General features: G+C 41.1%; 1 protein-coding gene across 3 annotated transcripts; it reads right to left on the bottom strand.

Moving 5' to 3' along the window:
* Positions 1–36,137: 36,137 nt before the first annotated feature.
* LOC147441831 (uncharacterized) lies at positions 36,138–71,659 on the bottom strand. 3 transcript variants are annotated; one of them, XM_086528228.1, is made up of 2 exons: positions 71,300–71,659; positions 36,138–36,501 (listed from the first exon to the last, which is right to left on the bottom strand). In XM_086528228.1, the coding sequence occupies exon 1, from the start codon at positions 71,584–71,586 to the stop codon at positions 71,308–71,310; it is 279 nt and encodes a 92-aa protein (XP_086384354.1). In that variant the 5' UTR covers positions 71,587–71,659; the 3' UTR covers positions 36,138–36,501; positions 71,300–71,307. The 3 variants fall into 3 exon arrangements, with proteins under 3 accessions (XP_086384354.1, XP_086384356.1, XP_086384355.1); XM_086528230.1 differs by having other exon boundaries at positions 36,138–36,225; XM_086528229.1 differs by having other exon boundaries at positions 36,138–36,491; positions 71,300–71,658.
* Between the last annotated feature and the right edge of the window lie 430 nt (positions 71,660–72,089).

The following is a 72,089-nucleotide window of genomic DNA, read 5'->3' as shown; positions in this document are numbered from 1 at the left end:
TAAGAAGGGAATTTTTCTATTTTTGCAAATATCTAACTGGAATTAAGGGATCATAACTCACCCACACATGGTTAGGTATGAAGCATGCTAAAAGCATGTGTAGGTAGGGTGGGTAGGTCAGGTACCTGGCATCAAAATGTCGGGTTAGATCCAATTTAAAGATAAACCACATTTTGTAAGTCAACCAGCACAAAAGTATGTCTTTAAGTGTGTGTCGATTTTTAGGTAGAAATAATCAAGCCATTGGGGACACGGCTAAGGTCTTAAAGAAAGCACTATCATTGAGCAAATGTACGAGATTAAAATAAACCATCATTGAGCTTATAATACTGAGTATAAGAAATGACTTGAGCCTGATTGCTCGTGTTTGTGACCTATAGCCAATGGAGGATAAAAATAAATTCTTTTTTCTAGATAAGAATGTGTGTGTGATCCCTACAGTTGGACAATGTGGCAAGGGTACGGTCTACATGGTGGGAAACCTATCCTTGTCAAAGATGCTCATAATGAAAATATAGGATAGGGATTCCGAACAAGATTATGGACTGAGACAAAAAGCTCTCATCTACTAAGGGTAAAAACTAACTATCATGTTTAAGTGTGTGTGTGAGTGTGTGTGTGTGTGGCCCACCCCCATCCTTGAGGAGATGATCCACATGGCAGGAGGTAGGGCCCACCATGTGGAACCCTACCCCCAACCAAATATGAACAATTTAACGACAAAGATATCCAAATAATCAATACGAAGTGTCCAAAGAAGCATTTATCATATGGAAAGAGGTTACCATTTTGGTAAAAGTGGTGCCATTAAGGCTAAATTATATACCCGTCACATTCCTAAATGACCATCTGACTAAGTATACTTTGTCAGTGTCAAAGAGAATCTAACAGTCTAAGGTAATAGAACTATATAGATTGTGTGTGTGTGTGTGTGTGTGTGTGTGTGTGTGTGGCCCCTCCCCATCCCTGAGGAGAGGATCCATATGGTGGGAGGTAGGGCCCAGCATGTGGAACCCTACCCCCAACAAAATAAGAACAATTTAGCGACAAAAATATCCAAATAATCAGTATAAAGTGCCCAAATAGGCATTTATCATATTGAAAAATGTTACCAATTTGGTAAAGTGGTGCCAATAGGGCTAAATTATATATACAGCACATTCCTAAAACGACTATCTGATTAAGTATACTTAATCAAGTATAGAATCAAAGAGACTCTACCAGTCTAAGGTAATCGAACTATGATATATGTGCTTGACCAGATTAGGAGCCAAGGCCCCAACTCATCCCTTTGGATTAGGTGGGTCAAGTCAAAAACATTATAGTAGGTCTAGAGACCCATTGTATGGTGCTAACTTGACCAAAGGCTAGCTAGGAACACGTGTGTGTGTGTGTGTGTGTGTGTGTGTGTGTGTGTGTGTGTGTGTGTGTGTGTGTGTGTGTGTTTGTTTAAGAAAGATTATCTAACAATAGTTTGATTTCACAAACTATTGAACTATATAATGGGACTAGAGACTAGTCAACATGTAAATAATCAACCTTTTGTATACATTAGATAACAAGTAGATAAAGTTAAAACTACAATTGACATTTAAACTTGATACTGAAATGTAGTGTACTACATCTTTTTATCAAAGAATCATATTCAAGGGTCATCTATCACTAATAAAAATAACCGAACAGTGGATGATCTATTATTATCCCAAGTAAAGAGTTTCTTACCTATCACCATCCAAGAAACACAAGCCTGTCAGAACTAGCATTACTTAGAAAGACAGGTATCAACGACTCCCTCCCCTTGTTATTGGTGTAAAAAATTACAACAAAAACTAACACCATAACATAGATCAAATATTGAGTTTAAAGAATGAGCCATTTATTTACGATAGGGTTTACATCATTTAATTCCAAAAAAATTCAGACAGCATCTACTTTGTAATTTTAATCAATTTTCAACAGTGCAGTCAAATGCCATCTCATCCAAGACCCTCACGTGAGTATTAAGGCCCTTTTTGAAGCATTGGGATGTTTTCAAGGTACAACACCCGAACCTCATAAAATCCAATTACAATAACCATAACCAGATATGAGTGTTTCCACTCCTTTTAATCTCATCTATGATCGTTATCGCATGTTTTAAGTGTTACTTTAACAAACAGAAGACATACTATATCTACAGCTTAAGTAACAAGAGATGAATTTCCACCTAAAATTCTGCAAAAATATGGCAGTAATTCGCTTGTTCAGTCTACATTTTCAAAAAAAAATCTGTTTTTATTTATATATGAAAAGCTTGCAATTCATGTGTCATATCCACCTAGAGCTGATACTCAACCTCCATGTACCAACCCTGGATAAAAAGCACCTCAATATTACAAAAGTCTATCCAAAGATCCGCGTAGGTCAATGATATCTCATCCCACAAGAATATCAGCAAATTTTAGTCCAAAACATGCAAGGGGGGTTTAGAGTATGTTAGTATATTTATCAAAACAAAAAACTACTTGTATTCACAAAATTCTCCAATAGATTTGTCAAGCCTTGTGTAACTCTAAGCCAACCTTAAGCTATCAAATATTTCAAGAGCGTGATCGTGTGTCAGATTCTCAAAACTTTGGGCAGCATCTCCTTTGCATTCCAACAATTAAGAAAAAACTTCCCATAGTTTATCATCTCTTACAACACCCCCATAGGTCCTCCTGCATAAACCGGAGTAAATAAAAATCCAAAAGAGCAGTTAATAAACCAATTTTTATTACTTTATAGCTAAGAATGCTTTACTTAGATGTCAAAGAATAAACTTAGATACCAACAAATTGCTTGTGTTTCTAATCATTTTTTTTGAGAAAAAAAACCATCATCAAATTGCATTTTAGGACCCAAAAAGTGCATCAAAAATTGCATTATAGGACCCTGAAAATGCATCAAAAAGTACAAATAAGTAAGCTTTATCATTATTATGTACCATTGACGGCTTAGAAGGAATACACATCATTATTAGGACTACGCCTCATTAGTCAAAATAAAGTTATTCAACTACTATATATCTAATGAGCCTGCAAACACTGCAAATTTGCACAGCTTCTAAGTCATGTTATTCATCTTGACTAGGTGCATGGGCACCTGCCTATTATGATGATGTCAAAATGCGGCTATTGGTTGCAGCCTCATGTTATTTTCTAGATTTACTTCCCTTGTATCATAGTGAATGTGGACTGCATGTACAAATAGGAGGGTCATCTCAGCACTCCTCCCCATGGAAGATCCTAAGTAGCTGAAGTTCCAACACCGCCCTCATGGATGTGTGTGTGTGTGTGTGTGTGTGTGTGTGTGTGTGTGTGTGTGTGTGTGTGTGTGTGTGTGTGTGTGTGTGTGTGTGTGTGTGTGTGTGTGTGTGTGTTATACATCACACATAAAGAAGCTTAGTATGTAAAAGTCCCTCCTGCAACGTTATCAATGCGTCAAAGAGGAAGGCCAGTGTGTGTCTGCATGCGCATGAGTGTGTGTGTGTGTGTGTGTGTGTGTGTAGGTCTCTGTACGAGAGAGCTAGATCTATTTGTACATGAAGTTGAAGGGAGGGAGGAGGGATGATACATACCCTGAGAAGTGTGTGTCAAGGCAAGTTCATGCTATAGTTGCAGACGACAACCACAGCAAAGTTCATACAAGCGAGAGAAAGAGAGATAAGAGAGAAAAAAACCAGTGGTGTTTTTTCTGTTGGGGGTTAAGAAGGGGATTTTTCTATTTTTGCAAATGTCTAACTGGCATTAAGGGATCATAACTCACCCACACATGGTTAGGTATGAAGTAGGCTATTGGGACATCATTTAAAGCATGTATAGGTAGGGTGGGTAAATCAGGTACCCGACATCAAAATATCTTGTTAAATCCAATTTAAAGATACACCACATTTTGTAAGTCAACCAGCTACTAGTTTGTCTTTATGTGTCTGCCGATTTTAAGGCAGAAATGATCAAGCCATTAGGGACACAGCTAAACTCTTAAAGAAAGCATTATCATTGAGCAAATGTGCGAGATTAAAAAAAACCATCATTGAGCTTATGGTACTGAGTATGAGCAAATGCTTAAGCTTCATTGCTAGTGTTTGTGACCTATAGCCAATGGAGGGTAAAAAGAAACTCTTTTTTCTAGATAAGAATGTGTGTGTGATCCCTACAATTGGACAGTGTGGCAAGGGTAGGGTCTAAATGGTGAGAAACCAATCCTTGTCAAAGATGCTCATAATGAAAATACAGGATAGGGATTCCGAACAAGAATATGGACTAAGACAAAAAGCTCTCATCTACTAAGGGTAAAAACAAACTGTCATGTTTAAATGTGTGTGTGTGTGTGTGTGTGTGTGTGTGGCCCACCCCCATCACTGAGGAGATGATCCACATGGCAGGTATTAGGGCCCACCATGTGGAACCCTACCCCCAACCATATATGAACAATTTAATGACAAAGATATCCAAATAATCAGTATGAAGTGTCCAAAGAAGCATTCATCGTATGGAAAGAGGTTACCATTTTGGTAAAAGTGGTGCCATTAAGGCTAAATTATATACGCTGATATCACATTCCTAAACAGCCATCTGACTAAGTATACTTTGTCAGAGTCAAAGAGAATCTGACAGTCTAAGGTAATAGAACTATATAGATTGTGTGTGTGTGTGTGTGTGTGTGTGTGTGTGTGTGTGTGTGTGTGTGTGCGTGTGCGTGTGGCCTTGCTTCATCCGTGAGGAGTGGATCCACATGGTGGGAGGTAGGACCCACCATGTGAAACCCTACCCCTAGCCAAATAAGAACAATTTAGTGACAAAAATATACAAATAATCAATATGAAGTGTCCAAATAGGCATTTATCATATTGAAAAAGGTTACCAATTTGGTAAGTGGTGCCAATAGGGGTAAATTATAATGCATCATGTTCCTAAAATGACCATCTAATTAAGTATACTTAGTCAAGTATAGAATCAAAGAGACTATGCCAGTCTAAGGTAATTGAACATATGTGCTTGTTCACATTATTAGGAGCCGAGGCCCCAACCTATCCCTTTAAATTAGGTGGGTCAAGTCAAAAACATTATAGCAAGTTTAGGCCCATTGTATGGTGCTAACCCTACCAAAGGCTAGCTAGAAACAAGTGTGTGTGTGTGTGTGTGTGTGTGTGTGTGTGTGTGTTAAAGAAAGATTATTCAACAATAGTTTGATTTCACAAACTATTGAACCATACAATGGGACTAGAGACCAGTCAACATGTAAATAATCAAACCTTATGTATACATTAGAACAAACAGATAAAGTTAAGACTACAATTGACATTTAAACTTGATACTAACATATAGTGTATTACATGTTTTTATCAAAGAATCATATACAAGTCATCTATCACTAATAAAAATAACCAAACAGTGGATGATCTTCTGTTACTGCTACAGCATTTGTCGTTGTAATCCCAAGGAAAGAATTTTTTACCTATCACCATCCAAGAAACACAAGCGTGTCAGAACTGGCATTACTTGAAAAGACAGGTGTCAACGACTCCCTCCCCTTGTTATTGGTGTCAAAAATTACAACAAAAACTAACACCATAACATACATCAAATATTAAGTTTAAGGAATGAGACATTTATTTACAATAATGTTTACATCGTTTAATTCCAAAAGAAATCAGACAGTATATCCTTTGTAATTTGAATCAATTTTCAAAAGTTCAGTCAAATGCCATTTCATGCAAGACCCTCACGTGAGGATTAAGGCCCTTTTTGAAGCATTGGGGTGTTTTCAAGGTACAACACTAACACTAATTTCAAAAGTTATGCTTCTATTCAACAAAAAGCATTTTATGTTTCTTTTACCACCAACAATGGTGTCATTCCCATGGAGATGCAGTTAGGAGTCATAGAAAAAAAAGGCCTAGCATTCCATCAACGAAGTACTGTCAACCACAAAAAGTATAAGTTCACACCATGCTTTTAAACCTCATTCAATAAAATGAATTTTAGAGTTTTCTTTAAGGTTTAGGGTCTCGATCCGTGTATACAAAAGTAACTTTAGGATGTTGGTCAGGTTCTTAATCAGCTTGAAGCCAGCAAGCTGAACCTCATAAAATCAAATTACAATAACCATAACTAGATATGAGTGTTTCCACTCCTTTTTATCTCATGTATGATCGTTACCGCATGTTTTAAGTGCTACTTAACAAACAGAAGACATGCTATTTCTACAGTTTAAGTAGCAAGCAATGAATTTCCATCCAAAATTCTGTAAAAAAATGGCAATAACTCGATTGTTCAGTCCACATTTATTAAAAGAAACCATTTTAATTCATATCCAAAAAGCCTGCAATTCATGTGTTATTTCAACCTAAAGCTAATACTCAACCTCCAAGTACCAACCCAAAATTGCCTCAGTATTATAAATAGTTTTTATTCATGTCCAAAAAGCCTGCAGTTCATGTGTCATATACACCTAGAGCTAATACTCAACCTCCAAGTACCAACACTGGATAAAAAGCACCTCAATATTATAAAAGTCTATCCAACGGTCATCAACAATACCCAATTGTATGATTACTCAGTACAGAGCTTGATAATACCAAGATAATTGCAGTCCCAAAACATATAAGTGAATTTTTAAAAAGTCGATCAATGTATCAAAACTAGAAATGTTCGTGTTCACCAAAATTCACTAGCCAAGCTGCCATATAAAGTGTAGCACTAAGTCATTAGAACCACCTAGGTCAATGATATCTCATCCCACAAGCAAATCAGAAAATTTTAGTCCAAAACATGCAAGGGGGTTTAGAGTATGTTAGTTATCAAAACAAAAAACTTCTTGTATTCACAAAATTCTCCAACAAATTTGGTAAGCCTTGTGTAACTCTAGGTCAACCTTAAGCAATCATATCTTTCAAGAGTGTGATTGTGTGTATGATTTTCAAAAATTTGGACACTAACTCCTTTGCATTCGAACCAATGTGAAAAAAATTCCCATAGATTATCATCTCTTACGACACCCCCATAGGTCCTCCTGTATAAACCGGAGTAAATAAAAATCCAAAAGAGAAGTTTAAAAACCAATTTTTTTTACTTTATTAGCTGAGAATGCTATACTTAGATGTCAAAGAATAAACTTAGGAACCAACAAATTGCTTGTGTTTCTGATCATTTTTTTCAAAAAAAAAAAAAAAGAACAATAAACCATCATCAAATTGCGATATAGGACCCAAAAAGTGCATCAAAAATTGCATTACAGAACCCAGAAAGTGCATCAAAAGTAAAAATAAGTAAGCTTTATCATTATCCTATACCATTGCCGGCTTAGAGGGAATATACATCAGTATTAGGACTACGCCTCATAAGTCAAAACAAAGTTATTCAACTACTATACATCTAATGAGCCTGCAAACACTGCAAATATGCACAGCTTCTAAGTCATGCTATTCATCTTGATGAGTAGGTGCACGGGCACCTACTTGTTATGATGATGTGGAAATGTGGCTATTGGTTGCAGCCTCATGTTATTTTCTAGATTTGCTTCCGTTGTAGCATAGTGAGTGTGGAATGTATGTACAAATAGGAGGGCCATCTAGGCACTCCTCCCCATGGAAGATCCTTAGTAGCCGAACTTCTAACACCATCCTCGTGGTTGTGTGTGTGTGTGTGTGTGTGTGTGTGTGTGTGTGTTTGTGTACCAGAGAGCTAGATCTATTCGTACATGAAGTCGAAGGGAGGGAGGAGGGATGATACATACCGTAAGAAGTGTGTGTCAAGGCAAGTTCATCCTATAGTTGCAGACGACAACCACAAAAAAGTTCATACAAGCGAGAGAAAGAGAGATAAGAGAGAAAAAATCAGTGGATTTTTTTATGTTGGGGGTTAAGAAGGGGATTTTTCTATTTTTGCAAATGTCTAACTGGAATTAAGGGATCATAACTCACGCACACATGGTTAGGTATGAAGCAGGATATTGGGACATCATTTAAAGCATGTGTAGGTATGGTGGGTAGTTCAGGTATGGCCGGCTTAATAAGAATACACATCAGTATTACGACTATGCCTCATCAGTCAAAACAAAGTTATTTCAACTACTATACATCTAATGAGCCTACAAACACTACAAATCTACACAGCTTCTAAGTCATGTTATTCATCCTAAGTAGGTGCACGGGCACCTGCCTGTTATGATGATGTCAAAATGTGGCTACTGGTTGCAGCCTCATGTTATTTTCTAGATGCGCTTCCATTGTAGCATAGTGAATGTGGACTGCATGTACAAATAGGAGGGTGATCTCGGCACTCCGCCCCATGGAAGATCCTCAATAGCCAAACTTCCAACATCGTCCTCATGGTTGTGTGTGTGTGTGTGTACAGTATGCATCACGCATAAAGAAGCTTAGTATGTAAAAGACCCTCCTACAGTGTTATCAATGCCTCAAAGAGGAAGGGTAGTGTGTGTCCACATTCACTATGCTTCCATTGTAGCATAGTGAATGTGGACTGCATGTACAAATAGGAGGGTGATCTCGGCACTCCGCCCCATGGAAGATCCTCAGTAGCCAAACTTCCAACATCGTCCTCGTGGTTGTGTGTGTGTGTGTGTGTGTGTGTGTACAGTATGCATCACGCATAAAGAAGCTTAGTATGTAAAAGACCCTCCTACAGTGTTATCAATGCCTCAAAGAGGAAGGGTAGTGTGTGTCCACATGAATATGTGTGTGTGTGTGTGTGTGTGTGTGTGTGTGTGTGTGTAGGTTTGTGTACGAGAGAGTTATATCTATCTGTACATGAAATCAAAAGGAGGGAGGAATGATGATATATACCCTGAGAAGTGTGTGTCGAGGCAAGTTCATGCTATCTTCAAGAATGTGTCGCAAATAGTTGCAGATGACAACCACAAAAAAGTTCATACGAGCGAGAGAAAGAGAGATAAGAGAGAGAAAAAACCAGTGGTGTTTTTTATATTGGGGGTTAATAAGGGGATTTTTCTATTTTTGCAAATGTCTAACTGGCATTAAGGGATCATAACTCACCCACACATGGTTAGGTATGAAGCAGGCTATTGGGACATCAATTTAAAGCATGTGTAGCTAGGGTGGGTAGGTCAGGTACCCAACATCAAAATATCTGGTTAGAAACATTGTGTGTGTGTGTGTGTGTGTGTGTGTGTGTGTGTTTTTAAGAAAGATTATCTAACAATAGTTTGATTTCACAAACTATTGAACCATACAATGGGACTAGAGACAAGTCAACATGTAAATAATCAAACCTTTTGTATACATTAGATAACAAGTAGATAAAGTTAAAACTACAATTGACATTTAAACTTGATACTAACATATAGTGTATTACATGTTTTTATCAAAGAATCATCTATCACTAATAAAAGTAACCGAACATTGGACGATCTTTTGTTATTGCTGTAGGTGTCGTTGTAAACCCAACAAAAGAATTTTTTACCTATCATCATCCAAGAAACACAAGCCCGTCAGAACTATCATTACTTGGAAAGACATGTGTCAACGACTCCCTCCCCTTGTTATTGGTGTCAAAAATTACAACAAAAACTAAGACCATAACATAGATCAAATAATAAGTTTAAAGAATGAGCCATTTATTTACCATAATGTTTACATCATTAAATTCCAAAAAAAATCGAAAAGCATCTCCTTTGTAATTTGAATCAATTTTCAAAAGTTCAATCAAATGACATCTCATATGAGACCCTCACATGAGGATTAAGGCCCTTTTTGAAGCATTGGGGTGTTTTCAAAGTACAACACTAACACTAATTTCAAAAGTTATGCTTCTATTCAAGAAAAAGACTTTTATGTTTCTTTTACCACCAACAATGGTGTCATTCCCATGGAGATGCAGTTAAGTCCTAGAAAAAAAAGGCCCACCATTCCATCAACTAAGTATTGTCAACCAACCACAAAAACTATAAGTTCACGCCATACTTTTAAACCTCATTCAATAAAATGAATTTTAGAGTTTTCTTTAAGGTTCAGGGTCTCGATCTGTGTATACAAAAGTAACTTGGTTCTTAGTCATCTTGAAGTCAACAAGCCAAACCTCATAAAATCCAATTACAATAATTATAACCAGATATGAGTGTTGCCGCTCCTTTTAATCTCATGTACGATTGTTACCCCATGTTTTAAGTGTTATTTAACATACAGAAGGCATAAATATCTACAACTTATGTAACAATCATTTAATTTCCACTCAAAATTCTACAAAAATATGGTAGTAATTTGCTTGTTCAGTCCACATTTTCAACAAAAAAGAAACCGTTTTTATTCATGTCCGAAAAGCCTGTAATTCATGTGTCATATCAACCTAGAGATGATACTCAACCTCCAAGTACCAACCCTGGATAAAAAGCACCTCAATATTATAAACAATTTTTATTCATGCTGGAAAATCCTGCAATTTATGTGTCATATCCACCTCGAGCTGATACTCAACCTCCAAGTATCAACCTTGGATTAAAAGCACCAAAATATTACAAAAGTCTATCCGAAGATCATTAGCAATACCCAATTGTATGATTACTCAGTACAGAGCTCGATAATACCAAGATATTTGAGCTGACACTCAACCTCCAAGTACCAACCCAGGATAAAAAGCACCAAAATATTACAAAAGTCTATCCGAAGATCATTAACAGTATCCAATTGTATGATTACTCAGTATAGAGCTTGATAATACCAAGATAATTGCAGTCCCAAAACATATAAGAGAATTCAAAAAATGTCGTTCAATGTATCAAAACATGAACTATTGGCATTCACCAAAAATCACCAACCAAGCTGCCAAATATTGTGTAGCACTAGGTCATCAGAGCTGCCTAGGTCAATGATATCTCATCCCAAAAGAAAATCAACAAGATTTAGTCCAAAACATGCAAGGGGGTTTAGAGTATGTTAGTATATTTATCTAAACAAAAAACTGCTTGTATTCACAAAATTCTCCAACAAATTGCTTGTGTTTCTAATCATTTTTAAAAAAAACAGTAAGCCATTATCAAAATGCATCATAGGACCCAAAAACTGCATCAAAAATTGCATTATTGGACCCCATAAAGTGCGTTAAAAAGTACAAATAAGTAAGCTTTATCATTATCATGTACCATTGCCAGCTTAATGGGAATACACATCAGTATTACGACTATGCCTCATTAGTCAAAACAAAGTTATTCAACTACTATACATCTAATGAGCCTGCAAACACTGCAAATCTGCACAGCTTCTAAGTCATGTTATTCATCCTAAGTAGGTGCAAGGGCACCTGCCTATCATGATGATGTCAAAATGTGGCTACTTGTTGCAGCCTCATGTTATTTTCTAGATTTGCTTCCGTTGTAGCATAGTGAATGTGGACTGCATGTACATATAGGAAGGTGATCTCGACACTCCGCCCCATGGAAGATCCTCAGTAGCCAAACTTCCAACACCGTCCTCGTGGTTGTGTGTGTGTGTGTGTACAGTATGCATCACACATAAAGAAGCTTAGTATGTAAAAGGCCCTCCCCTGCAGTGTTATCAATGCGTCCAAGAGGAAGGGCAGTGTGTGTCCACATGAATATGTGTGTGTGTGCGCGCGCGTGCGCGCGTAGGTTTGTGTACGAGAGAGCTAAATCTATCTGTACATGACATCAAAGAGAGAAAGGAGGGATGATACATACCCTGAGAAGTGTGTGTCGAGGCAAGTTCATGCTATCTTCAAGGATGTGTCGCAAATAGTTGCAGATGACAACCACAAAAAAGTTCACACGAGCAAGAGAAAGAGAGATAAGAGAGAGAAAAAACCAATGGTGTTTTTTATATTGGGGGTTAATAAGGGGATTTTTCTATTTTTGCAAATTTCTAACTGGCATTAAGGGATCATAACTCACCCACACATAGCTAGGTATGAAGCAGGCTATTAGGACATCAATTTGAATCATGTGTAGCTAGGGTCAGAAGGTCAGGTACCCGGCATCAAAATATCTGGTTAGATCCAATTTAAAGATACACCACATTTTGTAAGTCAATTAGCTACCAGTATGTCTTTATGTGTGTGTTGATTTTTACGTAGAAACGATCAAGCCATTGGGGACATAGCTAACCTCTTAAAGAAAGCATTATCATTGAGCAATTGAGCAAGATTAAAACAAACCATCATTGATCTTATGATGCTAAGTATGAGCAAATGCTTGAGCCCGATTGCCAGTGTTGGTGACCTATAGCCAATGGAGGGTAAAAATAAACCCTTTTTTCTAAATAATTATGTGTGTGTGATCCCTACAGTCGGACAGTGTGACAAGGGTAGGGTCTACATGGTTGAGAAACCAATCCTTGTTGAGAAAGATCATAATGAAAATACAGGATAGGGATTTTGAACAAGAATATGGATTGAAATAGAAACCTCTTATCTACTAAGGGTAAAAACAAACTATCATGTTTAAATGTGTGTGTGTGTGTGTGTGTGTGTGTGTGTGTGTGTGTGTGTGTGTGTGTGTAGACGTCTGTCTGTGTGGCCCTCCCCCATCCGTGAGGAGATGATCCACATGGCAAGAGGTAGGGCCCACCATGTGGAACCCTACCCCCAACCAAATATGAACAATTTAACGACAAAGATATCCAAATAATAGTATGAAGTGTCCAAAGAAGCATTTATCATATGGAAAGAGATTACCATTTGGTAAAAGTGGTGCCATTAAGGCTAAATTATATACGCATCACATTCCTAAAACACCCAGTTGACTAAGTATACTTTGTCAAAGTCAAAGAGAATCTGCTAGTCTAAGGTAATAGAACTATATAGATTGGGTGTGTGTGTGTGTGTGTATGGGGTCCTTCCCGATCCCTGAAGAGTGGATCCACATGGTGGGAGGTAGGGCCCACCATGTGGAACCTTACCCCCAACCAAATAAGAACAATTTAGCTACAAAAATATCCAAATAATCAGTATGAAGTTTCCAAATAGGCATTTATCATATGGAAAAAGGTTACCAATTTGGTAAAGTGGTGTCAATAGGGCTACATTATATACGCATCACATTCCTAAAACGGCCATCTCATTAAGAATACATAGTCAAGTATAGAATCAAAGACACTCAGCCAGTCTAAGGTAATTGAACTATGATATATATGCTTGACCATATTAGGAGCCAAGGCCCCAACCCATCCCTTTGGATTTGGTGGGTCAAGTCAAAAACATTATCACAGGTCTAGACCCATTGTATGGTGCTAACCCGACCAAAGGCTAGCTAGAAACAAGTGTGTGTGTGTGTGTGTGTGTGTGTGTGTGTGTGTGTGTGTGTGTGTTTTTAAAGAAAGATTATCTAACAATAGTTTGATTTCACAAACTATTGAACCATACAATGGGACTAGAGACCATTCAACATGTAAATAATCAAACCTTATGTATAAATTAGATATCAAGTAGATAAAGTTAAGACTACACTTGATATTTAAACTAGATACTGAAGTATAGTGTATTACATGATTTTATCAAAGAATCATATACAAAGGTCATCTATCACTAATAAAAATAGTCGAACAGTGGACGATCTTTTGTTATTGCTGCAGTTGTCATTGTAATCCCAAGGAAAGAATCTCTTACCTGTCACCATCCAAGAAACACAAGCGTATCAGAAGTGGCATTACTTGGAAAGACAGGTGTCAGCGACTCCCTTCTCTTGCTATTGGTATGAAAAATTACAACAAAAACTAACACCATAACATAGATCAAATATTAAGTTTAAAGAATGAACCATTTATTTATGATAATGTTTACATCATTTAATTCCAAAAAAATCAGACAGCATCTCCTTTGTAATTTGAATCAATTCAAAAGCTCAGTCAAATGACATCTCATCCAAGACCCTCACGTGAGGATTAAGGCCCTTTTTGAAGCATTGGAGTGTTTTCAAGGTACAACACCAACACTCATTTCAAATGTTATGCTTCTATTCAACAGAAGGAATTTTGTGTTTCTTTTACCACCAACAATGGTGTCATTCCCATAGAGATACAGTTAAGAGTCATAGAAAAAAAAGGCCCAGCGTTCCATCAACTAAGTGCTGTCAACCGCAAAAATTATAATTTCACGCCATGCTTCTAAAACTTATTCAGTATATTGAATTTTATAGTTTTCTTTAAGGTTCAGGGTCATGATCCGTGTATACAAAAGTAACTTTATGATGTTGATCAGGTCTTAGTCAGCTTGAAGTTCAGCAAGCCGAACCTCTTAAAATCCAATTACAATAACCATAAATAGATATGAGTGTTGCCATTCCTTTAATCTCATGTGTGATTGTTATCGCATGTTTTATGTGTTATAGAAGGCATACTATATCTACAGCTTAAGTAACAAGCGATGAATTTCCACCCAAAATTCTGCAAAAATATGACAGTAATTCGCTTGTTCAATCCACATATTCAAAACAAAAACCGTTTTATTCATGTCCGAAAAGCCTGCAATTCATGTGTAATATCAACCTAGAGCTGATACTCAACCTCCAAGGCCAACTTTGGATAGAAAGCACCTCAGTATTATAAATAATTTTTATTCATGTCCAAAAAGCCTACAATTCATGTGTCATATCCACCTAGAGTTGATACTCAACCTTCAAGTACCAACCTTGGATAAAAAGCACCTCAATATTATAAAAGTCTATCCAAAGATCATTAACAATACCCAATTGTATGATTACTCGATACACAGCTTTATAATACCAAGATAATTGTAGTCCCAAAACATGTAAGGGAATTTAAAAAATGTCGGTTAATGTATCAAAACTAGAAGTGTTGGTGTTCACCAAAAATCACCAACCAACCTGCCAAATATTGTGTAACGCTAGGTCATTAGAACCACCTAGGTCAATGATATCTCATCCCAAAAGCAAATTAGCAAATTTTAGTCCAAAACATGCAATGGGGTTTAAAGTATGTTAGTATATTTCTTAAAACAAAAAACTTCTTGTATTCACAAAATTCTCCAATAGATTTGTCAAGCCTTGTGTAACTCTAGGCCAACCTTAAGCTATCAAATCTTTCAAGAGTGTGATTGTGTGTCAGATTTTCAAAAATTTGGACAGCATCTCCTTTGCATTCCAACAATTATAAAAAGAGATTCCCATAGATTATCATCTCTTACGACACACCCTTAGGTCCTGTTGTATAAATCGGAGTAAATAAAGATCCAAAAGAGCAATTAAAAAATCAGTTTTTATTACTTTATAGCTAAGAATGCTTTACTTAGATGTCAAAGAACAAACTTAGGTGCTAGCAAATTGCTTGTGTTTCTGATCATTTTTCTTTAAAAAAAACAGTAAACCATTATCAAATTGTATTATAGAACCCAAAAATTGCATTATATGACCCAAAAAGTGCATCAAAAAGTACAAATAAGTAAACTTTATCATGATCCTATACCATTTTTGGCTTAGAGGGAATACACATCTGTATTAGGACTATGCCTCATCAGTTAAAACAAAGTTATTCAACTACTATACATCTAATGAGCCTGCAAACAATGCAAATGTGCACAACTTCTAATTCATGTTATTCATCATGAGTAGGTACACAGGCACATACCTGTTATGATGATGTCAAAATGTGGCTATTGGTTGTAGCCTCATGTTATTTTCTAGATTTGCTTCCTTTGTAGCATAGTGAATGTGGACTGCATGTACAAATAGGAGGGTCATCTCGACACTCCTCCCCAATGAAGGTCCTCAGTAGTAAAACTTCCAACACCATCCTCGTGGTTGTGTGTGTGTGTGTGTGTGTGTGTGTGTGTGTGTGTGTGTGTGTGTAGTATGCATCAGACATAAACAAGCTTTGTATGTAAAAGACCCTCCTGCAGTGTTATCAATGCGTCAAAGAGGAAGGGCAGTGTGTGTCCACATGCGCATGAGTATGTGAGTGTGTGTCTGTGTATGTTTGTGTACGAGAGAGCTAGATCTATATGTACATGAAGTCAAAAGGAGGGAGGAGGGACAATAAATACCCTAAGAAGTGTGTGTCGAGGCAAGTTCATGCTATCTTCAAGGATGTGTCGCAAAGAGTTGCAAATGACAACCACAAAAAAGTTCATACAAGCGAGAGAAAGAGAGATAAGAGAGAGAAAAAACCACTGGTGTTTTTTATGTTGGGGGTTAAGAAGGGGATTTCTCTATTTTTGCAAATGTGTAACTGGCATTAAGGGATCATAACTCACCCATACATGGTTAAGTATGAAGCAGGCTATTGGGACACCATTTAAATCATGTGTAGGTACGGTGGGTAGGTCAGGTACTCGGCATCAAAATATCTGGTTAGATCAAATTTAAAGATACACCACATTTTGTAAGTCAACCAGCTACCAGTATGTCTTTATGTGTGTATCAATTTTTAGGTAGCAATGATCAAGCCATTGGGGACACAGCTAAACTCTTAAAGAAAGCATTATCATTGAGCAATTGTGCGAGATTAAAACAAACCATCATTGAGCTTATGATACTGAGTATGAGCAGATGCTTGAGCCTGATTGTTAGCGTTTGTAACCTATAGCCAATGCAAGGTAAAAATAAACTCTTTTTTTAAGATAAAAATGTGTGTGTGATCCCTACACTCGGACAGTGTGGCAAGGGTTGTGTCTACATGGTGGGAAACCAATCCTTATCAAGGACGCTCATAATGAAAATACAGGATAGGGATTTCGAACAAGAATATGGACTGAGACAAAAAGCTCTCATCTACTAAGGATAAAATCCAACTGTCATGTTTAAATGTGTTTGTGTGTGTCTGTGTGTGTGTGTGTGTGTGTGTGTGTGTACCACCCCCATCCTTGAGGAGTTGATCCTCATGGCAGGAGGTAGGTCCCACCATGTGGAACCTTACCCCAAACCAAATATGAACACTTTAGCAACAAATCAGTATAAAGTGTCCAAAGAATCATTTATCATATGGAAAGAGGTTACCATTTTGGTAAAAGTGGTGCCATTAAAGCTAAATTATATACGCATCACATTCCTAAAACAACCATCTGACTAAGTATACTTTGTCAGAGTCAAAGAGAATCTGCCAGTCTTAGGTAATAGAACAATATAGATTGTGTGTGTGTGTGTGTGTGTGTGTGTGTGTGTGTGTGTGTGTGTGTGTGTGTGTGGCCCTTCCCCATCCCTGAGGAGCGGATCCCCATGGTGGGAGGTATGGCCCACCATGTGCAACCCTACCCCCAACCAAACAAGAACAATTTAGCGATAATAATATCCAAATAATCAGTATGAAGTGTCCAAATAGGCATTTATCATATTGAAAAAGGTTACCAATTTGGTAAAGTGGTGCCAATAGGGTTGCAGTTGTCATTGTAATCCAAGAAACACAAGCCTGTCAGAATTGGCATTACTTGGGAAGACAAGTGTCAACGACTCCCTTCCCTTGTTATTGGTGTCAAAAATTACAACAAAAACTAACACCACCATAACATAGATCAAATATGAAGTTTAAAGAATGAGCCATTTATTTACGATAATGTTTACGTCATTTAATTCCAAAAAAATTTGGACAGCATCTCCTTTGTAATTTGAATCAATTTTCAAAAGTTCAGTCAAATGCCATCTCATCCAAGACCCTCACATTAGAATTGAGGCCCTTTTTGAAGCATTGGGGCGTTTTCAAGGTTGGTACAACAATAACACTAATTTCAAAAGTTATGCTTCTATTCAATAAAGAATTTTATGTTTCTTTTACCACCGACAATGGTGTCATTCCCATGGAGATGCAGTTAAGAGTCATAGAAAAAAAAGGCCCAGCATTCCATCAACTAAGTACTATCAACCACAAAAAGCATAACTTCACGGCATGCTTTTAAACTGCATTCGATAAAATGAATTTTAGAGTTTTCTTTAAGGTTCAGGGTCTCAATCCGTGTATACAAAAGGTTCTTAGTCAGCTTGAAGTCAGCAAGCCAAACCTCATAATATCCAATTACAATAACCATAACCAGATATGAGTGTTGCCACTCCTTTTATCTCATAAGCAATGAATTTCCACCCAGAATTCTACAAAAATATGGCAGTAATTCGCTTGTTCGGTCCACATTTTTTTTTACAAAACCGTTTTTATTCATATCCGAAAAGCTTGCAATTCATGTGTCATATCAACCTAGAGCTAATACTCAACCTTCAAGTACCAACCTTGGATAAAAATCACCTCACTATTATAAATAGTTTTTATTCATGTTTGAAAAGCCTGCAATTCATGTGTCATATCCACCTAGAGCTGATACTCAACCTCAAAGTACCAACCCTGGATAAAAAGCACCTCAATATTACAAAAGTATATCCAAATATCATTAACAATATCAAATTGTATGATTACTCAGTACATAGCTCAATAATACCAAGATAATTGCAGTCCCAAAACATGTAAGGGAATGTAAAAGAAATTTGTCAATGTATCAAAATTAGAACTGTTCGTGTTCACCGAAAATCACCAGCTAAGCTGCCAAATATTGTGTAGCACTAGGTCATCACAGCCGCCTAGGTCAATGATATCTCATGCCACAAGAAAATCAGCATATTTTAGTCCAAAACATGCAATAGGGTTTAGAGTATGTTAGTATATTTATCAAAAGAGAAAACTGCTTGTATTCACAAAATTCTCCAGCAGATTTTTCAAGACTTGTGTAACTCTAGGCCAACCTTAAGCTATCAAATCTTTTAAGAGTGCGATTGTGTGTTAGATTTTCAAAAATTTGGATAGCATCTCCTTCGCATTCCGACAATTATGAAAAAATTCCCATAGATTATCATCTCTTTACAACATCGCCATAGGTCCTCCTCTATAAACCGGAGTATATAAAGATCCAAAAGAGCAGTTAAAAAACCAGTTTTTATTACTTTATAGCTGAGAATGCTTTACTTAGATGTCAAATAGTAAACTTAGGTGTGCTAGCAAATTTCTTGTGTTTCTCATTTTTTTTCAAAAGAAACAGTAAACCATCCATTATACAACCAAAAAAGTGCATCAAAATTTGCATTATAGGACCCAAAAAGTGGATCAAAAAGTACAAATAAGTAAGCTTTATCATTATCCTAAACCATTTTCGGCTTAGAGGGAATACACATAAGTATTAGGACTATGTCTCATCATTCAAAACAAAGTTATTCAAGTGCTATACATCTAATGAGCCTTCAAACATTGCAACTCTGCACATCCTTTAAGTCATGTTATTCATCCTAAGTAGGTGCATGAGCACCTACCTGCGATGATGATGTCGAAATGTGTCTATTGGTTGCAACCCCCAGTTATTTTCCAGATTTGCTTCCATTGCAGCATAGTGAATGTGAACTGTATGTACAAATAGGAGGGTCATCTCGGCACTCCTCCCTGTGGAAGATCCTCAGTAAGCCGAACTTCCAACACCACCCTCGTGTGTGTGTGTGTGTGTGTGTGTGTGTGTGTGTGTGTGTGTGTGTGTGTGTGTGTGTGTGTGTGTGTGTGTGTGTGTGTGTGTGTGTGTGTGTGTGTGTGTGTGTGTGTGTGTGTGTGAGAGAGAGAGAGAGAGAGAGAGAGAGAGAGCTAGATCTATTTGTACATGAAGTCAAAGGAAGGGAGGAGGGATGATACATACCCTGAGAAGTGTGTGTCGAGGCAAGTTCATGCTATCTTCAAGGATGTGTCGCAAATAGTTGTAGATGACAACCACTAAGAAGTTCATACAAGCAAGAGAAAGAGAGATAAAAGAGAAAAAAAACCAGTGGTGTTTTTTATGTTGGGGGTTAAGAAGGGAATTTTTCTATTTTTGCAAATGTCTAACTGGCATTAAAGGATCATAACTCACCCACACATGGTTAAGTATGAAGCAGGCTATTGGGGCATCATTTAAAGCATGTTTAGGTACGGTGGGTCGGTCAGGTACCCGGGATCAAAATATCTTGTTAGATCAAATTTAAAGATACACCACATTTTGTAAGTCAGCCAGCTACCAGTATCTTTATGTGTGTGTCAATTTTTAGGTAGAAATTATCAAGCCATTGGGGACACAACTAAACTCTTAAAGAAAGCATTATCATTTAGCAAATGTCCGAGATTAAAACAAACCATCATTGAGCTTATGATACTGAGTATGAGCAGATGCTTGAGCCTGATTGTCAGTGTTTGTGACCTATAGCCAATGGAGGGTAAAAATAAACTCTTTTTTATACATAAGAATGTGTGTGTGTGTGTGTGTGTGTGTGTGTGTGTGTGTGTGTGTGTGTGTGTGTGTGTGTGTGTGTGTGTGTGTGTGTGTGTGTGTGTGTGTGTGTGTGTGTGTGTGTGTGTGTGATCCCTACAGTCAGACAGTATGGCAAGGGTAGGGTCTACATGGTGGGAAACCATTCCTTGTCAAGAATGTTCATAATGAAAATACAAGATAGGGATTCCGAACAAGAATATGGCATGAGACAGAAATCTCTCATCTACTAAGGGTTAAAAAAAAAATTCATGTTTAAATGTGTGTGTGTGTGTGTGTGTGTGTGTGTGTGTGTGTGTGTGTGTGTGTGTGTGTGTGTGTGTGTGTGTGTGTGTGTGTGTGTGTGTGGGTGGGTGTGTGTGTGGGTGTGCGCATGTGTGTGTGCGTGTGTGTGTGTGTGTGTAGCTGTTTTATCATAATCAAAAGACAATTGGCTCTAGAATAAAGGAAATGATAAGTACAAAAACAACTCAGTCTTAGAATTATGTTTGTACAATGTTTGTAAGAATGAAGCCTCATTCCAATAAGTAGGTCAAAAACCCCTTTATATTCACTTAGCCAACCCAAACGGTGGGCCTTACCAGGCTATATGTGATAGTGATCAATATACCATGCTCAAGCAAAAGAACCAAGTCAATCCCAAAGCTTTAAAAAAGCAAGAAACTACACCCGCCCATGTGTGCAAATAATGTATTTCATTTTCTCATCCAAACAACCAAGTACAGCATCGGTATGCAACCGAGGAAAACTCCCCTACAAACCCTAGCAAAAAACACCCAACATTAGTGCGCAATAGGTCAAAACCCCTTTATATTCACTTAGCCAACCCAAACGGTGGGCCTTACCAGGCTTTATGTGAAAGTGATCAATATACCATGCTTAAGCAATAGTACCAAGTCAATCCCAAAGATTTTTTATGAACAATAAGCACCATCAGTTTGTCATGTCATTATCAACAGAGTACTACCTTGCCAAGCCAAGCGGTAGCAACCCCAATTTTTTCCAAAATACCAGTGAACATTTAACGTAAAGCTACCAAGAATCAAAGTTTTACTGAGTTGAAGTGACAACAACTAATATGTCTTACCTCAAATTCTAAAGATCACCTATAATTAAAACCACAGAATTGTATTACGCAAAGCTTACTGCAAACTGAAACCCATTAGTGGGATCAAAGCTTTGCCAAAAAAAACCATCAACCATATGCCATGTACTTACCAGCCAACCAATTTTAAACAAGTTCTACTACGCTGAGTCAAAACCACACAATGTGCCATACCATCAAACTGATAGAGCAGCACCATAACAGTTATATTGCCCTAAAAAATAGGTTTGCAGCGAAACTCATGATAACAAGCAAATTAGCCAATCTGTGTTGTTTGTGTTGCAAGCTCCATATTTCGGCGCAGTAGAGAAAATATACATAGTCCTTTACAATTTATACAAGCAAAAAACTTATACAAAGCTAAGTGAGGGGCAAAGTTGCGTCCTCACTCCTTAAATAGAAGAAGGAGGAAGGCCGCCATCACTGTGTAGCATGCAGAGAGTAATGAGTGGAGTGATCCCCTCATGGGGATACAAGACTGCAAGGCCGCCTGTGATGCAGTATGCCAAAGCGAAAAACCACCATAGTACCTTCACGGTCAGGTTTACAAAAGGCGGTATATTGCTTTTTAGGTTTTTAGTATCACTTACGATATATAAGGGCCATATCCCATGGTGGATACCCTATATAGTGAAACTAGGAAGCGTTAGTAGAATCCAGGTTGTCAATTATGCTAGAGAATCTTATAGGCAAGTAATACAGTGTGTGTGTGTGTGTGTGTGTGTGTGTGTGTGTGTGTGTGTGTAGATGTTCTAACATAGATAATAAGACATAATTGAACTTTTTACATTCAAAAGACAGCTTGGCTTTAGAACAAAGGAAATGATAAGTACAAAACAATTTAGTCTTAGAATTAATTTTGTCCAATGATTGTAGGAATGAAGCACCATTCCAATATACAATTTAACAAAAGAACTTCCCAAGCAGTAGGTACATGTGCAATCCAGTGTTGGACAGCTTGCTAGCCAAAAAAAAACTTTCCAAGATAAGATAGAGTCCTTACCTGCATCCATCCAAACTAAACAACAAATATGTTAGCCTTGGATGTGTTTTACAGGTATCAATGGACTATACCAGTTGTTATCCATGTCCACCTTAGAAACTTTTTTCTAACTTACGAGCTTAGTCCATAGTATTCTTGTCATTAGTGTTTTTCTACCTCTTTTTTTTTTAACCCAAAGTTTTTAGTAAAATAATATCATTTTGATTAGTAGGCCATCACCCCTTCTAATCCAAGTGTCAGTTTTTGTCAGTTTTATGAAAGCTCCACAAAATGAAATTTTATAAAAAGTTCCATTTTCAGTTCCTATAAAGTAACACGCTAGTTTTTGTTTGTTTTTTTTAAGTTACATATCATCATGGTAGATGTACTCCAAATCATCCTAGATTTTTCCAATCTCTTACCATAAACTTCTCTTCAAGCATTTCAAGTGACAAAGATCCCTGACCGAACCGTGAATTTTTTCTAAAAAAGATATAACATGCTTTAAAGCGCTAGTACAACAGCAATATTCAAAGCTATAACGAGGAGCAACAACCGCCCAATAAGCATGCGAAGCTGTAGTGTGTAACCTATCTTAATTAAGAAAAGACCAAGTATTGCAACAGCGTGCAATTGGGCATAACATCCCTAAGAACCAGTGCGCAGTAGGAAAGGAAACCATCACTACCCATGTAAATACCTATAGCCAATCAAATTCAGTGCACAGTGCATTACAAAACCAGTGCGCAGTAGGAAAGGAAACCATCACTACCCATGTAAATACCTATACCCAACCAAATTCAGTGCACAGTAGGGTCAAAAAAACCCACCCATGTAAGTACCAATGGTCGTCCAATGTACAAGGCCCATCAAGGTTTCTTATTGATATTGCTACAAACCTTATGACAAAATGACAGTATCAAGCAAATCCCGAGGAGTTATGCTGCTCAGTAAGCCATCCAAGTATGATGGGTTATTGTCGACTAAGCATTGTAATGCTAAGTAAAAGGCAGCAACCAAATCCCTTAAAGGATCTAATGTTTCCTGTAGAGCAACCACCCCCAAGAAAATAGTTTATACAAAGATTATATACCGCAACAGTTGGTACCATGTGTCCAAACCAACTTAGAACAGTAATCTTGCAGTATAACACCAACCCGAAACACCCAATAGAAGGGTAAACAAGTCATGGCAAAAATATCAACATCATATACCCTCATCGATCAAGCAGGACCATAACCAGGATTCATTTATGCAAAGCAAAAAATTACATCAAGCATCACCATATCAAAAACAAGCTACAGCGTTATTTGCACAAAGAAATAACACCCTTCTTTTAATACAAAAATCTGTGTGCAAACAATATGCAAGGACGGAGAAGCCAACCCAACCTGAGAGACCTGCATTGCAAGCTCCATATTTCTAAGTAACACAGCTACTCAAGTTGTACTTAATGTAATCAGAACAACAACCAAAGCTAAGTGAGGGGCAGGGATGCGCCCTCACCTCTTTAAATAGAGGAAGGACGACGGCAGTCGGGTCAGTGTGATGAGCAGAGCGCCATGAATGGAGAGACCCCCCACAGCTAGTGTGAGGCCGCATAAAGGCAGACTGAGAGAGCTATACAAGTAATATTAGAGGCAGTAAACCGCCCTGTTTTGTTAAAAACCACCTTGTCCCCTAGAAGGGTTAATACCCATTGTAGACTCCTAGTGTGATGAAGCTAAAAGGTGTCCAATTAAGCTAATGATCCTAAGGTAATACAATGTGTGTGTGTGTGTGTGTGTGTGTGTGTGTGTGTGTGTGTGTGTGTGTGTGTGTGTGTGTGTGTGTGTGTGTGTGTGAGAGAGAGAGAGAGAGAGAGAGAGAGAGAGACCATCGCATTGTCTATATGTGTGTGCATACATGTACAAGTGTGTATGAGATAGAGCAAGAAATATATATTTTTTATTATCGAGCTCATTGGGACTCTGTCTCACCAAGGACACCCTGTCCTTCAAATTTCCAAATTATTGTGATTTTCATGGCATTGTACTATATCTTTTAAAGGATACGTAATGTTTTTACCCTTAGAAAAGTAGAGAAAAATGTTTATGTTTATATTTGTATTTATCTCATCGATTATTTATGTTTATATTTATATTCATTTTTTAAATGTATATATATGTCTAGAGAGAGAGAGAGAGAGAGTTTGACATCATAAGAACAACCATAACTACTCTCAAATATCTATCCATAGAGTCTTGGAACTCGAGCGCACTTTGTCTGTGTGTGCATGCGTGCGCGTGCGTGTGTGTGTGCGTGTGTGTGTGTGTGTGTGTGTGTGTGTGTGTGTGTGTGTGTGAGAGAGAGAGAGAGAGAGAGAGAGAGAGAGAGAGAGAGAGAGAGAGGTCTCAACTTATGCATGTCATCTCTGTATCATTCCAATTTTATTAGATGTTTCAAACCTTTAAAATAATTTGGGTCCACACATATCCCTGTATTTCTACCCTTGCATAGTTCCAACAAAAGAGGATGCTTGCAAACCAACGTATCAACAAAGAGCGGCAGTATTGTGTGTGTCTCCCTCTTCTCTCTCTCTCTCTCTCTCTCTCTCAAAGCCCTAGAGACCCTTCTTGCACCCGCTCTTTGTAGCCAAAATGGCCTTCACTTTGTTTATGTATCTACAATGCACATTTTCTTCCCATTAGGATGCATACCAAAAGTACTATTAGAATTACAATTTTAGAGCATTTTTTGACTATGTCACCCACTTTACTTCGTAATCACCCAGTTTGCCAGATAATCTAAACTCCCAAATGTTAAGCTTAGAAAAACCTTCTTTGATCAACAATGTTGGTAAGGAGTCATCCTATTGTATAGCTTAAGTAAAGCACGCACACGGACCCCCCCCCCCCTCCCCCCCCAACACACACGCACGCACACACACACAACATTTAATGTCCCCAAAATAAATAATTGAGTGACAAGTACTATCTAATGAGTTTTGAGAGAGTCCCACTTACCCTAATATAATTAACAAAATCAACCATTTATAGGCTACTTAAGGACCTCTCTTCTTAAGCAAGAAAACAGAACCAAATGATCTGATACCAATGTAATGGAAATGGCCTATTAACTTTGAGAGTAGAAAGGTAGCATGCTTGAAGACTGTGGATATAATTGTGGCAATTGACAAATAAATCTATGAAGTTTTTGACAGAGAAAGAAATGTAGGCCATGGTCTAGGCTAAAATGTAAGAAAAGCAAGTTTTTTATGTGATCAAAAGTTGAGCACTCAAGTAGGCTATGATGCTCATACTCTCAAATTTTCAAGGGCTAAACAAAATGGCTAGTATGGTATAGATTGTGCGAAAGGAAACGGGTTCAAGCCTGTAAATGGTTGAATACAATCTTCTCTCTCAAAGAGAAAGCATGCTTTTGTAATCTGGGGAGAGAGAGAGAGAGAGAGAGAGAGAGAGAGAGAGAGAGATCAATGACGTGCATAATTTCAAGTCAGAGTCTCAATTTCATATCACATCCTTCAATTTAGCATAATGGCCAAAAATCTTGCGTAGATAAACAATAGGCTATCTGGTTTTTCTTTAATTTCCATCACATTTTAAGGTGCAAATGGTGTGAAAGTGTAAATGAACAAATAGTGTGCACCTTATTGTACTAAGCTGCTTATGCATTGTTGTGATTAGGTGATGTTATAAACTATCACCATGCTTCTGCACAAAACATAGATAGAGATGCAAGCAAGTTAGGCATCTAGAGATCAGTATAGATGGAAGGGTCAATCAAATTCTTAATATCAAAAGAAAGCCAATTTATCTCTTTGAAGCTTGAAGCTCTCCTGGTACATTGGAAACTATGATGCTATAAACTATCACCATGCTTGTGCACAAAACATAGATAGAGATGCAAGCAAGTTAGGCATCTAGAGATCAGTATAGATGGAAGGGTCAATCAAATTCTTAATATCAAAAAAAAGCCAATTTATCTCTTTGAAACTTGAAGCTCTCCTGGTACATTGGAAACTATGAGCCCTGATCTTTTTGCGACTCCACTCTTAGACATGAAAAGTTTTATGATTACGTAGTATAGCAATTAAGGGTCTTCATCTTTCAAAACTTGCTAACTTAGCCAGATTTTGCCCCGGTAGCACTTTTGCCAATCCTAAGTAGACCAAGGAAAAGACATCCTTTCTACTATATAGGAGGTTATAATGTGCACTACTATATTACCATGTCTTTCTCACAAAAAAGACGCAATGGTAGAAGCAAGTAAGAGGGGAGTAAGAGGGTGAAGCAGAGACATTGAATCTAATTGTGCTCCCATTGTTGAAACCAATTCTAGAACCCACTCCATTTTCAAACAAACTTTTATGATTACATTGATTTCTCTTAGCTTTCGTCTCTTTACACCATGTTAGCTTATCTAATCAATATAATCAAGCTTGGTAGCATTGCTAGACGAAAATAGACCAAAAGGAGGACTCTCTCTCTCTCTCTCTCTCTCTCTCTCTCAATAGAAGTAGAGCGTTCCTAATTTTGTTGAACAAGGGCTAGCACCTTATGAAAATTTTGTTTATAAGAAGCTTCCAATATTGGTATCAAAGAATGCTTTGGTGCATCTTACATATATTCATGTTTGCTAGAATTTTTCAAGAGGTTGTTTCATGCATCACTTTTAGAAATCAATAGACTATACATGTAGAAAGAGTATTTGATATTGTTCCACGTAGAAGAGAAGATAGCACTATGAGAATAGAGGTGAAGTTTCTTTGGCTACAGCGACACGCAGGTCACATACTAGTATATGTTAATTATCTTTAAATTTGTTAAGTGTTTGTAGAAACAAATCCTCTTAATCAAAAATCTTAGGAGGAAAAAAACATAGGTTGATTTGACCTTTAAAAATCCCATGTTGCAAAAAGTTAGGTCTTTTTAAGTTTTTAATTGCACCCAATCTTTTATGGGTTCGAGTCTCCACCAAGTATGCAAAGTGTTAATATGTATGACCGTTAGGTCTTTTTAAGTTTTTGATTTCACTCAATATTTTGTGGGTTCGAGTCACCACCAAGTATGCAAAGTGTTAATAGGTGTATGACCGTTAGCCGGCAATTGCAGTCGACCGTGTCAATATTGTCATGCCATTTCAAATCATTGTGCCATTCAACTATTGCAACTACATTACTCCATGGAATTCTTTATAAGATACAAAGTTCTATCAAGTTCTTATGTGCCACTCATGTCTATTTTATTCATTCCATTGCAATCATGAGAGAGGTCCACCACACTCACTCACACAGAGCTTCATGGGAAATGCACCATTGCATTGTATTGTCCCAAGTTACTATAAATCTTTCAAAACATTTACTACTTCCCTTTACCACGTTATGTAGAGAGAGAGTCCAAAATAGGGTGGCCAAAGAGGAGAGAGAGGGTGGGAAGGAATTTTTTTGCAAATTAAATATTACTACATGTATTCTAGTGCTTTGTATCGTTTGTTATTATCGTGTGTATTATCAATAGAATTATCACTAATATTATTGCTCCCTAGTTGTTGCTAAAATATTCAAATTTGGGAATTTCTTTCTATTTTACTTTTAAAAAAAATTAAAGAACATGATATTTTTCATAAAAATGGACAAAAGAAATGGTATTGAGGCATCAATAAATGGTTTTTTGGATAGATTAGCTTACGCAAGGCATCTTCCACTCTGTCACAAATGATGGCCCGCAAGTAGGACACATATTGTGGTCCGATGTGGGAAATCCTGCACGAAAAAGAAGAGGCTCGTACTCTTCTCCCAAAGACGACATGCATTTCACCTGAGTGATTGCATCATTACATTCATTGCATGTTCTAAAAGGCTGGCTTTACACACTAGTGGCAGCAAGCTTTCTTGCTGTGAAGAGATGTTGAGCAAGGAGCACAATAAAGGAACTCTTCTTTAAAGCAGTCTTCAGTATAGCGGGAGCACTCTTGCATTGCCCACAATACAAAACACTAGCTCCACTTGCAGCCATAACTCTTCAAAACAACAACAAAAGGGAATGTGTGAAGGTGGATATGTGTACATGTATTAGAGAGAGAAAGGGAGAGAGATTATAACCATCGTTATTACCTCTAGCATTATCGCGCAATGCTTTGGAGCTAAGATATTCAAATTTGAGTACTTCTTTCTATTTTCTAGAAAATAATATGAAGCAATTGATATTCTTTTTTATAAAAATTATACTTGATCAAATGAATGAGAGAGAGAGAGAGAGAGAGAGAGAGAGAGAGAGAGAGAGAGATGAATAAGCAAATGGCAAAACTTTTCATAGGATAAAATATACAAAAGGTTTATGAGTCATCTTCAAAAAGATCTCTACAAGTAGCATCATCTATATCTAAACCCATGGCTCCTAAATCAACAAAGAGAGAAAGTGAATCATCATTTAAAGATGTGTTGGCTTCATCATCTTTGAATTTTTCATCTTCCATCTCATCATCATCATCATCATACAATTATCCTCCTCGCTAAATTGGCAACCGTGCACTTGATTCATCGATCTCTCTATCCTCGGTCTCCTCCTCATCCAAAGTAGTAGGTGTGAGAGGATCAAAGATGGTCTCTACTTTGTTAGTGGCAAAAATTGTTCTTCCTCGAGGAATTACTAGAGCTATAAATTAAAGTTTTGGTTGGTGGATTGATGGGATATAGATGAACTGTAGAACAGAAGTTCAAAGTCAGTGACATTGGTATTATGGTAGGTACAAATAAAGGTAAAGAAGGTAATCACTCACATGCTCACAATTGCATTGAAAAAGTAAGCTGTCTTACCTCCTTGTGTGATGTCCACCATGTAGATTCCATTCTCATCCATCTAGACACATTCACAAACCACTTGCACTCAAAGATGAAGGTATGAAAGGTTCTAAAATTCACCTTTAAGATTCTTTCAATAGTCCCACAATACCTCACCTCGTCACTATCTGTGTCAAAGTTGCCCATGATGCGACAATCCATGGTGGTTTGATCAAGCATAGAGTTAAAGAAAAAACACTATAAAATAGAAAAATTATACAATCAATTACAAAGTAAAATTAAGAAAAAACTATACAATACGGTTTAGGCATATGAGTACTCTATTTTTGGCATACAACCTCGTGCATACTCCCATTCTTTATTGGTGATGTCCTCTCGGCATGCCTTTGCTTCAATTATTCTCTCATGGATCCACTTGGGGCTAATGAGATATGGAAACCATGCAAGGTGTAGAGGAACCGGGGGTGCCCTCCTACCTCCATGAACATGCTTTTAAGATTCCCTCTCTTGCAAACGCAGTGCCTTTGCCATTTTCCACAAGCCCACCCACTTGGTCATAACCATTGCATTGAGGATACAAAAGTTATTGACCACTCAGCGTAGCTCCATATCCATGTTAATTAATTTTTACTTTCCACTTGGCAAGTGTGAGGTAATCCTTGCATCCTCCTCATCTGACCACATGGAAGGCATAGAGGGATCAATAGAAGCAAGATAACAAGAAATATATACAAATGCCTCTTGAACGATCCATCCTTCAACCATGCATGTCTTTGGTTGATCCCGTAGTTGCATAAAATCTTTAAGAGTGTTTAAAAGCCTCTCTAAAAAGAGCATCTATCATGCATGCACTACTCCACATATAGCAATCTCCTCAACCACGTAAACCAAGAGGTGGATCAAGGAAATGCATCTTCAATGGAACACATTGTTTCCACAAAAAGTGTTTGAGCAACAGGGTTGGCATCTATTTAAATTTATTTGGAGCTCATGTATTCCGTTGGTATGCAAATAGAGGCAATGGAACACTTCACTCGATCAAGCTCATCTTTGGTTAGAATCCATGGGGCTTTAGGAAGCACAATCTTCCCATTGGGGCCTCGATGTGGAGTGGCGGATGTGGGGAGATAATTCAAGACCCGTCCTTTTGCCCGTAATGTGGTCCCGGGAATAAGGTGTAAATAACATTCTTGAATATGTGCATGGGATCCAAGAGGTGTTGTATACTTAAGTTCTTCTAATATGGCAGCCTTAAAAATATGGAGTACCTTGACATACCTTTTGGTGGAGTAGACAGGGGTGAATCACTACAGTATTGCTCTTCTTAAATGCTTTCCCAATTTGCCGTTGTGTGCTTTAGAGGTTTCTTTCCATTTGTTGGACCCTTGTATTTGCTATGACTTTGGGATAGGAAATGATGGTTGTTTGGATAGATTACCTTGTGCAAGGCATCTAGCTACTCTGTTTACCAGTTGATGGTCCGCAAGTGTGGACATGCAATGTGGTCCGATGTGGACAATCCTACGCTCATATCATTAGAGTAAAGCTTGAAACTTCAAATGCTGAAGAGCGAGAAGAATGAACACAACATACCAAAAATCTCTCCAAGGCCAGGATAGTGGTGCATAGTCCATATAAGGATATCCTTCACAATGGCTTCTCTCCTTTCCTTTGGAAGTAAGCATTGACAATGGAGATGCCCTTCCATAACTCCTTTATCACTATTTGTCACTTTGTACTTCCCTGACACAAGCAAAGAAAGAAGTATATCGCCCTTCTTGGTTGTCTCCTATGGTGGAATATTGTAGTTGATGATCACTACTGGCAAAGAGCTCCATGATGTAGACTTGGTGCCAAAGGGATTGATACCATTACTTTCCAACCCAAGCCTCAAGTATCAAATCTCTAGCCAAACTCTGGCTACTGAGTCTCAATGTGTCTCCATGCAAGTGAATCGGTAGGGGCACACATCACTCAGATATTTGAACGATGATTCGCATGTCATGTGAGGAAATCCACCATAGACCTCCTTTTAACATGTGTTGAATCGAAGGATAAGTGAAAAATGTCTTAGTACCTTATGGGGTAAGTAAACCCTAGTCATGCCATCTTGTAGCATGCTTGAGGCACACGGGATAGGAGGTGGCATGTTCATGTTGGTTGTGGTAAAGTATGCAATCGTTGATGTATGCATGCAATCGTTGATGTATGCATGGATGTATTCATACTCCATGCCCAGTGTAGTGACATACAATCTCGCCCATTGACAATCCGAAGGCATGTGGTGATCTCTAGGAAGCATTTTGTCCATCAATCTACAACCAAACAAATAATTAATAAAAATTCAAGGAGAGACCAAGAAGACATTGAGTAAAAATAGAACTTACTTGAGGAGTGCATCTACACTGGCATTGCTCCAAACAAATGTTGCAAGTTGAGGACTTGCAATGATGCTCGGAGCACCGAATACTGTGCACCATCGTAAAGAGGTGTAGACGCACTCGATAGCGACCGTCCTACATTGCTTGTGCCCATTTAGTGCATGATCTACAATCCTCTGCACACATGTTGGCTTCATGTGCCAACAACTCATCAACCATGTCAAACATGTGCTCATCCTTGAACTCAAAGTGCCTGAGAGGCGTGTGGAGGAGTTGCCGCCATGCCTTCACTCATCCACACTTGCCATTGTTTTTTATTCTTGAGTGCCCTCCCACCACCACCGATAACAAACCAATGGGGAGCATCCTCAAGCAAGGGGGGAATGGTGCTCCCATCTACTCGAGTGCTTTCTTGAGGGATCCAAAGCCTCTCGTTCTCCACATGCTCCAAGGCAATGCGCCACAAGCAAGTGATTGCAATTGTGCACTTAGTGCAAGGGCAACGGAGTTTTTCCTTGAGCCATCGCTCGCACTTGGGGCTATTTGAAGGGTCACAATCATCCCAATCGCCTTGCACGCGCATGAAACAGAGTTAGATCAGTTCAAGAATCTTGCAAAAATTGCATGTGCACTAAAAAATGAATAGTTAGTAGATTAAGAGTGAGATAAATTTTGAATAGTGAGAGAAAAAAAAAAGACTAAAGACATAATAAAAATGCAATAAGTAGGAAAAGAAAGAAAAGCTTTTCAATGCTTATTAGAGAGGGGGTTGTAAAATCCATAGCCCTACAACATCGAATACTTTGTTGAACAAGCGACAATAAACACGGTAAAGTACACGATAGCATACGTGATAATATCAAAAAACATAGGTATGCCACGTTTTTGGCATACCTTGCTCTCTTCATCTCCCCGCCATTGTACCAAATAGCCAAAAACAGTCCCATCTCTCCCTCTCAAGGCTCCTCTCTCTCTCTCTCTCTCTCTCTCTCTCTCTCTCTCTCTCTCTTCACACACACACACACACACAAGCTCTATTTGGAAGAGAACTCTCTATTGGCGTTCGTTGGAGCTCAACCGCAACGAAAGAAAGAGGCTCTACCATTGGGAAAGCTCGACCGCAAGGAACTCCACGAGAGAGGAAGCAAAGAGGTAAGCCCCCCCCCCCCCCCCAAAAAAAAAAAAATTAAAAGAGAGAAGAAGAAAAAAACATGTGTGATTATTTTGATTAGAGAGAGAGAGAGAGAGAGAGAGAGAGAGAGAGAGAAGAAGAAGAAGAAGAAACAATTTTTTTATTAATGTATGCTAATGTTTAATGATGAGAGAGAGAGAGAGAGAGAGAGAGAGAGAGAGAGAGAAATAGAGGGAGAAAAAGATTAATTGATTAATGCAAATCAATATTTAATTTAGTGAAAATTTGCTAAGTTTGAAAATAATTAAATGAGTAGAAAAATTAACTAAGTGGGTTTAAAGAAAAAATCAAACATTAAAAAGAAAAAAGAGAGGTTAAAGGAAAAAAAAGTTAAAATGAAATTTTTGAGTAGATTATAGGGAGAAAAGTGTAGAAATAGTAGAAAAGGGTAATGTAAGGAGATAGAGAGATTATTGGAGGCAAGAGAGAGAGAGAGAGAGAGAGAGAGAGAGAGAGAGAGAGAGGTGTAGAAAGAGAAGTGGATAGATAGATAAAAATATATCTACCTCTCTACACCTATTCCACCTCTTTCTACATTCTCTCAATCTACTTTAATTAGGTACAAAAGTAGAGATGTATAGATTAGGTATAGTTAAGATATAGATAGGGACGTGTAGATTAGATAAAGATTAGGTGTAGAGAGAGAGAAAGAGAGAGAGTGTGTGTGTATAGAGATATAGATATCACATACATATATATACATATGTATATGTACATATATCTATATATGTGTATATATCTATGTATACATTTATCTATCTATGTTGTGTGTGTGTGTGTGTGCGCGCTGATGTATTAAACTTAATACATATACACAAAAGGAAATAACGTTCAAATGACAACTGGGCAAAGATTTCTACAAAAACGATTCAATCTAACATTCATTTTTGTACAACATAATAAGAACGAGCTATTATTCCAATGATCCTATACAAAAATATATATATAGAGATGTGGAGGTCATCCAAGTTAAATCGACAGGGATCTTAAAAGCCGGACAACAGCTAACCCAAAATACTTTTAAGTAAAGATAGCACTCTCACATGCATCCTTGTAAACAAGACAGCACATTTGTTAGCTTTGAATACATATTAAAGGTGTCGACTAACCTCTCAATTGTTATCATTATCCTACTAAAAAATATTTTAATTTAAACTACTATCTGAAAGATATTTTTTTTTAACTGTATGCGGATCAGAAGGCCATCACCCCCTTCTAATTCAAGTGGCATAACCAAAGTTATCAATAGTTTTTCTTCAAATTTAATCAAGTTGGGTTTACCTATTAATTATTTTTTTTAACAAACTTTCATAATGATCTTGGAATATCCATATAAGCTATGCACTTGTCTTAGAGCATGACAAATATTTTTTTAATTGTTATTTGGATCAGAAGGCCATCACCCCCTTCTAGTTAAAGTAGCATAACCAAAGTTATCAAAAGTTTTTCTTTCAAATTTATTCAAGTTAGGTTACCTATTGAAGTTTTTATTGAACAATCTTTATGGTCTTAGAAGTTATTTACAGCATCCTCTTAAAGCAATATGTTACTTTGTCATGAGAAAAAACCATGCTCCCAAAGTCAATGTATAAGTCATTCACATTTCAATTTTTTCAAGGCAAAGCATCGACAACAGTTTACAATATGTTTGTCAATGGCTCAAACATGTATTTTTAAGCCTTGAAGGAATATCATCAATGCCAAATCATTTATCATGTCAAACCATTTATCAACGAGAGCATGCTCATTTGCCATAAAGTCCACAAATATATAGGTTTACAAATTCCATCTAGAACTACCGACATAGAGCAAAAAGTTAGCTTACTATATGTCTTATAATTCAAAGCTAAGCATCATCATAAGAGTTACAAAATCTTATCACAACAATAAACTAGCAATTAAGTGTCATATATAAGATTCAAGACTCAGCAACTAACTATCGTGTGTTTTCAAAAAAAACTAGATAAACAATATTACGTTCCTAAATCAACTAATTTAGACAACTTTCCTGTTCAAAAACCGGACATGTGATCTTATGTTGTTATCATATGATGAGAAAGATTTTTGGAAATGCATCGAGGCATAAAGTTCATATCCGCTTTTGATTAGTCAACTTAAGCCAGCCAAACAGTATTACCCAAGGAGTTTGGTAAGCAACAATCATTCCCCAAAAGAAGTTGGTTTACATTCCTAATCATGCCATTATCACAATAAGCCAACAAATAAAGGCTTTTATTAATTTCAAAAGGCTAGTAGAATCTCCATAATATGCCAATTTTGTTGAATGCAAAAGGCACTAGTAATTATCCAAGGTTTTAGTCGTTTTAGCAAGGTAAACCGCAAAATAGCAACAACATAATGCAGATTAAACCTCCACAAACTTATGGTGCATTAAATAGGATCAATCCCAGGTATACATTCTATTTCAACAGGTATAATTTATGTCAACTAAACATGCAACTAAGAAAACCCATTTAGAGCAGCATACATGTACATACATACATACATATATATATATATATATATATATATATATATATATATATATATATATATATATATATATATATATATATATAGCTGTGTGTGCGCGCACGCACGCGTGCGTGCGTGTGCGCTCATTCTGTAAGAGCCAAGGAGGCAAAATAATTTAGTACGGGCTGACAATGATGGTAGAAAACTACAATGTTGGCAAAAAGCTGCTCCGCACTTTGCAGACCTTGGTGCTTAAGGATAAAGCTATACTCGCAAGAAATAATAAGAGGTGATGAGGCTATTTTTAAAATACAATGTCAACTATGGCTTACACATAGCTGATGCTTCAATTGTTTATCATGGTCTCTCTCTCTCTCTCTCTCTCTCTCTCTCTCTCTCTCTCTCTCTCTCTCTCTCTAACCAAAAAAAGGGACAAAAAAAGATGCTAAGCACAAAACTCCTGAATTTAAGCCCTAATAACAAAATCATCATAATTTTTGCAATTCTAAAATAGTCTCACTCTTTGATAAGACAAAAATTCACCAAAAACCGACGGACTACTTGAGTTCTGGTGCGTTTTTGCAAAAATTTTCATGCAAGTTCCATTGCTTACAGTGGTAGCAGCTTCAGAAATTTCTGAGCTTAATCAGTCATCAAACAATCATGCAGCGTTTTGAAGCATCCAGCCATATTTCTTATGCTCTTTTCTCTCATTAGACACTACCAAGAATTTCAACACAGTACTTACAATCATCACCTCGGATAGCTTGTATATTTAATCACTATATGTTAAGAAACAGGGCACTCAACGAAGTGCCTTCCTGCTAGCCAGTTAGTATGCATTCTCATGTCGGAGCACTCATCCTGGATACACAATAACTAGCCAGTTTGTTGCAGAATCTTTTATATACATAAACATCAGTTTCTCAAATTGACACAAGCAAGAAGACATGACCAGCTGTTATTGATAGATTCAGGACAAGCAGGAAGACACGTTGCCTTTGTTATTGATAGATTCAGGACAAAGTGTTCATGAACCACCATAAGCTGTCAAAAACATACCACCATTCTGAAATGCAACAAAACAATGAATGATGTAAGTCATCAAAAATAGTCAGAATCGTGGTATGTTCGCTCTTGAGACTACTTCAAGGAGTAAAGTATTAATTTGCAAATGTTGCCTGCATTTCAATTTTGATCAGTCTCTTGTAAAACAATCCGAGAAAATCTATTTTATTTCTTGAGCCTGAAAGTTCACTCTTCATCCATGTTCCAACACACTAGATCAAACTCTTGTAGCCCAGCTTCGTCATGATTGATCCTTCATAAGATACCCTACAATCACCTTTAAAAACAGAGTCAGTAATGATTCCATCACATTCAGCACATGTAAGGTTTCACCTACCTTCCTACCCAAGGTTCAAGTATGTGTTTCTTTCTAGATCTTTTACCAAATTCCTTTACAGTAGATGCAGCATTTATTTCACTCTATTGCAACAAAAGTTCTGGCTTGGATGAGATAGACTAGATGTGTGGTCTTGGCACATCAAGGCATCTGTGATAGATCGGTGAGATCTGGATGTGATGATTGAGAAAGATCACGAACATTCTATTGGCACCCACTACCATTTACTGGAAGCTACATTTGAAGGGCATGAATCTAGTCCTTGATGTAAAACTCTAGGGAGAGTCAATCCCTTTTGTATCGGCCTTTGCCATTTCAAAATTAATGAAATCGAGTGTTTTTGCTTAGTTGATCTTTATTGAACCTTTGATTGAATCTGAGGATTCAAATCTGCAGAGTTTGAGTCAGAAAGTCTTGACTTTCTCAAGTCTCACAGAGAATGTTTCTCAGAAGGTATACCTCGCGAGTGACCTCTAGAGCAGCCACAGGATCACACCATTGACTTGATACCAAGGAGTACAGAGTGAGAAGAGCAGAGTGCAACACAAGCATCGATGCGACTTGCAATTAAAGGAAGGTGATTGCGTTCTTAAGTCTGAGAAGGCACAATTTAGAAAGGTGTAGCTTTATCCAAAGCTAAGTATGCAATACTATGGGCCCTTCCGAGTCTCAAAAAAGATCCATGAGGTATCCTTTACACTGAAGTTGCCAAATACTTATAGGATTCACAACGCATTTCATCGAGTCTTCTATGACCTTTTAGGGGTGAGGGGTTGTCACCAAGAGGTGTATTTTTCCTATTGCCTTCTTTAAATAAGTACTACATATTTTTATTTATTTTATTTTTACTTGTTTTCCCCAAAACCCTTGAAAAGGTGCAAGTGAACATTGCATGGCCAATGTGAAACAGCTGTGGCGAAACGGGTTTCTCACATCGGGAATGGTCGGTCGGTCAAGAACTGGTAGGGCCAATTAGCATTGAGTCTCTGTGCGCCAAAATGGAATTTGGGCCACTCCGCAAGTCAGAACTTTATAAGTTGGTGGGTACTAGGAGGCTGATTTTGACCTCAGCGTGCATCTACAATGTCTGTGTGAGTAGTGGGGTGCAGGTTCACAGCTTTACTGGAAAGCTTGCCTTCTCCTTTGTCTTGTGTAGCGCGATGATTTGCTCTCGTGCATCTCTCTCTCCCTTTTGCACATATGGTAATGCCCCACTAGTTGGGCTACTCAGATGATCATGTACAGTTCTGCGGATTTTATGCGCGTTTGCCAAGGCAAGAAGCCTTCTGAACAGGAACCCGATTAGCGAATAGCTAACTCCCCACAGGTACGCATAGTTCCATCACAAAAGATTGCAAATTTGGAGAGTTTTCTTGCATAAAACTCGTCAAAATCACAAGGGGACTGTCCCATTGCGTGCGGGAGCTCTTGGGACACACATAGACGTGTTCGCTCCACCCAAATCCAAAACAGAGAATTACAGCCTGCTGTGTTTTTCTGCAGGTTTAGAGTTTTCGCACCTTAACTGCAAGAAAACACCAAAGGGAGCCTCAGGAAGGCCTTGGGATGCTTAGACAGGGCTTTGAGCACCTGGCAGTGGCAAAACAGAGAATTATAGCACGCTGAAATTGAGCTGCAGCTCACGGGAAAGCTTCAAAATGCAAGGGAAAGTGTCCTAGACGTGTACTTTTGACCTACAGGGATTTTGGCGCCATTATGCTACCGAAATCAGGTTGAAAACCTGCGATTTCAGCCCTTGACAGGTTTGGACAGATCCGTGAGAGCTTGATCTAAGTGTTCGGATCGTCTATTTTCAATTGAATAAAGAAATATTGAAAGGGGCACCAGTGTTTGGGGCCTACAAGGTGTCGGTCTTCGTGTGTGCAGTGACAATCTAGTCACTGGACACATCTATGCTCTCTTTTCTTCTCAGTGCTATGTTAAAGTTAACAATTAATTGAATTAGTACCGCCCTCTACTCTATAGAGGCCAATTATATGGTTCCATAGCCAGGGTATCCACTTTTTCTTCAAAAAGCGCAACTTGGATTGTTCTGGGTGAAAGCAACACAGAGCTTGTCAATATGGCAGAGAAGAGAAACCAAGTACCTGAAGCGGGATCTTCCTCACATGGCACAGAGAAAGTTTCTTCAACTCTTCAAGAAGAAGACATGTTGTTTAGAGCTCAACTACGTAGCTGCATGGAAATGTTTCAAAAACTAGCCAACAATCCAAGGATGCAAGAGTTCTTATAGGCTCCTACACAGGAATTTCAGGCTCTGACATAGGGTTTTCAAGCTCCGACACAAGGCATGAATGAAAAGGAGATTTCCAATGCACAGACGTCTCGTGATGCTCGAGGGAAAGCCCATGTAATTGAGCAACCAGCGGTGTCCATTGATCCCAAGCAATTTGCTTTACCTAGACTAGGGAACCATTTATGAATGGTCAAGGGAGTCAACAGGCTACGTGTCAAACCCTTCTGTTATATCCTGGTTATTTTAAAGGTGGTTCAGCGTGTCAAGCTATGGCTAGACCTTCCACAGGTTATATGCCAGGGAATCTGTTTGGGACAATGCAACCGGGCCCCTATGTACGAGAACATGGGTGTCCAACCAGGTTTTCAGGGTGCCTATGGTCAATTTCGAATGCCTGGAACACAGTTTGGTATGGCTGGTTTTTCGCAGCCATATGCCCAAAATGCAGATATGACAGGTAAAACAGGTGACACGAGAGCTGGAATGGTCAATTCTAGAGCACCTTTGAGTTTGCCTAAGGATTACAAGGAAGGTGGGCAAGGAGTGGAGTTTGAAACTTTCAGGAAGAACTAAGGATCAACTTCAAGGCTTTGACCTTCATACAGCAGTTTGATGCAGCTTATGCTGGAGGAAACTTCACAGAGTCTTTGAAGATACACAAGGCTACCACTTTCTTGAAAGAGAATGCGCTTCAATGGGGGACCGCATTGTTGAATCAAGGTCAAGGCCCTACAACGTGGGTCGAGTTCAAACAGATTTTTGCACCTGCATGGCTTACAAACACTTTTGAAGTGGATGTGATGACAGAATAGCACGAGTTGAATGCTAAACAATGTGCGACTCTTGAAGAGTACAATAAACAGTTATGGGCCGTACTGTTGCCAGTAACCTCCTATAGATTTGTGCCATTGTTAGAACAGATTGAGAAGTACTGTTGCAAATTGCCCAAGAAAATCAAGGACTACTGCACAAAACTACTGCCATGAATATGGCGCAGTTGATTGAGAATGCAAGAGTGGCCAACAATCTGTCGAACGGAGATTTCAATGGATTTAATAGCAGCAAGAGAGGGTCTCATGGCAAACAGTTTCAGCCAAGGGCAATGCTGCGGCAAAGTCTTCAATGCCTCTGTTATGTCCCGCTCATAGGAGAGGGGATCTAGCCCAGACGCCGTCGGGATGGGTGTCCAATGTCCGGGCGGACGTAGTGTGAACCTGGCCAGTGTGGCTGGCCATTATTATAAAAGGGAGGCCAAGGCCTCATTTGCAGTTGTCGACCCCACTGGCAGAGAGCCAGTGGTTAGCCCGCGGGGCTAGGAGTGCGCGAGGTCACCTCGAGGAGGTGAGGCCGGGTGGTATTGGACGCTCGGTCTTTCAGGTGCACGCCTACGTCCTCGGACGCTGGCCCCAGCACGGGGGAGCTGCCAGATGGTGGCTATGGTCGGGTGTTCGTTCGAGGCATGTCTGTAGGCGGTCCGTGTAGCCGGGAGATCCACTCCCTTTGATCGTTTCATGGTATCCGAGCCGGCTTGGCTACGGAATGGACTGTGTGCACACCTACAGGCTGGTTAGAGTCAGATAATTACCATTTCATGCAATTTTTGATGAAATAACTGTTTAATTAATTATTTTCTTCTCATGAGTATGTTTACAGGTGAAAATTAATCCTCGACTGCTGATTTTTGGTAAAAACCAGCATATTTGCAGGTGGAAATGCTGAGAATTGGAGTTTTCCTATTGGTTTAGCTGGTTTTCGAAGGAAATCAGTAAATTTCTTATCAAATTTGCTGAATTTAGACTAAATTCAGCACATAGGAGTTTATGTGTAACTCTCCTCTCTTCTGTGCAAAGTAGAGAGAGAGAGAGAGAGAGAGAGAGAGAGAGAGAGAGAGAGAGAGAAGAGAGAAGCTCTCTACCTGTTTCGCTGGTGGCTTTCCTCAGCACTAGAGAGAGAGAGGGAATTTTTGTCAGCGTGGAGTTTCCCTGCAATCAGCGTGGAGTTTTTTTTCTCTGTTGGCTCCTTGCTGGCACCCCTTTCGCGTGATGGCCACGGGTATCCACATGCCTCATGCAATTTTCTCAATGTCTCCACACGTTTGCAGGTCCAGTTGCGTTGAGTTTTTTTTACTCACCTTTTATTAAGTGGTTTTAAAAGTGGCCAGGACATTTTAGTTTTTTTATTATTAAGTCTGAAACCTGCAGTGTATTAAAACTCACTTACAGAGACTTGTAAGTTTGCAGAGAATTGAGTTTTTGGGCTCTGCTGCTTCTCTCCCACTGCCTCTCTCTCCCACCTACTCGCACTCCCGCGCTCCCGCCATCACCTACTTGCCTTTGGACGCGAACCCCGACGCGTGACGCTCTTCGGAGTTCAACTTTTTGCGATCGAAAAGTGCAAAAAAGGCCCAATTTCGCGTGAAACTTCCAGTTTTTCACGCACTTTGCCATGGATTCCTCCAGCTCAGATGTGCAAAGTGACGACGCATCAGGTAATGTTCAAATTCTATTCACGCACACATGGATTACAAGTACTTTCCAGAGCTTCGACCAGCGTGTTACCGCTCTGTAAAACGCGAACATTCGCTTGGCCTCTCTCGAAGGGGTCGTGCAAGGGCTTAGTTCCCAACTTATCGCTCTGGAAAATACAGCTCACTCGACGACTACGCGAATTTCCGAGGGCGAAACCTATCTCCAACAATTGCGGACGCAGATTGCTGCTTTTGGGCGTTCACAGGGTGGTCCAATTGCCATGATTCCATACAAAACTACAGATTTCTCAAGGGAGGAGAAAGAATGTACGAAATTGGTTGTAAATAACTAGCTGCATCAGTGGAATACGTATTTTGATCTCCATGGGGAGCATGATGAATGGAGGATTCAGACGATTCCTCTCTATCTGCGCAGTAAGGCGCTTACCTGGTGGCGCGACATGGCAGAGAAGCCTACAACGTGGGCTGACTTCTGTGTGAAATTCAAGAGAGATTTCGCCAAAATGGATCCTTTGAAAGCTTACGCCAAATTGCAAAGTCTTTCGATGAAAGCTCTATCTTTTGATGAGTATACGACCGTTTTCAAAGAAGCGCTCACCTTTTGCAAGGTGGATTCTACGCACACTGTGCACATGTACCTGCTGGGTTTACATGAAGATTACCGTTGGGCCTTAATCAAGGACAAAGCCCCGACTGATGTCGAGGATGCAGTGGCAAAGGCCAAGACATTCCATTTGATAAATGGAGCGAATTATGAGAAGAAAAGAACAACAAACCATCAATCCCGTGAGGGCGCTTCGAGGAAGCGACCCCGATTCCAGCATAAGTCCAAATCACCGCCAAGATCTTCTCAGGAGAAGAAGAAAGCCAAAAATGCTTCAATTGCTGATACAGTGAAGAAGGGGGCTTGCTTCGGATGTGGCCAGACGGGTCACCAAATCAAGGACTGCCCCAAGAGGAAGAAGACACAGAAACCGCAAGGTCGTCCTTCGGTTCAAATTCACGAGATCTCAGGTAACTCTGATGTCATTCAAGTTGAAATCCATCATTTAGCGCACAGTTCATACACTAATTGTGCTTTTAGCACCAAAGTGTTTGGTAAGCACGATCTTCTCCGTTTCCCCGGGAAGATCAATGGTCACAACGTGACCGTACTCCTTGATAATGGAAGCTCACACAATTTTGTGGATGCAAAATTGGTGCAGAAACTGAACCTGCGGACGCGGGACAGTGACCATGAGTATCGCTGAAGATGGCTCGTGGCGAGGATACGGATGTATGAAATCGGATGGTTCCAGATTTGTCGCTCGAGCTGGCTAATTACAAAGAGAACCTGGATTTCCACATCATGCGCCTGGATAGAGCAGATGTTATTTTAGGAATTCCATGGTTTTATGATAAACAAGACTCATTGTATATAGACTATGTACATAACTCTCTTGTTTTTGTTAAGCAGGACATACCTCATGTATCTGTGTCGCTTTGTAATCAGAAGTCTGTAAATAATGGTTTTGCAATAACACTTGTTACTGTTGTAGAAATGTATAAAGATACAAAGTCTTCTGATGTTGACTTTTATCGATGTGTACCATCTGCTTGGTTTGATTCATTAGTGCTTGATACTTCTGTCACTGAATTTCGTAAAAATGTTTCATGTTCTTCTGTTGAACTTTGGGATTCGGACGAATCCAACCTTATCCGAGAAATCATGACTGATTTCAAGGATGTTTTTCCTGATGATCTACCTCTTGGCTTGCCGCCTTCAAGAGGAGTAGATCATGGCATTGAGTTGGTGGCTAAGTGGTAGTCAGCCCTTCTCAAAGCAACCCTATCGGTTTAGTAAAACCGAAGAGGACGAGATTCAGCGGCAGCTGAAAGATTATCTCGACAGGGGTTTTGTTCGGCCAAGTAAATCCCTGTGGGGAGGGCCAGTGTTACTTTCTCGAAAGAAGGATAACACTATGCGCTTCTGCGTGGATTACAAAGGGTTGAATAAGCTCACTATCAAGAATAAGTATCCGCTCCCACGCATGGACGATCTGATAGATCGGCTCCATGGAGCATTGTACTTTATGAAGATAGACCTGCGAGCAGGCTATCACCAGATACGGATCAAACTGGAAGATATTACTAAGACAAGTTTCTATACGCGTTATGGTCACTATGAGTTTTTGGTCTTACCTTTTGGTCTGACCAATGCTCCAGCTACGTTTCAACAAATGATGAATGATCTGCTAAGACCGTTTCTAGGCAACTTCGTTGTTGTATTTCTCGATGACATCTTGATCTACAGCTGAAGTTTGTTTGAGAACTTAGCGCATATACGCGCTGTTCTCGAAAAACTGAGAACTGAGAAGCTTTATGCTAAGGTTTCTAAGTGTGAATTCTTTAGGAAAGAGCTTCTTTACTTGGGTCACATCATTACTCGCGATGGAATTCGCGTCGACCCTGAAAAATTAGATAAAGTGCGAAACTGGCCCATTCTGAAGAATGTGTGCTAAGTAAAGTCCTCTCTTCACAACCTCTCCAAGGCTTTTCTAACAACGTTTCCATCTGCTTGGAGGAATAATTGAGATGGTTCATTATCACTATGTCAAAGAGAGACTCTCAACAGGAAATATCAGCTTGGCTTATGTGCTGACATAGGACAACCTTGCAGATCTATTCACAAAGGCATTGCCTCGCAAGAAGCTCAAAGGTTTTTGTAAAGCTTTGGGCTTGCCTCCCCTTGTGGATTGATCATGTCCTCAAGGCATGGCACTTTCCTATACATTATGTGACATCTCTTGTTCATCACATCACTCCCAAGGGGCCTTGCTACAATGTATGTGGTAGTGATGTGTGTAACCACTTAGGATTTCCAGGGCACTTCTTCCCTCACTAGGAGGTTTTCCTCCTATGCATTGTATATATGCCCATCACTCGAGGGCTAACTTAAAGGACCGTAAAAACGAGGAGCAAGTTTAACAAAAACATTAGTATCAACACTTTTGATCCTTTGTTTTCAATGCAAAGCATAACATAGTCACCTTCTTTGAATTGGTGTGCCTTGCAGTGCGTGTTAACATGCTTAGTGTAAAGTTCTTGTGAGTGTTTAATGGCAGAATGCACACTTGCATAAATATCATAAAAATTAGCAATAAAATCATCAGCGGCGGCAGGCACAATATTGGAAAGACGAGAAGCAGGAGTAGGCAGAGAATGACCATTGTGGTTGAAACAGATGCTAGTGATTATGCCATTGGTGCGGCATTATACCAGGATGGACGTCCTGTTGCGTTTGAAAGTAAGAAACTTTCTGACGTTGAGATGCGTTATCCGACGTATGAGAAGGAGCTTTACGTCGTAGTTCACGCCTTGAGGAAATTGGCGACACTACCTGTATGGCTCTACATTTGTTGCATGGACAAATCATCATTCTTTGCGCTATCTTTGTGATCAGGGTGATCTCAGAGGCCGGAAGGCTAGATGGGTTGAGCTTATGCAAGAGTTTGACTTTGAGATCCGTTATAGAAAAGGATCCAGCAATCGAGTTGCCGATGCACTCAACAGGATTCTTGAGGTTAATGCCTTGTCTATGGCTGAAATCTCGACGGATTTCTATCTCTCTCTCCGAGGGCTATGTCGTTCTGATGGCCATTTTGGTAAGATATGGAACGAGGTCGAAGCGGGGCATGACTTGCGTACACGCTTGGGTGATCCGGAGACCCAAGTGAATCGTGTTGGAGAGACGAGACAGCGACAATATTCCATTAGAGGTGGACTATTGTTAAGAATCGAAAAATCTGCGTGTCGAAAATCTATGAGGTTTGACAAAAAAATTTGTGCAAATGCCACGATGTTCCTAGAGTTGGGCACCCAGGCATTCAAAGAACTTTGGCCTTGGTCAAGCGATATTTCTATTGGCCAAGGATGCGCCCTTACATAGAGAGCTTCTCTCTCTCTCTCTCTCTCTCTCTCTCTCTCTCTCTCTCTCTCTCTCTCTCTCTCTCTCTCTCTCTCTCTCTCTCTCTCTCTCTCTCTCTCTCTCTCTCTGTGTGTGTGAAGAGATGCACTTAGTGTCAGGTCAATAAGGCAGAGCGTCTTAGGACAACTGGCCTGCTACATCCATTGGAAATCCCAGATGCCAAGTGGCAAAGTATTTCCATGGACTTCATCGTTGGTTTGCCAAATACTAGTCGGGGCAATGACGCTATTTGGGTTGTGGTCAATAGACTCACAAAAATGGCGAAGTTTATACCAACGAAGTCGACAGTAAAAAGCCATGAGTTGACAGTTTTATTTGTCGATCAGCTTTATAAGCCGTATGGTCTGCCAGAAGATATCGTCAGTGATCGAGATACTAAGTTCACTGGCCGATTTTGGCGAGATGTGTTTGCTCGTCTTCAGACGAAGCTAAGTATGTCGTCTTCTGACCATCCCGAATCCAACGGACAAACTGAGAGGATGAATCAGACGTTAGAGGACATGTTGAGAGCCTATGTCTCTCACGGGCAATCTCATTGGGAAAGGTATCTTCCACAGTTAGAGTTTGCCTATAATAGTAGCAAGCATTCTGCTACTGGATTTAGCCCGTTCATGCTGATGTATGGATTTGAGCCTAAATCCCCAATTGCTATTGGCTTAGAAAAAGTCAAGGAACGCCAAGCTCGTGACTTCTTGTATGACATGCAAGAAATGCTCAAATTGGCTAAGGATAGTATAAGAACGGCTCGAGATTGAATCACTACTTTAATCAAAGGAGGTCTCCCAGGACTCTAGAGGTGGAACAATGGGTTTATCCAAAGATTCCAAGACTATGCAAACAGGAAAGCATTATAAGCTTTTAGCTAGATATTGTGGTCCATTCTTGATCACAAAGAAAATTGGCCAAGTTGCCTATAAACTGGCTCTTCCTTCGGATGTTAGTGTACATCGAGTGTTCCATGTCAGCCGCCTTAAAGAAAAATTGGGCGAAGCCAACGTTGTTGTGCCTATCGAGGGCAAGATATGCAAACTGAGTATATTCCTCAAGAATCAGAGGCAATTTTAGATCATCGTACCCGTCAATCGTGCCAAAAGGCTTATGACGACTACTTAATTAAATGGAAGGGTCAATCTGAAAGGTTTGCTACTGGGAACCAGTTAGAGCTCTGAAAGCTCAGTACCCCCACTTCATTGATGAGGACATCAATGGTTCTTAAGGAGGGAAGTATGTTATGTCCCGCTCATAGGAGAGAAGATCTAGCCCAGACGCCGTCGGGATGGGCGTCCAACGTCCGGGCGAAGATAGTGTGAACCCGGCCAGTGTAGCCGCCCATAATTATAAAAGGGAGGCCAAGGTCTCATTTGCAGTTGCCCACTGGCAGAGAGCCAGTGGTTAGCTCGCGAGGCTAGGAGTGCGCGAGGTCACCTCGAGGAGGTGAGGCCGGGTGGTATGAGACGCTCCGTCTTACAGGTGCACGCATACATCCTCGGACGCTGGCCCCAGCACAGCTACCGGATGGTGGCTATGGTCGGGTGGTTCGTCCGACGCATGTCTGTAGGCAGTCCGTGTAGTCGGGAGATCCACTCCCTTCGATCGTTTCAGCCTCCACTGATCAAGCTGACACGTCCAAGAAGCAATCTAAACCTTCTTTTGGGCGAGGACAAGGACAGAAAGGCATTTTTCTAGCAGATCTTTTGAAGAAAGAAAGCTCTAAGAGAGGCCAAGAAATGCTTCATTTGTGAAGAGGAGGGACATTTTGCGAATGAATGTCCACAAAAGAAGTCAGAGGATAAGGATGACAAGTGTCACGTGACACATCCAACCCTATGCGTCCGTGGACAAGCTGCAGCATAACCACGGTTCAGTTAGTCAAGAATAGGAAGTGATCTGGCACTTTTGTGAGTCTGTTCGCAGACCGTGCATGACCAGTCACGTAGAGTAGATGCATTTCCTTCGGTTGTACACAGCATGACCATCAGCATTCCCATCAGAATCCATCAAGGGAATTTTCCAGTGCATTAATACCTATTTTTGACATTTTTCACTTATTTATTGAGTGACTTTTGTTGGGAACTAGGTAGAGCAATTTTGCTAAGATAATATAAAAGCAAACCAGAGTTAGCACTTTCTGGCAGAAGAGGCGGAGGGTATGTCACGTGGACATGGCAACTGCTAACCTTAGTTGTTGGTTTCTTTCCAATGATTTTTGTTTAATTTTTGAGACCCTCTTTTTGAAGTTGCAAATGGTCGGACATTGTATGGCCAATGTGAACCGTAGTTTCACCCGCAGACAGAAAGTTGGTCGGCACTGGAACTCGTAAAGTAAAAGGATGTCTAGGCTCAGTTCAAGATCATGTAGCTCCCCCCGTCGCACTTAGCAAGTTGGTGGATACTAGGAAGTGAACTCAATAAAGGCATAAAGTCAAGGTGGGATCACCAACAGAAAGTATCCAACAGTTGGGCCACATTGCACTTTGGATGCGGTCCCAATGAGGAAAGATGGTCAGATGACCAGTGGGAGCCCAACGGAAGCATCTCCTAAAAATTAGGGAACTGTTATTTTGGGTCGTGAAATGTGTTCGCGTCATTACCTTCGGTATGACCAGGGGAACATTTTATTACTCTGCTGCAAAGTCAACTGATGCACCAGTCGAGAGATTTTTAAGCGGGAAGCCCAATGCGGGAAATTGCATGTATGAGTGCCAAGTGGCACTTTTTGGTCAATTTACCAAATCTGGGAGAACAGAACTCGTAACTGACTGTTTGGAGCAGTTTTGGAGGCTGTTAACGCTGATTCTCAACCATTTCTCTCCATTTTTGAGCTTCCCATGACTTTGCCTAGGTCCAAGGAGCTCATTTTCAGCATTGGAAGGCATCAAATGCGTGTTTACAGGGCTGTTTTGCTGCGTTTTAGCGATATGCATGTCTTGGCAGCCATGGAAATCTTCCCCTTTTTGCATCTATTCGTTCGCAGATGCATTACAAGTCAAGGGCAGAAGAGGGGGCGGTCGATTTATGATGGGAGGATGCTTCATTGAGAACCTGTCAAGGTTAAGAGCTATGGAGTGCATGATTTCCTCTCTATGTAGAGTGTGGTGCTAGGAGTGATGACCTGCACACTACACACTGCTCTCTCTCCCCCCTACGTGCAGTTATGTGATGGCCCACAAGAGGGCTCTTCATTTGACTGATGTACAACTGTGTGGTTTCATGTTTTTGTGCTAAGGCAAGAGCCTCCTTGAGCAGGAACAGGGGTAGCTAACTGCTACTCCAAAGCAGGCACCGGTGAGGGTCATAACCTCACCGTACAGATGCGTTTTCACCGTACAACTGTGTGGTTTCATGCTTTTGTGCTGAGGCAAGAGCCTCCTTGAGCAGGAACAGGGGTAGCTAACTACTACTCCAAAGCAGGCACCGATGAGGGTCATAACCTCACCGTACAGGTGTGTTGTGTATGCGCGGTAAATTGACTGTTTTTCAGCCATACGCACGCCAGAACCATTGGGAATAGTGCCCCACTGGCAGAGAGAGTTCTAGCAGGGGAATTGGTTTCGCACAAGTTTTGGGGCTGTTATGCTGCCGAAATTTGGCCAAAACAAGTGATATCTAGCTCAATACAGATAAAGGATTCCCAAAACTCTTCTTTGTAATTTACCCTCCTAAAGAATAAAGAAATACCGAAAGGGGCGCCAGTCTTTGGGGCCAACAGGGTGTCGTTGTCTGCTTGGTAGCGCTATAGTTGTCAGGCCGTGGTTTGTCTTGAAGTGTTGAATTCCAGTCACAGGCTTATTCGTGAAGTTCCTTTGTGTCGTAAAGTCTAAAGTAAAGAATTTCGGGTGAAAGCCAACGCCTACCGCCCCCCCACGGGCCGGTTTCATGGTTCCATTGCCGGGATATCAATCACTTTTTCCTCAAGAAGTGAGCCTCGGTTGCTTTGGGTAAAGACACAGAGTACAGGAACTTGGAATTACACTATGGCTGACAGGATGAATGACACCAAGGAAGAGGGTTTCTCTTCACAGAACAGACAGGAAATTCCACATGTTCTCCCTGCCAAAAAGTGGTCAAATTAGGGCTAATTTTCTGCTGCGTTTTAGGGTTTGCAAGTATGAACCAAGATGAGATAGGGAGAGGTCTCACGGTGGTAGATTGGCCACTAGATCTCCTGCGGAAGTCATGTGGGTTTGCCACGTGACACGCTGCTTGCCAACTCTCTGAGGCGATTGCTTGGATTCTTTGACGCATCGGTAAATCATCTTGAAATTTGAGCTTACTTGGTCGTGGGTGGTACGTCACAGGTTGTGGAATTATGCTCGTTTAGCAACAGGTTGCAAAGAGGCTACTTGGTGAAGTTCAAGAACTATCCACCTATGGATGCAAAGTGGATGGAAGAGCATGAACTGTCAGAGTCACCAAATGTACTGCAGCTTTACCTTGAGCCCTTTGGGTTACAGCCTATGTATGCCCCAAACCAACGTATGCAAAGGAGGAGTAATGATAGAGCTAGCACATCAAATGTACTTATAGATTCAGTGCAATATCAGTGTATAGTTCGATAAAAGTATGAAGGTCTCATTAAGTCATTTATACACATGTTTTGACAGTCTTTCTTGCGGATACATGCGATGATAAAAGAGTGCTAACAATACAAGATCATCAGTGGCATGTATTTATGGTATGCAATCGAGGACGTTTGCGATTTCAAGAGGGGGGGTATGTCACGAGGACGTGGCAACTGCTAACCTTATTTGTTGGATGATTTTTGTTTAATTTGAGACCCTCTTTTTGAAGTTGCAAATGGTCGGACATTGTATGGCCAATGTGAACCGTAGTTTCACCCGCAGACGGAAAGTTGGTCGGCACTGGAACTCGTAAAGTAAAAGGATGTCTAGGCTCAGTTCAAGATCATGTAGCTCCCCCCATCGCACTTAGCAAGTTGGTGGATACTAGGAAGTGAACTCAATAAAGGCATAAAGTCAAGGTGAGATCACCAACAGAAAGTATCCGACAGTTGGGCCACATTGCACTTTTGGATGCGGTCCCAATGAGGATAGATGGTCAGATGACCAGTGGGAGCCCAACGGAAGCATCTCCTAAAAATTAGGGAATTGCTATTTTGGGCCGTGAAATGTATTCGCGTCATTACCTTCGGTATGACCAGGGGAACATTTTATTACTCTGCTGCAAAGTCAACTGATGCACCAGTTGAGAGATTTTTAAGCGGGAAGCCCAATGCGGGAAATTGCATGTATAGGTGCCAAGTGGCACTTTTTGGTCAATTTACCAAATCTGGGAGAACAGAACTCGTAACTGACTTTTTGGAGCAGTTTTGGAGGCTGTTAACGCTGATTCTCAGCCATTTCTCTCCATTTTTTAGCTTCCCATGACTTTGCCCAAGTCCAAAGAGCTCATTTTCAGCATTGGAAGGCATCATATGCGTGTTTACAGGGCTGTTTTTAGCGATACGCATGTCTTGGCAGCCATGGAAATCTTCCCCTTTTTGCATCTATTTGTTCACAGATGCATTACACGTCAAGGGCAAAAGAGGGGACGCTCGATTTATGTTGGGAGAATGCTTCATTGAGATCCTGTCTCACAGGTTAAGAGCTATGGAGTGCATGCTTTCCTCTCTATGTACAGTGTGGTGCTAGGAGTGATGACCTGCACACTACACACTGCTCTCTCTCTCCCCTACGTGCAGTTATGTGATGCCCCACAAGAGGGCTCTTCATTTGATTGATGTACAGGTGTGTGGTTTCATGCTTTTGTGTTAAGGCAAGAGCCTCCTTGAGCAGGAACAAGGGTAGCTAACTGCTACTCCAAAGCAAGCACCAGTGAGGGTCATAACCTCACCGTACAGGTGCGTTTTCAGCGTTGTATATGCGCTGTAAATTGACTGTTTTTCAGCCATACGGACACAAGAACCATTGGGAATAGTGCCTCACTAGCAGAGGACAAGTAGGGGACTGTTTGGGGCTGAAAACAGGGCAAAAACCAGTAAATACAGTGTGCTGAATTTACCGTTTTTGGGCAGGAATCAGAGGGTTTATACCAGTGGAAGAGAGTTCCAACAAGGGAATTGGTTTCGCGCAAGTTTTGGGGCTGTTATGCTGCTGAAATTTGGCCAAAACAAGTGGTATCTAGCTCGATATAGGTAAAGGATTCCATGGACTCTTCTTTGTAATTTACCCTCCTAAAGAATAAAGAAATACCGAAAGGGGCGCCAATTTTGGGGCCTACAGGTTGTCGGCGTCTGCTCGGGGCATTCTAGCTTCCGAGCCATGTGTGTATTCAACTGTTAATTCCCGTAGCACGTTCCCTTTGCAAAGTGCTCTGTGTGTGTGCCTAGAGTAAAGTAAAGAATTTCGGGTGAAAGCCAAAGCCTACCGCCCCACCACGGCCGGTTTCAGCAGGAGCATTGCTCAACAAGCCAATCCTCAAGCAAGACCAACATAAGAACCCTGGCGTTTCCAGCCCTAAAGGCCAGTGTTTTCAACACCAGAACCTGGCGTTTTCAACCCCAGCAGTCCAGCGTTTTTCAGCCTTGGAGACTTGGTGATTTCAGCCAGCAGCATAGCGTTTCCACCAGCATTTAAGGACCAGCCACGTAGCGTTTTTCAGCCTCAGCAATTCAGCGTTTTTCAGCTATGCATTGGCGTTTCTGCAGCAGTACCACAGCCAGCAAGACAGCATTTTGCAGCAGCCTTTCAGCACCATAGAGACAGCGTTTATGGACAGCCAGATCCAGCGTTAAAAGGACAGCAACCTCAGCGTTTTTAGGCAACAAATTCAGCAGATAGAAGAGCAGCAGATCCAGCAATTCCAAGCTCGAAAGACGGCGCAGTAGCAGATAGTGTCGTCATCGTCGGCACCACCGTTGGCCTCGACGTAGCCCCATTAGATTTGCATCAACATCTTGTACCAGATTGTGCAATCAATAGTAGACCACTCTCGCCATCGAGAGTGGGGCCCTTGGAGGAGGGTTTTACAACGTCTCTGGTGTCGTATTCTCTTCTCTCTCTATCTCTCACTCTCAGCACCTTCACTCACAGTGTCCATTCACTTTGTGTCCATTGCACTCTCTCATTAAAGAACGAAAGGCTCTCCCTTCCCTAAGAAAAAGGAACCTTGAGCACAGTTCGGAGCACTCATCTTGAGCAAAGTTCAACATTCACTTCCGTTGCACCTTACATTGGTATCAAAGCTTTGGCAGTGTTCTGTATCACTCAAGGAAAGAACCACAGGATTTTTTTTGCTTGTTGCGGTCGCACGTAACCCAAGTCCTCTTCGGCGTGTCGATTCCTAATCATGTTTTTTGAAGAGTGACGGGAAACCCAAGAAAAAAGGGCTTGTCCAGCCTCCCTATGTGCCTCTTGCCACTCATTGAGAGCAGACCGTGCACTTAGCAGCCGGCCAATCGACGTGAGGTGGAAAAAAAGCAACCTTGGTGTGAGCGCAAGGCCGTCAAGGGGTGCGCCTGCGGAAAAGAGTAGAACTCGGGTGAATAGAAGATCCTTCTCTAACACAGATTGGAAGCGAAAGAAGAACCTCAAGAGCCCAAGATCCCAAGATCCCAAGACCCACAAGAACCCAAGTTAAGAACCAAAGAACCAAAGATCACAGTGTATGGTCATCACCCGAAGCGGAATGGATACTTCACATGGAGGTGATGGGCATGAAAGTAGTGAAGAAGAATTTCCTCACCATGGAGGTTTTCCTCACCCTTTCCCTTCGCCATCTACGCCAGGGATTGCACCAAATCCTATGGAGACTTTGGTGAAATCGATGATGGACATGATGGCACAACAAGAAGCGACTCACATTACTTTGGAACGCGAGCGCGATACACGAAAAGAAAGAAAAGCACAAAGAAAGGAGGCAGCTAAAGAAAGACGAGCGGCCTTGGAGGCCAATCGTGAGGTTCAAAGAGACGTACGCACGCAAGAATTGGTTCGACACATTCTCGCCTCGAAGTCCGAGCTAGCCAAAGATGTTGGTAGTTCATCAAGTGGCGCAAGCCGAGATTTGGACTCCAACAACCCAATCACAGAGAAGATCCAGTTCAGTAAATATGATGGTAAGATGGATGCTACGGTTATTCATTCTTGGTTCCATCAATTTAATGCTTATTTTGCGACCACTAAGAAGACAGGAAATAGCAAAGTTTTGACGGCAGCTATGTACCTTGCCGGTGATGCCATCAATTGGTACCACGCATGGCAAGAGGCACAGTTAGCCGCGCACCTAGAGGAAGCCGATGAATTCACGCCCCTTTCCTTCAATTGGGCCGATTTCCAAGACAAGCTCAAGACGCGGTTTATGCCACCTCAGTATCTCGCACGATTGAAGGACGATTGGCGCGGTCTCAAGCAAAATGGTAAGCAAATTATGTCTTTCTCTTAGCATCAAAGACTTGCAGTATTTCTGGGAAGAAGGGTCACCTTCCGTCCAAGTGTTTCAGAAAGGACAGATGCAACATACATCAAGTATGATGTTGAGGTGCTCGATCCAATCGATCTCAACAAGGCGGTAGCGATTGCTCTCGCACAGGAGATGAAGCACAACAAGTGAAAGCCTCTCAGGCAATATGCATGATGTGATTAGTCCCTCTCTTGTTGAGAGAGCTCGCCTAGAGGTTAGTCAGAAATCTCCTCTTGAGGTCTTTGGCTTCGCTCTCGGTATGGACTCTCTCATCACGAAAGAGTGCCTTGATGTGTTGTTTATAATTCAACAAGCTACTTTCCGTAGAAAATTTTTAGCCTCTCCTCTCTCAAGATGTGATATGATTTTGGGCATTTGATGGTTTCGTGAGTATAACCCTCTCATTGATTAGGCAAAAAATATGATCACTTTCAATGTCAAAAGTGACTCTCCCATTGTCATTCATGGAGAGCGAGTTGTTCATTCTCCGTCTCTCATTTCTAATGTGCACGTGAAGATTGAAAGGATTCAGGAAAAGGAGACTCTCTCAGTCTCTTCTTTGTAGGATTTGCATGATGATAAGCATGATGATTTGAATGATAATGATGAGCATGATGAATTGAATGACATTGACAAGCATGATGATTTGCATGATCAAGATGTGAATTCTCACGAGCATGATGATTTGTATGATCAAGACGTGATTGTTCACAAGGATGATGGTTTAGTTGATGCTTTTTCTAGCGAAGCTAGCCTCGTTGCAGATTTGATCAATCACGAAGAATCGATCTTGGCTTTCAAGTCGAGGTCCACAGCACCCCCCAAGGCAGATTAGATCAAACACGAGGAACCGATCTTGGCTCTCGAGCCTAGGTCCAAAGAACCCCCACAGGAAGTACTATGAGTTCGAATGATTAGTAAGCACGCATTGTTTGAGTGTTTGTTCGTGATCGTTTCCTGTATTTTAGTCACCGTCCTTATGTGATCCCTTTTCATAGGCATGACATATTGTACGTTGAGCACGATTCACTCATGGATGAGCACGGATGTATGTGGATTTCTCATGAAAAGATGAAATGTTTGCATTCAAAGAAGTCACATTCAATGTCTCTTCCTTGGCAGACACAGTCGTAGAAAGAGCACAAGAAAGATTGCGCATCAAGCATAGGCATGTCCATTGTGATTTGCCACAGTTGATTGATTTAGATTAAAAAAACACAAGATTCGATATCATTGTTTACCTGTGTGGTGAACGGGTTGGCATTCCGTCTATTTGTTCATTTACATTGCATGCACAGTCTTTCGAGACGACCAGATTTTTTCCAGTCACTTTACATAGAATAGGTATGTTCATGTTTTTGTGTCTGAAGTGGTTTCAGGAATTTTCAGCCTCGGCGATTATTGAAGACGGTAGACGCATGACTATGGACAAAGATGAAGCATTGAAGGAACTACACATGACTTTGTGTCGCTTTCGGCGCGGCCCAAAGAAGCAAGCATTGCAGACCTTTATGAAGTTCAAGTATCGCACGACCCACACATCAGAGTGGGCCGGCAAAGAGTCCTTTCCAGGATTCCGGATGTTATTGGCGATCTCCCTCGATGCCATACAGTTCAGTACCATTACCTCACTTTGAAAAGGAGGGGATGTCACGTGACACATCCAACCCTATGTGTCCGTGGACAAGCTGCAGCATAACCAAGGTTCAGTCAATCAAGTCAGTCTAGAATAGAAAGTGATCTCGCACTTTTGTGAGTCTGTTCGCAGACCGTGCATGACCAGTCACGTAGAGTAGATGCATATCCTCTAGTTGCACACAGCATGACCATCAGCATTCCCATCAGAATCCATTAGGGGAATTTTCCAATGCATTAAAACCTATTTTCTCTATTTTTGACATTTTTCACTTATTTATCAAGTGACTTTCGTTGGAAACTAGGTAGGGCAATTTTGCTAAGATAATATAAAAGCAAACCAAAGTTAGCACTTTCTGGCAGAAGAGGCAGCAGGAGCATTGCTCAACAGGCCAATTCTCAAGCAAGACCAACATAAGAACCCTGGCCTTTCCAACCCTAAAGGCCAGCGTTTTCAACACTAGAACCTTGGGTTTTCAACCCCAGCAGTACAGTGTTTTTCAGCCTTGGAGACTTGGTGATTTCAGCCAGCAGCATAGCGTTTCCACCAACATTTAAGGACCAGCCACTTAGCGTTTTTCAGCCTCTGCAATTCAGCGTTTTTCAGCTATGCATTGGCGTTTCTGCAGCAGTACCACAGCCAGCAAGACAGCGTTTTGCAGCAGCCTTTCAGCACCATAGAGACAGTGTTTATGGACAGTCAGATCCAGCGTTAGAAGGACAGCAAGCTCAGCGTTTTTAGGCAACAAATTCAGCAGATAGAAGAGCAGCAGATCCAGCAATTCCAAGCTCGAAAGACAGCGTTTGTTGCACACCAAGTCACAGTAGCAGATAGTGTCGTCATCGTCGGCACCACCGTCGGCCTCGACATAGCCCCATTAGATTTGCATCAACATCTTGTACCAGATTGTGCAATCAATAGTAGACCACTCTCGCCATCGAGAGTGGGGCCCTTGAAGGAAGATTTTACGTCTCTGGTGTCGTATTCTCTTCTCTCTCTATCTCTCAGTCTCAGCACCTTCACTCACTGTGTCCATTCAATTTGTGTGTGTCCATTGCACTCTCTCATCAAAGAATGGAAGGCTCTCCCTTCCCTAAGAAAAAGGAACCTTGAGCACAGTTCGGAGCACTCATCTTGAGCAAAGTTCAACATTCACTTCCGCTGCACCTTACAACAAGTCGGAGCATAAAGGAAAGAAGCCAAAGCCCAATGCAGGACGAGTCCCAGATTTGGTTGGTGATGAGCAAAACATTGATGCCACGGAATTTGGGACAAAGTTAGAGACCAAGCAGTATTGGTTTTCCTTGATCAGATGCCCGTGCAAATTTCATATCACCATAATTGGCATCAAAGTTGGGCATTCGTGCAGAGGAGATGGGTATGACAAGTGAAGCAAGTTTGGCATGCCCAGGTCATTCAGAGCCTCTTACTCTCATTCTGGGAAAACTTCGTTTGCACATTCAGAGTTATGTGGATGCGGAAGAATTTCATATTATGCCACTTAAGGGCTGTGATGTGTTATCGGGTATCCCATGGTGTTACAAGTTGCATGCTATGGTGGATATTACAATGAAAAGATTACCCTTGTACATAGAGGAAAGACTCATGTCCTTGATGTAAAGCTTAAAGGTGAGCCTGTTCCAATTGTTTCTGATTCTGCTATTTCATCTGTAATAAAGAATCATCTTTCTACGTACTTGATCTTTGCAAAAGAAGTACTTGAAGCTGTATCTAATTTGTCTACCTTAGATAAAGATAGGCCAACTTTTCTGCGTGGTTTCCCTGATTGTTTTTTGGACTCTTTGCCAGGGGAGTTACCTCCTAAGAGGCCTGAGGATCATACCATAGATCTTGTGCCAGGTTCTAGTCCACCGAATATACCACCGTATAGGGTTAGTGCAGCCCAACAGAAAGAGACTATGAGTCAAGTCAACGAGCTTTTAGAGAAGGGGCTGATTCAACCCAATTCATCCCCTTTTCGTTTGCATGTACTCCTAGTGCACAAGAAGGATGGTTCATGGCACATGTGCATTGACTACCGCGCTTTGAATAAGAATACCATCAAGAAAAGGTTCCCCATACCGAGGATAGATGACATCCTTGATCGGCTTGAGGGAGTGTCATTGTTTACCAAGATAGACCTAAAGAGTGGGTACCACCAAATACGCATTAGGCCAGAATGCGTATAAGACAACATTTGGTCTCTATGAGCTCCTTGTCATGCCATTCGGTCTCACAAATGCTCCTGCCACGTTCGATAGAATTATGGATAGAATGTTTAGACCACATAGAAACTTCGTGGGTACATTCTTTGATGACGTGATTGTCTATTCAAAGTCTAGAGAGGAGCATAGGGATCACATGACTGCAGTTTTCAATGAGCTACGCAAGAACAGACTACTCATTAATGCGAAGAAGAGCGAATTGTTTTTGGTCCTTGGGCACATTGTTTCAGAGGATCGGGTACGTATGGATCCCACCAAAGTGGAAGCAATCAAGTCATGGCCAAACTTGAAGTCCGTACATGACACTCCAAGCTTTCTAGGCTTATGTTCCTATTACAGGAGATCCATTCAAAATTTTACTGAGATTGCTTCTCCACTCCATGCACTACAAGGGAAAGGAGTTACTTTCAAGTGGACAACCAAGGAAATTAGAGGGAAAATAGGTCTATGCACTGTAAAAATGCTCATGATGGGTTCTAATGGAAATCTGATGATCATGTTGTGTACAAGCAGAGGATATGCATCTAATCTAAGTGTCTGGACATGCACAGTACGAACAGACTCACAAAAGTGCCAGATCACTTCCTAAGCTAGGCTAACTGAACTGAACTCAACCCTTGTCATGAAGTAGCTTGTCCACGTACACATAGGGTTAGATGTGCACATGACATCCCCTCCTTTTCAAAGTGGGGTACTGGTACCGAACTGTATGGCATCGAGGGAGATCACCAACAACGTCTGGAATCCTCGAAAGGACTCTTCGCCGGCCACTCTGATGCATGGGTCATGCGATACTTGAACGGTTGAACCTCATAAAGCTCTACAACGCTTGCTTCTTTGGGCCGCGCCGAAAGCGACACAGTCATTTGTGGCTCCTTCAATGCTTCAACTTCGTCTATAGTCATGCGTCTACCTTCTTCAAGAATCTCGGAGGATGAAAATTCCTAAAACCACTTCCAACACAAAAACATGGACATACCCATTCCATGTAAAGTGGCTGGAAAAATTCTTGTCTTTCGAAAAGACTGTGCATGCAATGCAGATGAACAAAGTGACGGAGTGCCAAACCGTTCATCAAACACACGCAAACAATGGGGTCGAATCTTGATTTTCTGATCTAAATCAATCAACTCTGGCAAATCACAATGGAAATGCCGATGCTTGATGCTCAATCCTTCTTGTGCTCTTTCGGAAACTATGTCATGCCAAGGAAGAGACATGGAATGTGAATTCCTTGGGTGCAAACATTTCATCTTTTCATGAGAGATCCGCATACATCCGTGCTCATTCATGAGTGAATCGTGCTCATCGTACAATATGGCATGCCTGTGAAAAGGGATCACATAATGACGGTGACTAAAATACAGAAAAGCATCACGAATGAAACACTCGAACAATGCGTGCTTACTAATCATTCAAACACATAATACTTCCTATGGGGGTTCTGTGGACCTCGACTCGAGAGCCAAGATCAGTTCCTTGTGATCGATTGAATCTGCAATGAGGTTAGCTTCACTAGACAAAGTAGCAACTAAACCATCATCCTTGTGAACAATCACATCATTATCCTGCAAATCATCATGCTTGTAAATAATCACATCCTGATCATGCAAATCATCATGCTTATCCTTATCATCCAAATCATGTGTGTCACGCTTTGGAGAAGACGAGACTGAGAGAGTCTCCTTCTCCTGAATCCTTTCAATCTTCACCTACACATTAGAAATGAGAGATGAAGAATGAACTTGCTCCCCACGAATAACAATGGGAGAGTGTCACAAAGTGATGACGTGGCGGACAGCAGAAACCCTAATTTCTGCTAGAAACCCTAAAATTTCTGCAAACCCTAATTTCTGCCAGAAACCCTGATTTCCGGAAATCGCGGAAGCTATAAATAAATTAATTTAAAAAAAAAAAAAGAAAATGATGAGCGACGCGAATTTTGCTTTTTTTTATATAAAAAAGAGAAAAGACTCTCTAAGAGAGAGAGAGAACTGATGCTTTTTATTCTAAAAGCTTTTGGGGCTCTGCTTTTGGGCATCCCTTGTAATCTTTAAATTAGTGGTGAGGGCCTCACTTCTCAGAGCATCTGGACGCAGAGTCTGAGAGTGAAACCCTAACCGCTCTCTTGTACTTTGATGATTGATTAATACAAAAAGAAATACCGAAAGGGGCGCAAGTCTTTGGGGCCAATATCTCTAGGCACGGAACTCCACCGGGCCAGTGCAAATCTATTGTGATCTGTGAATTGTTTTGAAGTGGTTATTTGGTGCTGTCGCGGTTGATTCTTGACTTGGAGTATCCAAGTCTGTTACAGTGGTATCAGAGCACGGCCGATTTCTCTTCTACGGGAAATCCGATCCCCGAAATTTTATTTTTTTTCCGCGGCACCTATGGCTTCAAGCAATGATCAGTCGACTCCCTATGCATCTGGAGATGCGGGCTGGGATCACAACGAAGATTCAAACAGAGAGTATGGCCCGCCTCGGCCTACTCAGGCGGAGCAACGAGAGATGGAGCGTCGTCAATTGATTGGCGATGCAACAAAGATGATGCTCAATTTTTTCAAGGACCCGAAGATGGCAAAATATATGAACCAGACCTCTTTGGAAGAGGTACAGATGGAGTGGCAAAGAACCACAACACCACTCCCGAAACCCGCTCTCAAGAAACCTTCTGCCTCCAAGAAAATATACGGAGAAGGAGCTGGAGAACGTGGTTGATGCACGGATTGCTCAGCTTTTTGACGCGCAAAAGAAAGCCAAACAAAAAAAGCACGGCAAAAAGCAGAAGAAAAGCACTGACTTTCCAGGTTATTTGGGTCGTCAGTCGACTTTTGACAAGGCAAAGAAACAGAAGAAGTGTATTCGATTTGAAGGAGTACCCAGTTCTTCTTCTTCTTCTTCTTCTTCTGACAGTTCTTCTAGCTCTTCAGACTCGAGCCAAGAAGACAGAAAAAGCAAAAAGCAAAGCAAGAAACAAAGCTTCGGAAAGGGCAAGAAAAAGGCAAAGAAGGCTACATCTCGCCCAGAGACTGACAGTTCTACTGAGGACTCGTGTACAGAAAGCTCAGATTCCGATGACGAAAACTTTTATGCGAACAAGAAGATTTTTTTTTACAAAGCCAACCAATATGACTTTCTCGAAGATAAAAGCAAGAAAGTCCGAGAGTTTAAGGAAGGTGGCCACTCGATCAAGTTTGATACTTTTCAGGATACTCAGATGCTTCGAAGGCTTTGTCTTTTATACAGCAGTTTGACATCGCTTTCGCGGGAGGATGAGCGAGATACACGAGCTGCTTGGAACCATCTGCGGATGACCAAGAGCGATACACTGAATTCTTACTGTGAAAGATTCTGGAACTCTTTTCTACCCGCCTCTTCATTCAAGAAGATCTCGTTCAGAGAACAGATTGAGCGGTTTACCTTGGGTCTACCTACAGAGATCCGAGATCACTGCTTGGAACAGAAGTCACCTTCTATTCAGGAGTTGATGAGTCATGTGAAGTAACGCTTTGCCATTCACTCTGGCAGTCTGACCTACCCCACAGATGAGGCCATGACACAACGAGCCGAACAGACTTCTGGGAATGAAAGTAGAAAGAAAAAGAGAAACCCATAGAAAAAAGGATGCACGACCCAAGCTTACTCCTGAGGAGAGAGCTGGCTTCATCAGAGAGGGGATGTGCTTTGGATGCGGGGAACATGGACATATCTCCGCGAAGTGCCCTAAAAAGGCACAGAAAGAACAGAATGATAAAGACGACGACAGGCCTGAGAGTTCGAGAGCAGCTGAGGAACATGGCAGAAAAGGCAGATAGAAAAATAGAACCGGTCCCACATGGCGTGGAACCTACACCGAATCTAATGAATGAAAGTACAAACTTTGCCAGCTTTTGGGGCAAAGTGAAGGATCATGAAGCTCTTTTGAAGGAGCCAAGGCCAACTTCTTTTCACTTGGAATTGGCGGCTCGATTTGGAAATTACGCCCGACAGATTGACGCCACAGGCCCCACAGGCGGAGGTAGTTCGACTGGCACCCGGATGGGATGTTGCCATTACACCGAGCATTGGCAAACTTCGTTTGCAATGACAGGGGTGTTCAAGGCACGCGAGTGACGTTCTACTCAGGATCCCTTGGTACCACAAGAACTACGCCGTGGTTGACTACCGGGCCGAGAAAGCGACTTTGATAAATGAAGGGCTTAGAGATTGTACTTGATGAACTTCAGTTTCTTACTCACTCTTTTGGGAGAGAACTGAACGATGGATAAAGGTTGAATATGTTTTGACCTGATCAAAAGAACGCCAAGGTTTTTCTCCACACTCATGCCGATTGCTTTTCAGAGGGCCTGAAGATCAAACCATTGATCTGATACCTGGAAGCACGCCACCGAATCGGCCACCTTATCGTGTGAGCCGAGTACAGAATGAAAAGATTATGAACCCAGTGAAAGACCTCTTGGAAAAGGGTCTTGTCCAGCCTAGTACTTCACCCTATTGCTCTCCAATGTTGTTGGTTTTGAAGAAAGACGGATCTTGGAGAATGTGCATCGATTATAGCGCTCTCAACAAAATTACCATCAAGAACAGATTTCCGATTCCTAGGATCGATGATATACTTGACAGGTTACAGGGATCCTCGTGCTTTAGGAGGATTGACTTGAAGAGTGGACATCATCAGATCAGGATAGCGCCAGGAAATGTCTACAAGACAGCTTTTCGGACGACTTTTGGGTTATTTGAGTTTTTGGTGATGCCTTTTGGCTTAACCAATGCTCCTGCGACATTTACCCGGATGATGGACAGGATTTTTCGAGAGTACAGGCTATTTGTTGGCACTTTCTTTGAGGACATCATTGTTTCTCCAAGAATGAGGCAAAACACAGAGATCATCTGCTTCAAGTCTTTTAGGCATTACGAGATCACACGTTAGTGATTAATGCAAACCAGAGATACATTTTTTGGGACACATTGTGTCAGCAGCAGGAGTGCAAAGAGACCCGGCCAAGATAGAGACTATCCGTGATTGGCCCGATTTGAGGAATGTCCATGAAGTTAGAAGCTTCTTGGGATTGTGTTCGCACTACAGGCGGTTCATACGAAAGTTTGCAGAGGTTGCTTCCCCTTTGCATATCTTGACACAGAAAGAAAGGAGTACCTTTCTCATGGGGACCCACAGAGGTGACTGCCTTTCAGACATTGAAAGAGAAATTGACTACAGGACCAGTTTTGACTTTGCCGGACTTGCAGAAGTCATTTGAGGTATATTGTGATGCTTGTGGTCGTAGTCTGGGTGCGGTCTTAATGCAAGAAGGCCATGTCATAGCTTACGAGAGCCGTTTGTTCTCTAGGCCGGAGATGACAGTACAGATTTATAAGAAAGAGCTTTTGGCGGTTATCCATGCTCTTACTCAATGGCGGCATTACCTACTCGGAGCGGATTTTACTGTCTTTACACACCATCAGAGTTTGCGCTACTTCTTGTCACAGAAGCAGCTTTCGAAAAAGCAAATGCGGTGGGCGAACATCTTGTCACAGTCACTTCCAAATTGTCCATGTGCAGGGATAGAAGAATGTGGTGGCAGATGCTTTGTCTCGGAAGCCGTTGGTTCTGGCTATTTCCGCGATACATCATAGGAGCTTCGAGGATATGGTCGATCGGTATGCCACAGATACAGATTTTGCAGATATTTTTCACATGGATACGGGATGGGGAGACAGTAGCTCGATACTCCCTTCGGGAAAGCTACTTGATGAGAAAGACTATGTTGTGCGTTACACAGCCGTTGAGGGAAAAGGTTATAACTGAATGCCAGTGTCTACCTTTTATGGGTCACCGCGGCATTGCTACCACCATGAAGGGGGTAGAGAGATACTTCTTTTGGCTGACTCAAAAAGGATGTGGAAGAGTTGTGCGCAGTATGCCAAAAGGTCACGTTTGACAGGCATAAGGCACAGGGATTGTTACAGCCTTTACCCATACCCACCCGCCCCTGGGAAAATATTGAAATGGATTTCATTTTTGATCTCCCGAGAACACAGAATGATCACGATGATTTTCCGATTACATGGCACGTCTGAGACGATTGTCTCCGACAGAGACCCCAGATTTATGAGTTTGTTTTGGAAGGCAATTTGGGAGAACATTGGCACGCGGTTGCAGTTCTCGTCATCGTTCCACTTGCAGACTGACGGGCAATTTGAGATTGCCAATTCAGTGATTTTAGATTTATTGAAGTCTTGTATCTCGGATCAGAAGACTCAATGGGAAAAGAACTTACCTTTGGTGGAATTTGCCTACAATAACACGATACACTCTTCGACGGGGCCATGTGAGATTGTTGAAAGTGCTGTGAAGGTTCCATCCTTCCTGAGCATGAAAGATTAGATATTTGAAGCGGATGAATATTCGCGAGATTTGGATACGGCTTTTGCCAAGGTTCGCAAGACTTTGCAGAAGTCTCAAGAACGACAGAAAAAGGCAGCAGATCGCCATCGTCGCGACTTGAAACTGAAGGAGGATGATTGGGTGCTCTTACTTTTGAGAAGGCACACCTAAGAAAGAAAAAGGGAAAGGAGAGGCTTTTTCCAAAGCTTAGTATGCGATACTACGGACCTTTCCAGATCACTTACAAGATAAATGATGTCTCCTTCCGATTGAAACTGCCAAATACTTGGAGGATTCATAATGCATTGCATGTGAGTCTCTTGAACCCTGTTAAGGGTGATGCGTCTAATGCTGGAGAGCCTGATGAGCAACCCGAAGTGGAAGAAAAGGAGGAGATCCTTGTTCCTGAACAGATTTTGGCACATAACGATACGAAGAAAGGTAAAGTCCGAAGGCGGTTCTTGGTTAAGTTCAAGAACTTTCCTGCATTTGATGCGAAGTGGATGGAGGAGGAGGACCTAGCAGATACTCCTCGGATTGTGAAACTTTACCTCGATGTTTTGGTTTAGCATAGTCTACTCCAAACGGAACCCAGAATTCAGCTTGGCCGGAGATCTGGTGCAATGGGATGCACAAGAGGGGAGTCACTCCGCTCCCTTGTCAATAGATGCCTCGATTTTGATACTCAAGTCACTGATGTCTCTTTGAGCTTCAGGGATACTGAGAGCTGACAGTATTCTGCTGGGATGACTTTATGAAATGGAATTCCTGATTATGATATTGATTTGTTATTGACTTCTTGTGAGTGCAGGAACTGATAGCCGAAATGACTGCAACATTTTGGTCTGATTGATCTCGAATAGACATGGTTGCAATAGGGGTTAGACAATCGGACATCGTTGAGGTCCCGATTGGACCTAGATGTGATTGCTACCTACATTGCCGATAAATCATGGTCTAAGATCCGAATAAATGTTGAATGTCATGTGATGTCCTGTGATGTCTAGTGATGTCCTGTGATGTTGTCTGATGTGACTGTCGATTTTGTACATGTGCTAGATGTGTGTTCCTAGTACGTAGGTACTAACAGTCAATGTCTGCTAAGACAGTTTATGGCTTTTGTCGGTTTTGCAGGCGTAATCGCAGTCGATTACAATGCTTTCAAGAGGGGGGAGTGTCACAAAGTGATGACGTGGCGGACAACAAAAACCCTAAAATTTCTGCAAACCCTAATTTCTGCCAGAAACCTTGATTTCCGAAAATCGCGGAGGCTATAAAAAATAATAATAATGATGATGAGCGACGCGAATTTTACTTTTTTTTTTATAAAAAAAAGAGAAAAGACTCTCTAAGAGAGAGAGAGAGAACTGATGCTTTTTATTCTAAAAGCTTTTGGGGCTCTGCTTTTGGGCATCCCTTGTAATCTTTAAATTAGTGGTGAGGGCCTCACTTCTCAGAGCATCTGGACGCAAAGTCTGAGAGTAAAACCCTAACCGCTCTCTTGTACTTTGATGATTGATTAATACAAAAAGAAATACCGAAAGGGGCGTCAGTCTTTCGGGCCAATATCTCTAGGCACGGAACTCCGCCGGGCCAGTGCAAATCTATTGTGATCTGTGAATTGTTTTGAAGTGGTTATTTGGTGCTGTCGCGGTTGATTCTTGACTTGGAGTGTCCAAATCTGTTACAGAGAGTCACTTTTAGCATTGAAAATGAACGTATAAGCTGCCCAATCAATGAGAGAGTTATGCTCACGAAACCATCGAATGCTTAAAAGCATATCACATCCTGAGAGAGGAGAGACTACAATTTTTTTGTGGAAGGACGCTTGTTGAGCAGTGAACAAAACATCAACACACTCTTTCATGATGAGAGAGTCCATACCGGGAGCGAAGCCTGACACCTCGAAAGGAGATGTCATGCTAACCTCCAAGCGGGCCCTTTCGACAAGAGAGTCACTAATCACATCATGCATACTGCCTAGGTCAAACAATATGACAAAACGTTGACCATTCACATGACCATAACACTTAATGAGAGACTCATCAATGGGAGGATCATGAGAAACTTGAGTCACACTCGTGTTCTCATTTATTGCATTGACAGAGGAAGTGGGTTCTGTGGGTTCTTTAGATTCATTCGATTCAAGCTTAGGACATGTTCTTTTTATGTGACCCTTAATGTGACAATGATAACAACGACCTTCCTTAGAATAAATGCTTTGCTCTTCTAACGTGATGTATCCTCCTAAAATTCCTTGTTCTACCTTTTCATCTGAAGTGAGCTTAGGTTTAGCAATTGTGTTAGCTTTACCCTTAGGTTCATTTGGACCTGAGGGAAGAGTTACCCTTCTTAGCATTCTTATCGTTCTTACCGTTTTGAGGGTTCTGAGAAGTCTGAGAGGTACTTGTTGAAGTCTTGTTTTCCTTAGGCTTTCCCTTGTTGTGCTTCATCTCTTGTGCGAGAGCAATCGCTACCGCCTTGTTGAGATCGATTGGGTCGAGGACTTCGATATCAACCTGATATAGTCGTCCAATCCGAAAATAAAAGCCTCCTTGCGCTCATCATCCGATTTGCGTAATTGGGTGCCGAGCTGCAAAACACGATTAGAGAAAAACATAATTGGCATACCATTTTGCTTGAGACTGCGCCAATCGTCTTTCAACCACCGTGCTAGGTATTGTGGGGGTATAAACCGTGCCTTGAGCTTGTCTTGGAAGTCGGCCCAATTTGAAGGAAAGGGGCGTGCCTTCCTCGGCTTCCTCTAGGTGCGCGGTCAACTGTGCCTCTTGCCATGCGTGATACCAATTAATGGCATCACCGGCAAGGTACATAGCTGCCGTCAAAACCTTGCTACTTCCTGTCTTCTTAGTTGTCGCAAAATAAGCATTAAATTGATGCAACCAAGAATGAATAATCGTAGCATCCATCTTACCATCATACTTACTGAACGTAATCTTCTTTGTGACGGGGTTGTTGGAGTCCGAATCTCGGCGTGCACCACTTGATGAACCACCAACATCTTTGTCTGGCTCGGGTCTCGAGGTGAGAGCCTGTCGGACCAACTCTTGCATACATAGGTCTCTCTGCACCTCACGCTCTGCCTCCAAAGCCGCTCGTCTGTCTTCGGCCGCCAAGCGCGCTTGCTCACACTCACGCTCATGCTCAATAGCTGCCTTTCTTTCTGCTTTTCTTTCTTTTCGTTCATCGCGCTCGGGTTCCAAGGCAGCACGAGTCGCTTCTTGTTGTGCCATCATGTCCATCATCGTCTTGACCAAAGCCTCCAAAGGATTTGGTGCAAGCCATGGCGTAGATGGGGAAGGGGGAGGGTCGGAAAAACCTCCTGGTGGGAAAAATTCTTCTTCACCTTCTTCATGCTCATCACCTCCATGCGAAGTATCCATTCCGCTTCGGGTGATGACCATCCACTGAAGTCATGGGTTCTTTAGTTCACGAGGAACTTGGGTTCTTGTGGGTCTTGGGTTCTTGGGTTCTTGAGTCTTGAGGTTTTTGAGGGTCTTGAGGTTCTTCTTTCACTTGCAATCTGTGTTAGAGAAGGATCTTCTCTTTCCCGAGCTCCTCTCTTTCCCACGAGCGCACCCCTTGGCGGCATTACGCTCACACCAAGGTTGCTTTTTCCCACCTCACGTCGATTGGCCGGCCGCTAAGTGCACGGTCCGCTCTCAATGAGTGAAAAGAGAGACAAGGGGAGGCTGGACAAGCCCTTCTTTCTTGGGATTCCTCTCACTCTTCAAAAACTCAATTAGGAATTGACACGCCCAAGAGGACTTGGGTTACGTGCGACAGCAAGAAGCAAAAAATTTATGTGGTTCTTGTGGTTCTTTCCTTGCGTGATACAGAACAATGCCAAAGCTCTGATACCAATGTAAGTGCAGCGGAAGTGAAAGTAGAACTTTGCTCAAGATGAGGGCTCCGAACTGTGCTCAAGGTTCCTTTTACTTACGAAAGGGAGAGCCTTCCGTTCCTTTAGTGAGAGTGCAAATGGTCACAAACAAAGTGAATGACACTCTGAATGAAGGTGCTGAGACTGAGAGATAGAGAGAGAAAAATACAACACCAGAATGTTGTCAAACCCTCCTCCGAAGGCCCCACTCTCTATGGCGAGAGCGGTCTACTACTGATTGCACAAATCTCTACAATGCTTTGGACTTGCCGACGATGAGGACAACGACGAGACGGGCTGAAATCTGAAAACGCTAATGGCTGAAATCTGCAAATCTTTATCTGCTGAATTCTGACTCTATGTCGATGATGATGTCGATGGCGACGACGCGATGACGACGCGATGAAAACGCAGATGCTGAAATCTGCGTTTCCCGGGCTGAAACTACAAACTTCGATGGATCTGACCATGCGGCGAGGATCTGATGCGGGAAAGTGAGATCTGCGAACTTCGGGACTTCTACTGCGATGTCGGACTACTGAAAACTGAAAACATTGGTCTAACTGCTGAGCCTGTCGCGGTGAATCTGCAAAACGCTAGGCTTGCTTGCTGATGCAAAAACGCTAGGGCTGGTTTTGAGTTCAGTTGCAAAAACGCTATGGTTTCTGCTGAGTACTGCTGTCGGGCTTGATCCGCAACTGCAAAACGCTGGCTGTTCTAGAAATGCTGAAAACGCTAGGCCTTCTGGATGGCTGAAAACACTATGTCTCACGCCCGGGGGTCTTGCTGAGAAGGTGCACTATCGAACTCTGTGTTCTTGCTGCCTCTTCTGCCAAAAAGTGCTAGCGCTAGCTTTACTTATATGCTTGGCTATCAGAATTGCCCGACCTAGTTCCCAACAAAAGTCACTTAAAAATAATAAGTGAAAATTGGCTAAAATAGGGAAAATAGGTCTATGCACTGTAAAAATGCTCCTGATGGGTTCTTATGGAAATCTGATGATCATGTTGTGTGCAACCAGAGAATATGCATCTAATCTAAGTGTCTGGACATGCACGGTCTGCGAACAGACTCACGAAAGTGCCAGATCAGTTCCTAAGCTAGGCTAGCTGAACTGAACTGAACCCTTGTCATGAAGTAGCTTGTCCACGTACACATAGGGTTAGATGTGCACGTGAGATAGAAGGATCTTTTTCTTGGAAAAAAAAATAGCTTTAGGTCTAAACCTGTGCCACTTATCAAACCTGTCTTTATTCTTCAACCTTACTTCTTTCAGATTGTGCTTATCCAAAATCAATATCTTCAAGCCTTCTTTCTAGTATAATGAAGAACAATTACTCTTGGGGGTATGTCACAAATTAGTGACGTGGCATGACAAGGTTACCAAGAGGGTAAGGAATTAAAACCCTAACCCTTGATAACTTGGGGTCACTAGCCAAGGGGCCTAAACCCTTTTAAAAAAGAAAAATGCGTATCCTGTTGACGTGGTTAGCCCTATGGACATCGGCAAATCGTGGGTAATCTGCTGATGTGGCACGTGTACAAAAATCCGCACATTACATAAGAGCTTTTAGGCGCCAGCTTTTGGTATGAAAGCTTTGGGAGCCACAAATTTTCGCGTATGATGCTTTTCGAGGCTGGGGGCCTTTAAATACGACCTTGGGGAGCTCACTCTGGCATTCTAGTTACGGAAGCAGAGCGAGAGCCCCTTCGGCTATTGTACCTTTGTAAAGCAAGAAAGTACTGAAAGGGATGTCAAACTTTGGGGCCAGTGCAAAACCATGCCGTTCTCTCTCTCTCTCTCTCTCTCTCTCTCTCTCTCTCTCTCTCTCTCCAAGTTCAATTGTTGCAATTTTCTCATGTGTGTTGCTTTAAAATTCTCTCTTGGAGTGTCCAAGCCTATCATAGAGTTCTAGGATGAGAGCCTTAGTTCTCGAGGATTCTGAGTAAGGAACGGAGGTTCCTGAGATTAGGGTTTTTCCCTAAGATTAGGAAGCAAAGGCGTCCTAGTTCCATCAAGTCTAAGATCTAGAACGGAATGTGGGAATACGTCCAATTCATGTTCTTGTATGATGACTTCTCCCCAGTAATAAAGATACTCTTTACAAGGGGACCAGCCCATCTTATAGTCCCCAATACTGTGTCGTTCTTCCTTTTCCCTCTCTATTTCTCTCTTTCTCAATTGACTTCAGTATTAAGTAATAAAGTCTATCTATCGGAGTATACTTGACATTGTTATGCGCCCAAAATGAAATGAAGCAGTTGGAGTCACATGTAGACAAAGAGATCAACCGAGCTAGCTAAACAAACTAAGGTAGAGATCGAGGAGAATGCAAAAGGGATTTAAGTGTGAAGCAACCTAAAGGTTGCTAGATAAAACACGGAGGTGATGAATGCCACCCTTGAAGACGACATGCTCACGCATTACATATACAAGTTATTGGTAGGGTGGAGAAAAACACCCCAAAAATAGATGTCGAGGATTTCAATGACAAAATGGCAATATTCAAACTCAGGATTGGGATGCAATGGAGGGTGGGCAAGAATAAGACAAAAAACGTGTGCCCTGATTTTACCATTGTAGGACACGGAGAAGAAGAGGAGCTTCTTATCCAAAGGAGCGCCCTCAAGGGAAAAAAAATTTACTTAAGACGAGGATCTTACACTTGCTCAAGTAGCACACGTAAGGAGAACATGCCAAAGCTATATGAGGCATGCTAACTGGGAAAATAAAGCAGTTTATAGAGATGGGAGGGTGGACATAACAGAACGTCTGACAACATGACGGTGCGTGGCCCATGGGACCCTAAAAATGGTATCAGATTGTGATGGAGCCTTAAGTCTTTAAGCAGGCTATTTTAGGACATTGAGGGACCCAGACATTGCTTTTACACGGAGACACACCAATGCACTTGAAGCCCTCTTACTGTATGGATATACAGACTTCCACATATGGATATACATGGGAGTCAGTTTATGGTTGGGAACTGCATATACCAAGCAACACTATCCAATAAGGATGGGTGGCTTTATTATCCAAAGGTGAGCTTCGAGATCATTAGAGTGGAGAACAAAGACAATGAGGCACGCCTGCAAGACAATTACATAGCAATATGCTATTTTTCTCTTATGCTTACTATGGATATGCATCATAGGATGTCATCATATTTGCCACTATATGAGCGGAGTTATCTAGAACTCTTGCATAACATGTGCCTGAGGATATGTTTACCCCTCAACCAAAAACCAAATTTACAAAGCGCAACCTTCTAGTCCTGGTCTTGTTGCCAAAACTAACCACAGCCTATCCTTACACAAAGGAGAAAGAACCCATGTTACAAATGTAACACACATCTACAAGGCGGCATTCTAACTCTAGTAATTTCTCATCTACCAGGTGGCATTCTAATTCTAGTAATTTCTGTTTGGCATTTGAAGAAACAGGTATACCTGGAAGGCTAATGACCGTGGCTCTTGCCATGCTTGGCCTGCTCTTCAATATGTGCAAGATGACGTCGCTCCTGGGGAAGGGCGAGCAGATAGGAGATGACACCCACACCGATAAGAACGTGATGCAGAGGCTTAATGCTGCTTGTTTCGATGTACTTGCGCTTGTAGTCCTCAAGAAACTCATGGACTGCCTTATTGGCCTTCTCGCGGCTCAGCAGCGGCTTGATGTGCTGTGGCACATCCTTCACCTTCACTCCCTTTAAATTATTCAGAAACTGCATCGCCATCGTGTGCTCTGCGTCCTCGCTCCTTTTCCAGAGCCTACGAGAAATTCAAACTCAAAGGGCTTATCTATTGAGCACATGAATAACATGCTGCAGTTTTTTAAGAAAAGTCTTACATTCCTGAAATTGGAAGGTGGAATGTAGCTAGAGTGCTGCGTTCGCATTGAATTGAGATCGAACAAAATACTGGAAAAAGAGAGAGGGAGAGAGAGATTTTTCATGAAAGCGTTTTAATTGTTTTTTACCTGAGAGTGTTTGGGAGTGCCTCCGCATAAATTGGATACCGATCATATTGCTTCTCAGGGGTACCTCGCCAAAAACCACAAGTGTTAAGAGTTTTTTCAAGCTCATTGTTCATGATCATACAAGATGTCAATGTTATTAATTATTTGTTGTTCCATTTTTATGTTTCAAAAAGAAAGAAAACATGCAAGTCTCCTTGCATGGGGGAGTTTGCACAGTCCTCCCCAATTTTTATAATACTAGGGAACGTGCCATTCCCACAG

This window comes from Adiantum capillus-veneris, chromosome 14 (assembly GCF_014529385.1).
Source record: "Adiantum capillus-veneris isolate H3 chromosome 14, ASM1452938v2, whole genome shotgun sequence".
NCBI classification, from domain to species: domain Eukaryota; kingdom Viridiplantae; phylum Streptophyta; class Polypodiopsida; order Polypodiales; family Pteridaceae; genus Adiantum; species Adiantum capillus-veneris.
Note: the sequence above shows the minus strand (reverse complement) of the source record. Positions and strands in the feature narration are given on the sequence as shown.

Coding starts and splice junctions, on each gene's coding strand:
- LOC147441831 (XM_086528228.1), bottom strand. CDS start 71,586: ATGGCGATGCAGTTTCTGAATAATTTAAAGGGAGTGAAGGTGAAGGAT.